Here is a 71,259-nt window from a genome sequence, read left to right on the forward strand (position 1 = left end):
TCTCAAAATGTACAACCCTTGCTCTTCTAGCTTCTGTAGTTCACTTCTGGCTAACTGTCCTTGTTAACTGAAGTGTGTCCACTCAGAACATGGGTTTTGTGCTTCAAAGCTCATCCTGAGAAAGGCTCAGGGCTACACTGGGATCCCGAGCACACAGTGTGGTTGCTGGCTGGTTAATAAAAACTTTCTATTGGCTTAAACTTGTGTCTGAGAAGTCTTCTCTGGTGAATACCCCACAACACTACAGGTGTGCCTACAGCACAATCTTATGGAGGCAGTTTCTCAGTTGAGGTTTCCTCCTCTCAGATGACTCTACCTTGTGTCAAGTTGACATAAAAGCTAGCCAAGACAACCACTAAAGTGAAACCTTTATTTTACTGGAACAATCAATGCTGATCAACTGGGAAATAAACTGTGATTACAAGAGACCAGCATCATTGAGTTGAAATCTTCTGGGAAGTATTTCCACAGCACCAGCACATAGAAGCTGTGGTCCAGATGGGGCTAAGGCTGCATCTCAAGCTGGTAGCCAACCTTGGTAATGGGTAAGAGTCTCCAAAGTGTTACTGATTTGGGCAGCATGAGAGCTTCAGAATGAAGGAGTCATAGAGAAGCTGAAGTTTGGTTTCTTGGTCAAGAGGAAAGACCAGAGAGACACAATTAAAACAAAATCAAATTTCAATAGTATGGCCATGAGTAGCAGGGTCAGAGTCCCTTCAGGGAGGTCAGAAGGCGTTGATGAAGATGCAGTCAGTTGCAGTGGGAACTTCAGTACAATGGAGGTTCCAGGAGCATGTGACCACCAAGAAGGACAGCAGCAATTGTGAAGTGGAGCCAACCTGAGCCTATAGAATATTCTGTGTGTGCTACACTGGCAGAGCCTTGGCATTGAGACCATCCAAGCACTTTGAAGCTCAGAAGAACAAGAGTGAATGAATCCCAGATATTGGACACTGAGTTATTTATACTGTTTGGTTTTGCTTGGACTGTGACTATGTTCTGGTTCTTCCCTCTTAAGTAAGAAGTCTACATTATTTTTTATTTTACATGAGCCCACATGAGTTTTACTGACTTTCCCATCCATATCTTTTCCTCAACCCATCAGTTTTAGTTCAGGTCCCACATCTGGTGTCCTGGCCTAGTCTGGCCATGCTCTGCCTGCACTGCAACCCACCTCTACATAATCCCCCAGCACCTACCCTAACAGCCACTGCCCACAAGTCCTTCAACACTGCATCCAACCTCTCCACTCAGCTATATCTCCCTCATCTTTCTCTATAGTCTATTCTGATTAATCTTTCTGGCTCTCTCCACCCATGCATCTTCTCCAACCTGCCATCTCCAACCTGGGTCTCACATCCAATGCCCTGGCCTAGACTGGCCTCCCCTCCCAGTGCTGCAACTGATCTCTAGGCTTCTGCCAGGACCTTTCCTACCTAGCCAACCCTCAAACCACTCCCACAACCAAACTTTTTACCCAGACAGATCTACCCACACTCCAGGCTTAAAACAGGAGGCAGATCCTGTACACCAGCCCAGTTCCCTCTGTCCATCTGATTTTATTCCACCCAAGCCATTCCTAACCCACCTGCACATCCTCTAGTCTTACTAAACCTGCTCTGTCCATATCAGACTTAGAACTAACAAAAGACATCCACCTGGCATGATCTCATCTCAAAATTAACAATATAAAAGATCAAGCCAGTATCTTCTCTTCAAAAATCTACCAGCCCTGTAGAAATATTCACCATGAGAATTACCTAAATGAATTTTAAGTCACAGAATTTAAAGGAATAGTTCATAAACTTCATCAAAGAATTCAAGGAGTTTAAAGAAGACACAAAGAAACCTCTCAATGAAATTAAGGAGAAAGAACTTAAGGAGAATAAACAATTGGGTGATGGCCAAGAAAACACAAAACACAAAGCTGATGGCAATGATGATCCAGGATGTGAGAAAGAATCCAATAAGAAGATTGAAACACTGAGGAGGACTAAAATGAAGAGGGAATCAAAACACCCAATAACTCCAATAGAAAATTCAAAGGAAAGCCTTGTCTTAGTTACTTTTCTATTCTGCAAGAGGTATCACAACAAAGGTAACTTCTAACTACAGTTTCAGAGAGTAATCCATGACCAACATGGCAGGAAGCATGGCAGCAGGCAGGCAGGCATGGCGCTGGAGCTGAAATCTTACATCTGATCCACAAGCTGAGGCAGAGAATGAGAGAGACTGGGCCTGGCTTGGGCTTTTGAAACATCAAAGTCCAACCCCTATGACACACCCTTTCCAATAAGTTTGCACCTTCTAATCCTTCCCTAAACAGTTCTAACAACTAGGGACAAAGCTTTAAATACATGAGCCTGAGAGGGCCACTCATTCAGAACATCACATTCCACTCCCAGATCCCCACAAACTTGTTGCCATATCATAATGCCAAATTCATTAATTCAACTTTGGACTTTGGACATTGAGATTGTGAAAGCTAGCCAGCCTAGATTAATCTACCCAGCAAAACTGTCCACCATAATTAAAGTAGAAAGAAAAACTTTCCACATTATACATAGCCTAAAATATTCTATTCAACTAAATCTAAGAAAAATACAAGAAGCAATATTTTTGGTTGAAGAGAAATGAGCATAGTAGAAATACTGTGGAAAGAAATAAGAATCCATAATTTTTAAAAATACAAAGTACCCCCAGGCATGGTGGTGCATGCCTTTAATCCCAGCACTGGAGAAGCAGAGCCAGGCTGATCTCTATGAGTTGAGGCCAGCCTGGTGGGTTCCAGGACAGTCGTCAGAGCTATGTAGAGACCCTGTTTCAAACTAACAATCCCTACACACAAGTGAAAACACAAATGACCCCAAAGATCAACAACACAATGAGCATAGTTAACATACACATTTTAACAATAAATACTAATGACTTCAATTCTCCAATCAAAAGGCACAGACTGAATAGATCAAGAAACAAAATCCATCTATCTGCTGTCTACAAGAAACACAGTGTAGCTTTAACGATCTTTACTGCCTTAGAGGAAAAAGAATGGATAAAAGTACTCCAGTCAAATGAGACTGAGAAGCAAGCAGGCATCACTACCCTAATATCTGACAAAATAGACCAGACCAAAATTAATTAGAAGGGATAAAAAGAGACACTTTTCTGGGCAGTGGTGGCACATGCCTTTAGTCCCAGCACTTTGGAGGCAGAGGCAGGTGATCTCTATGAGTTTTAGGCCACCCTTGTCTATAGAGCAAGATCCGGGACAACCAGGGCTACACAGAGAAATCCTGTCTCAGAAAACCAGAGAGAAAGATTTCATTTGAATCAAGGGAACAATTAACCAAGAATGTGGGGGTCCCTTCAAATGCCACAGCCAGCAGGGTAACAATCTATTTGAGGCAAGAAGGAAGTAGGTTCAACCCAACTTCATTGGTGTTGCGAACTTCTAGAGCCAGACACCAGGCAGTTTATTTTAAACATTTTTATGTATAATATAATTGCGGAAAAAAGTTTCCTGGTAACAATTATCTCAATCCCATGTACACAATAAAGCTTAAGGTTTAACTACACCAAAATTCTTTGGCAAAGTATATATGACCTCTTCCATTAAAAAAGGGGGGGGGGGTTCTATAGCTTAAGGACCTGGGGTTTGGTGTGGTCTCAGTCACAGTCACAAATAACATAATCATCAGCAGGCTATAAAATACATGTACTAACTCCCCTAAGTATGGGGACTGAGAAACAAAGCTAAAGATAAAGGTCCAGGAAGGAAGAGTCTAGAAAAACATAATAGTCTGGGGGACTTGGGTGTGGCCTGCCCTACAAGTAGCACAGATTACCAGGCTACATGCACTCCCAGGCTTCTGGGTAGAAAACAGATATACATCCCTTTTGTTAAAGAGAAAAACCTGCATGTGTAATGCTCCTGGTTTCTCTAGTGCTTATCTGGGAGCATGAGGTTCTCTACACAAGAAGAACTACTCTCCTAAATACATGTATCAAACCCTGTTGTACCCAATTTCATAAAAGTTGTACTACTGGATTTAAGACACAGATTAGCATCAATCCATTAATAGGTGTTATGATTTATTATGAGGGGGGCCTCCAAGGGGTATCCCACATGTGCAGGGAAACATGCTGGGCAGATGCATGCCATGTGGGCATGGCAGCAGTGGCAGTGACCAGTAATACACACCCAGATGCTGTATCCATGCAGAGAGTTTATTATAATAGAGAGATAAAGAGGCAGAGAGACAGAAAGAGGGAGACAGAGAGAGAAAGAGGGGGGGGAAGGAAGGGATGTGCACTTCGTGGGAGGAAAAGCAAAAGGAGAGAGAAAGGGGCGGGGTTTTTCCTTAAGAAGAGGCTTCTACATCAGGACGCAGGGCGGCCCCAAGGGGTGGGATCAGAATATTAACAGTAGGTGATTTCAATATTCCACTTTTTCCAAGAGACAAGTGATCTGGACAAAAAATAAACAGAGAAACATCACAACTGACATCATACATCAAATGGACTTAACAGATTCACACAGAATAGTCCACTCAAACACCAAAGCATACACATTCAGCTCAGCAGCACATGGAAAATTTCTAATATAGACACTATCCTGGGACATAAAACAAATTTTAGAAGATTGAAATCACTCTTTGTATCCTATCTGACCACAATAGGGTAAAACTTAAAATGGACAGAAAACAAATCTTTAGTAAACACACAAACTCATGGAGATTAAACAACTCATTACTGAATGATGAACAGGGCAAATGAGTGGAGGGTTCTAGCAGGCATGGGCATAGCAAACACAAGCCGGAGCACAGCAAACATGGCACCAACAGGTTTTACCTTTTACCCTTTTCTCCCTTCCTAAACTGTTAGATTACACTCCTAATGCTAGTCACCAAGGTCTATTCCTTTATTTGGCCACTTTCTTATGCCTGACTCATTCCTGAGATTGAACACCAAGATCCAACTGCCAAAACATCAAAGTCCAACCATCAAAATTCATTATTTTGACTTCACTAATTGAAATACCCAAGCAGAACTCACTCATCCCAGCTCATTCTAACACGGACCTCCCTTTTCCCTCTTAACACTTACAAAGATTCTGTCCAGTTCAGATTCAGCCACCCTGTCTCTGCTTTGCTTAATAAAGGATTGCTTTGTGTTTGGTTTGTGCTTGGATACTGGTGTTTGGGTGTGGTCTGTGCCTAAGCCAGGGTCCAGAGGGGAGCATCCTGCAGGATCAGGTCCCTTCAATAAGAAATCAAAAAGAAATTTAAATTTTTTCTGGTACTAAATGAAGATGAAAACACAATACAACAAGACCTCCAGGATAAATTGAAAGCAATGAATGCCAAGAGAAATGTATAGCTCTAAGTGCCTGCTTTAAAAAATCAGAGAGTACAAATAAATGACTTAATGATGCAATGCAAAAATTTGGAAGAACAAAAACAAACCAAATGCAAACCCAGTTGATAGCAAGAAATAAGAAAAATCAGAGCAGAAATCAATGAAAGATTGATTTTATTTTATGTGTGTTTTGCCTCCATATATGTCTGTCTGCCACATGCATGTTTGGTGCCCATGGCAGTCAGAAGAAGGCATCACATCCCCTGGAACAATATAAAGTATCACTGAATCTAAGAGCTGGTTCATTAAGAAGGTAAGTAAGATTGACACTTGGCCCAACTAACCAAAAGAAAAAAAAAAGAGGACCCAAATTAACAGATTTAGAAATCAACAGGGAAATATACACTAAAGAAATTCAGAACATTATAAGGGAATATTTTAAAAACCTGTACTTCATTAAGTTGGAAAAACCTAAAAGAAATGGATGATTTCTAGATTCAGCTAAACCACCAAAACTAAACCAAGAAGTCAACAACCTAAAGAGACCCATAACAAATGAGGTGATTGAAATTGTAACAAAAAGCCAAATGGCTTCACAGGAGAATTCTATCAGTCTTTTAAAGATCTATAGCCAGCCCTTTTAAATTGTAAAAAGAAAGAGACAGAGAGAGAGAGAAGAAAAAAGAGAGAAAAAAGAAAAGAAGAGAAAGAAAGAAAGGAAGAAAGAAAGAAGAAAGAGGGGTTGGGGATTTAGCTCAGTGGTAGAGCGCTTTCCTAGCAAGTGCAAGGCCCTGGGTTCGATCCTCAGCTAGAAAGAAAGAAAAAGAAAAAAAGAAAGAAAGAAAGAAAGAAAGAAAGGAAGGAAGGAAGGAAGGAAGGAAGGAAGGAAGGAAGAAGGGAGGGAGGGAGGGAGGGAAGGAGGGAAGGAAAGAGAAAAAGAAAGAGAGAGATAAAGAAAAAGGAAAGAAAGAAAGAGAAGAAGAGAAAAAGAAGCACTCCACAATTCCTTCTATGAACCTATTATCACTCTAATATCAAAAACAGATAAAGACCACAACAAAAACAGACTCAACAGAACACAGACACACACAAAAATGCTCATTAAAATACTTGCAAATAGAATAAAGGCATACCTTTAAAGGGTCATGCATGGATCTATAGCTGGAGAGATCGCTCAGCAGTTAAGAGCACTTATTGCTCTTGCAGAGGGCCCACGTTCAACTCCCTGCACATGCTGGTTCACAAAAATGTGTAAACTCCAGTTCCAGGGGATGTGACGCCTTCTTCTGACCTCCACGGGCACCAAACATGCATGTGGCGCACAGACATATATGCAGGCAAAACACACATAAAATAAAATGCTAAATCTAATTTTAAAACTTTAAAAAACATTTAAAAAGCGTATTATATCAGAGCAAATTGGCTTTATCCCTGAAATGCAGGGATGGTCCAACACATACAAGTCAATACATGTACCAAACCACATAAATGGACTTAAAGACAAAAGTCACACAATCACCTCAGTAGGTGCAGGAAAAAGCCTTTGACAAAACCCAGCAGTCTTTAGTAGTATCCTTGGTAGCCATTTCTTGCCCTGCATGTCACTTAACATCTTTGTGACTATTAAGTCTGTATGAATGGCGTAGCTTCCACTAAACAAAGGATTAAGATTGTATCTGATGCCTTAGAGATTTTTCTCCTTTTTCTGAAACAGACCTACCTGATGTTTCCACCAATGTGTCTAGGATTGTGCTTGTTGTGGGGTATCCACCAGAGAAGACTGCTTGGTCACAAGTTTAAGCCAATTAAGACAGGGTTTCTCTGTAGCTTTTGGAGCCTGTCCAGGACTAGCTCTGTAGACCAGGCTGGCCTCGAACTCACAGAGATCCACCTGCCTCTGCCTCGCGCGCGAGTGCTAGGATTATAGGCGTGCACCACCACTGCCTGGCTAATTAAAAGCTCAGCATGAGCTTTTAAGCACAAAACATGTTGACATACTTCACTTAACAAGAACAGTTAGCCAGAAGCAGAACTACAGAAGCCAAAAAGCAAGGTTATTACATTTAGAAACTTTCTCATAACTATAGATCTTGATGGAGTAGGCCTTTGTTTTAGCAGGTGGTGCTATCTACATGCTGGGTTTTACAGCCTGAATGATTATTTCCATCATGGCGTCAGTTATATGCTTTATAATTTTCTTTGTTCTGTTACTATAATAATTTTTGTGAAAGAGTAACCACATTTGCATGTGGAATTGGGGGTAACTTCAAATCTGTGTTCCTGGACCACAGTCACTCATATTTGGCTCCAGAATATTCTCAGTCTCTGCCTCATTATGCAGGCTAGCCCTGAACTCGCAGAGATCTGCCTGTCTTTGCCTCTTGAGAGAAGGAGACACAGGCAGAGAGAGACGGGTTTAAGATTTAAGTCAGTCGGGGTGAAGTTACGGAAAACTGTGAGCCGCCATCTGGGTGCTGGGAATCAAACCTGGGTCCTCTACAAGAGAAACACACTGAGCCCCAGCGCCAGTTCTCAGCGCCAAGAATGCCACCTCCGTGCAGCACGACCGAGACCCGAATCTCGCGGGCTCCACTCCAGGACGGAAGGGGAAGTGACGCCACGCACACACCCCCAGCGATGGCTGCGTCCTGTAGTTCGCAGTGCCTTTCCCCACCTCTGGTCCGTCTTTACTCCTAGCGGGGTCGCGGAGGTGGAGGCGACGGCGGCCGGGAAGGGCCAGTTTAGGGCGTGGCTGGGTCCGGGAAGGCCCACAGCCCGGGACGGCGGGTCTCACGTGCACCTCGCCTCCCTCCGCCGCTGGGAACGCTCCCCGGCCTCCCAGGGGCTTGCGGTCGGCTCGGCCCCTCTGCAGACAACTCCCCAGCCGCCTTCCGGATTAGTCAGTCTTCCAGGGGACAGGACGCCGCCGCCGGGCATCGCCCTGCAGCCGCCGCCGCCTCCGCACGACCCAGCGATCGTGGAGCTCGGGTGAGCGCCGCGGGCTGGGGTTTGTGAAGGAAGCTTTCCACGCACAGCGTGGCTTTGTCTTGGCATCGTCTGTTTAATCCCGTCACATGACACTGGACATTGGGGTAGAAAAAGTATTCTTAGGTGTCTAGGAATAAACATTTCTGTTTGGGAGTGAATGTGAATGTTTATTCTTATTTATTTATCATTTATTTTTGGCTGCACGGGAAGTCGCTGTGTGGACCAGGTTGGCCTGGAACTCGTGGAGATCCTTCTGTCTCTGCCTCCGTAGTGCTTGGACTAAAGGCGTGCGCCACCACACCTCCCTGAATGTTTATTTCTTTAATCGTTCCTTACCTTTCCTTTCTTTACTCTCTCATTCTTTGCCTCTCCTCTTGACTTTTACTGCTAGTAAAACTGCTCATTCAGTGAGCTACACACCCCCGCCCTGAATATTTTGTACATAAATGTAGATACTGTGTGATTAAGGCTTTCTGCTGGTGAAAAAATACTCCGCCCTCTTCATTTGAAGTTCCTAGGCCTGTGCATCCTTAGAGAATTTCAAAACAGGAACGCCCCTGGCTCGGAGGTCAGAGAACAATTTGCAGGAGTTGGTTCTTTTTCCACCGTCTGGGTGCTGGGGCTCAAACTTGGGTTGTATGGCTTGGCCTTTACTCACCAATCCACCTCCATGGCCTCTGTTTGTTCTTTGAAATAGGGTCTCACCTAACCTAGGCTGGCCTCGGCCTTGCTATGTAATTGAGGAACTCCTGATCCTCCAGCCTTTACCTCCCAGGTGTAGGGATTTCTAGTGTCTAGCACCATGCCTGTCTCTGTAGTAACTTTTGAAGAGTTTTACATTCTTTTAAAACGTCATACATTTTGCTATTTCTAATTGTAGTCTCATGGGATGTTTAAAAATGCCTGTTTTTTCCTTTTTTTTTTTTTCTATACAGTAGCTCAAAGGATAGGTTTGTAAACTGCAGTAAAAGTTGGTGGTAAGTAGCGTATGCTTCTTGGGCCGCATGGTCAGGAATTACTCGCGTCTGCTTTAGTAACTGTGTGTCTGTAGTCACCCTGTGAAGTTCTGGTCGTCAGCCACAACTGTTTCTCAAAAGCAGAAGAGTTCGTCTTTAAAAGAGGGCGTGGTGCCGGGGGTGTGTGTAGCCCAGTGGTATCGAACATACTTGTCAGACATGAGGCTCGGAGTTTAGCCTCCAGAAGCAGATACACAAAAGGCTCAGGATTGCTTTAAAGTACCAAGAAGACTATGGTGTTGTCTGGCACTTGGACATCTTTGGATCTGCTGAATGATTCAGATCAGGTGCTTGAAAACCTTGCATTATATGCTTTAAAGCTTTATATTTATGGGCTGGAGAGATGACTCAGAGGTTAAGAGCACTGACTGCTCTTCCAGAGGTCCTGAGTTCAATTACCAGCACCACATGGTGGCTCACAGCCATCTGTAATGAGATCTGGCGCCCTCTTTTGGCGGGCCGGGACACATGCAGGCAGAACACTGTAAACATAATACGTAAATCTTTAAAAACATTTAGTATTCTTATATACATGTGTATGGTGGGTGTGGCTGTGCATGAAGAGGCCAAAGGACAACTTTGTGGAGTCCATTCTTTCTTTTCGTGGGTTCTGGAGAGTGAATTCAGGTCTCCAGGCTTCTGTGGCAAGCTCCTTTGCCTACTGAGCCCCCTTCTGCTACAGTTGTCTTAACTTGTTCTGGCCTGCACTTGAAACTGGAGGCCATATAGGTGACTGTAGATGTCTTTAAACACATTCAAACCTTGGAAATGTTGCACTCCAAAGTCAAATATCTGTGAAGTGTTATGTCTCATTTGGGTTGGTATGAGGAGCAAATAACCTAAATGAAATCTTCAAATGAATGTCTTGACTACAGCACTGAACCTTTAGAAAATCTCACCCCTAAATCTTCCACACTTTAAATGCTTTTGGTATACTTCCATATTTGTGTGTGTGTGTGTGTGTGTGTGTGTGGTGTGTGTATGTGTGTGTGGTGTGTGTGGTGTGTGTGTGTGTGTGTGTGTGTGTGTGTGTGTGTGTGTGTGTGGTGTGTATGTGTGTGTGTGTGTGTGTGTGTGTGTGTGTGTGTGGTGTGTGTGTGTGTGTGTGTGGTGTGTATGTGTGTGTGTGGTGTGTGTGTATGTGTGTGTGTGTGGTGTGTGTGTGTGTGTGTGTGTGTGTGTGTGGTGTGTATGTGTGTGTGTGGTGTGTGTGTGTGTGTGTGGTGTGTGTGTGTGTGGTGTGTGTGTGTGTGTGGTGTGTGTGTGTGTGTGGTGTGTGTGTGTGTGTGTGTGTGTGTGGTGTGTATGTGTGTGTGTGTGTGTGTGTGTGGTGTGTATGTGTGTGTGTGTGTGTGGTGTGTATGTGTGTGGTGTGTGTGTACAAAGATGCCACAACAGACATGTGGAGGTTAGAAGACAACTTGCCCCCCCCCCCCTACTATTTTGAATCCTGGAGATTGAACTCAGTCAGCAGGCAAGCAAGCACCTTCACCTGCGGAGCCATCTCACTAGCCCACCTCCCACTCCTGCATGATTGAGGGGGAGGGAGAAGTGGGCAGTACAGTTTCTTGTTTTGTTTTTGAATAAAGTCTCTTTATGTAGCTTAGAGAGTCTTGAATTGACAATCTTCGTGCCTGTTTCCTTAGTGCTGGGATTACAGATGTGTATTACCATGCCTCCCTTTTTTTTGAGACAGGGTCCCACTGTGTATCCTGCCTGGTTTGGAGCTGGATAAGTAGATGATGATTGCCTGGAACTCAGATCTGCCTGCCTCTGCCTCCCCGGTCACATGCCACTATCCCAGCTGTGCATCTCTTACAAAAGTTTTTTAGAACTTTGAAACTTTTAAGTCGTTGGATCCAGTCAACACGATGCCACCATGGTTTACCTGTGGGCTGCTTCATGGTCTGCCAAGTCTTCTGGGGTCTGTCATGGTATAAACTAGGAGAGTACACAGATAAGAGGGATGGTGCTGTAAAGATATGCTATTCATCTCGTCAGGCCAATGCGACCTGCTTTCTGCTCATTACAAACTAGAAAGGGGAAAATAACATTAACCTTGTCAGTATATGCCATATTGACAATCAGCTGAAGATGTATGTGACAGCAGAGGCCAGTAATTGCAGTGACTCTGAAAGTGAGGCAGAGGATCACAAGGCTAGCCTGGGCTACATAATGAACTCTTGTCTCAAAACAAAACAAAACAATTGGTATGACCACTTGCTTGTTTTCATGTAGCTGATGGTTTTACTTCAAGACTCAGGGACCTTTGCACTGGCCAGTGAAACCTTCTGAAGGTTTCGTGCTGTAGGTCAGGTGAAGACAACAATAAGTTGTGTTGCATGGGTTAAGTAGCATGATTGCTAGTTATATCAAGTCTTTCATGCTGGTATTCAATTCTAAACTTCTCCAGGGCACTTTATTGCATCTGGTTTATTGTGAATTAGGGTAGGGACTTCCAAGACTCTCCAATTATTTCTTTTTTCAGTTTCTCTCTTTTATTTTTGAGATTGTAATTACATCATTTCTCCTTCCCTTTTTCTTCCCCCGAACCCTTCCATGTTCTTGTTCTTGCTCTCTTTCATATTTATTGCCTCTTTTCATTAATTCTTGTTACACACATAAGTATCAATGCATGGTGTCTTCAGCAGTAGGGACTTCCTTCAATCTCTGGGGGACAAGCAAGGGCAATCGCAATAGCCTGTATGTTTTAGAAGTCTCTTGGGCCGGGTGGTGGTGGCACACGCCTTTAATCCCAGCACTCGGGAGGCAGAGGCAGGCGGATCTCTGTGAGTTCGAGGCCAGCCTGGGCTACCAAGTGAGTTCCAGGAAAGGCACAAAACTACCCTGTCTCAAAAAACCAAAAAAGAAAAAAAAAAAAAAAGAAGTCTCTTGGACTGCTCAACCAACAACTCAAAAGAGGACTTCTCATGCCTCGTATTGGGTTTTTTGTTAAGTGATCTTAGGTTCTTGAAGGAAACAGGAAACATTGTCAGTTCAGATGAGAAATTTTCATTTTAACTATATACATATATTTATACAGACTTATGTGTATTATATATAGTTTTTTTTTAGTAAATAGTTAATAGTATGACCTTACAACTGTTTCAGACATCCTTACTGTTATTTTACCCTCCTCCCTCCTCCTGTATTTTCTCCCTCCCTCTTCCTAATTAAAGCCCCTCCCCCATTTTTCCGATTTCCCATTTCAGATCAGTCGTACTGTGCTATTCTCCTCTCTGTTCCTACCCCGCTCTCCTGGCTCCAGCAATGGTCCTTTCTACTTCCCTGGTGTCCACAGCTACTCCAGGTTGTATAGTCACTTCTGAAGGTTTGGAGCTAGGAGCCTCAGGTGACAGAGAACACGTGACGCCTGGGTCTTGTGTACCTCACTCATGATCTTTTGTAGTTCTGTCCATTTACCTGCAAAGTTAATGATTTCATTTTTTTCTTCACAGCTGAATAGTATTCCATAAGGTATACGTACCATATTTTCATTATCCATTTGTCAGTTGAAGAACATTTATGTTGTTTCCAGTTTCCAGCTATTGTGAATTGAGCATCAGTGAACGTGGTTGAGCAAGTATTTGTGGAGTAGATGTTGAGTTCTTTGGGCATACGCCAAGAAGTGAATAGCTAGGTCAAACGATAGATTTATTTTTAGCTTTTTGAAAGTTCTCCACACTTGAGCCAGATGGTGGTGCACGCCTTTAATTCCAGCACTTGGGAAGCACAGGCAGGTGGATCTCTGAGTTTGAGGCTGGCTATAGAGCAAATTCTAGGACAGCCAGGGCTACACAGAGAAACTTTATCTCAAAAAACTAGAGAGAGAAAGATGGATGGATGGATGGATGGATGGATGGATGGTTGGTTGGTGGGTTGGTGGTGGGTTGGTGGGTTGGTTGGTGGGTTGGTTGGTGGGTTGGTGGTGGGTTTGTGGGTGGGTGGGTGGGTGGTGGGGTGGTGGGTTGGTGGTGGGTGGGTGGGTTGGTGGTGGGTGGGTTGGTTGGTGGGTGGGTGGTGGGTTGGTGGTGGGTGGGTGGGTTGATTGATTCTCCACACTGATTCCCATAGTGGCTGTACCAGTTTGCAGTCCCCCAACAATGAGGGAAGGTTCCTTTCCCCCACACTCTATTCAGCCGTTGTTGTTGGTTGAGTTTTACCATCAAAGTTGTTTTGATTTGCTTTTCCCCAATTGCTAGGGAGGATCAACATTTTTGAAACTTAGTTTGTTTTTCTTTTGAGAACTTTGTTCAGATCCCAGGGTCATTTGTGGGTTGTTCGTTTGTTTGTTTATCTTGTTTCTTTTCCTTTCCTTTCCTTTTTTTTTAAGCTCTTTATATATTCAGGGTACTAATCCTCTGTCAGACGTACAGTGGGCAAAGATTCTTTCCCATTCAGTGGGCTTCCTCTTTACCCAGTTGTTTGTTTGTTTGTTTTCAAGACAGGGTTTCTTCGTGTAGTTTTGGTGCCTGTCCTAGATCTCGCTCTGTAGACCAGACTGGCCTTGAACTCACAGCGATCCGCCAGGCTCCATTTGATAGTTTCTTTAGCTGCACAGGAGCTTTTTAGTTTTGGCAATTGTTGGACTTAATTCTTAGGCAAATGGAGTCCTTATGCTTATATGATATAGGGTAATATTATGTTTTCTCCTAACAGTTTCACTATTGCAGGTTTCAGGTGTAGGGCTTCGATCCATTTGGAGTTAGGGTTTTTGTTTGTTTGTTTGTTTGTTGTTGGGTTTTGGTTTTTGGGGTTTTTTTTGTTTTGTTTTTTGAGACAGGGTTTCTCTGTGTAGCTTTGCACCTTTCCTGGATCTCGCTCTGTAGACCAGGCTGGCCTTGAACTCACAAAGATCTGCCTGCCTCTGCCTCCCGAGTGCTGAGATTAAAGGAGTGCGCCACCACCGCCCGGCCTGGGGTTAGTTTTTGTGCAAGGTGGTAGATATGGGTCTACTTTTATGCTTCTACATGCAGACATTCAGTTTCCCCAGCACCATTTGTTGAAGATGTTTCTTTTCTCCAGCTTGTTTTTGGTATCATTGTCAAATATTAAATGGCTGAAGTTATGTGTACTCATGTTTGGATCTTTGATTTTGTTCCATTGGTCTGTATGTCTTTTTTTAATATAATTTATTTATTTTTATTTTATGTACATTGGTGTTTTGCCTGCAGGTATGTCTGTATGAGGGCATTGGAGCCCCTGAAACAGGAGTTACAGATGACTGTGAGCTACCATGTAGATGCTGGGAATTGAACCTGGGTCCTTGGGAAGAGCAGCTAGTGCTCTTAACCACTGAGGCATCTCTCCAGCCTCCCTGCATGTCTGTTTTTGTGCCGGTACCATATTGTTTTTATGACTGTTGACTCTGTGTTCTTTTTGTTTAAGATTTTTTGGCTATCCAGGGTCTTTTGTGGTTCCATATAAAGGGGATTCTTCAGTTTTTGAGATGGGATCTTGCTATGTAGCTCCAGTTGGCTTGGAATTTGTAGTAATCCTTCTGCTTCAACCTCCCAAGTGTGTGGATTGTGTGGGCTACCACATCCAGCTCTGTTTGCTTCTGTCATAAAAGCCTCCACTTTATATGCCAGACAGCTCATTGAAGGGATTCTGCCAGCTGCCAAGAATGTCTATATATAGTTACACATATAGAAAGTAGGAAAATAACCACTGGGTTGCCCTGTTCTTCAGCTAGTCAATCTGTGAGGTAAGACGTGTTAAAGGTGAACTGGAGCCTGGCAGTGTAGCTCAGCAGTAGGAACACTGAGTACTATGCCAAACAATAGCAATAACAACAAAAAACACCAGTCAATGGGGACACTGTAAAATTGTAGTTCACCTGGGTATGGCAGTACTTGAGAGGCAAAGGCAGATGGATCTCTGTGAGTTTGAAGCTAGCCTGTTCTACCTCTCAAATTCTAGGTTAGTCTTAAACAACCAACCAACCAACAAACCAAACCTTTAGAAATATTAACTTCAAGCTAGGTATGGTGTTACATATTTGTAATTCTAATACTTGGGAGGTGGAGACAGGAGGATCAGGAGTTAAAAGTCATTCTCAGTCTTATAGCAAGTTCAAGGCCAGCCTGGGCTACATGAGATTTTTGTCTAAAAAAAAATTCTGACTTCATAGACGTGATCAGCAGTAGTTGTGGACGTCACTACTATGTTATATTGTACAGTACAGGTCTCGGCTGTTCTGAGCCTGTCGAGGCAAGAATGACAATCACAGGAGATGAAGGCCAGGTGTGGCTGTACACGCCTTTAATCCCAGTGCTTGGAAAACGGAGGCAGGACTCTAGTTCCAGTCTTAGAAAATAAAACATGATCGGAACTTTCCAACAACTTCCGCATCCAGTCTAAATTTACCACCATGTAACTAACATATTGAAACAGTTACTTACAGAGTCCAGACATGTTTTCCATTATGCCTACTGTGAAGGGTTGGTAAGGTAATTAAGTAGGTTTACATAGGACCAGCAAGATGATTCGTCTGGTAAAGGCATTTGCCCCGTGCCAAATGACCTGGGTTCAGTCCCCCAAATTCATATGGTGGAAGGAGAGAACCAAGTTTTCTCTGACCTTCACATGTGCAAGGTGCGTGCAAGGTGCACTCCTCTATATACAAAATAAAATGTAACTTTAAAAAATAATAACTAGTTTATATATAAATATATGTATATTGCATGTTCACATATTGGTCTTCAGTAAATGATAGTGTTATTAATAATACTCCTATTATAAGGTGTACTGCCAAGCTGGAGACATGGCCCAGCAGTTAAGAGCACTGTCTGCTCTTCCAACAGCCCTGAGTTCAATTCCCAGCAACCACATGGTGGCTCACAACCATCTGTGATGAGATCTGGTGTCCTCTTCTAGCCTGCAGGGATACATGCAGGCAGAACATTGTACACACAATAAAATAATAATAATAATAATAATAATAATAATAATAATAAAATTTAAAAAGGTGCATTGCCTTTTGTAGCTTTTACTTACATCATATGTGGAAAGTGAGCTCGTGTATGATAATGAACTACTGCTTTTTGATGATTGGTAGGAGCAGTCTCCTGATAACCCCGAATAAAGTGTTGAGTTTCACCATCCCTTGAGATCCCTAAGTGAAGTTGCCTTAGCATGGAAAAAAAAGCATATGGGCAATTCCACCTTCAGGATGGCAACTGCTGATATGTTCCATGGCCAGACCTGTTGTTCCTTTTCAGGGAATCTGATTTAAGTCCCCTGAATAATAAAGGTTCCTATGATCCCAGCCTGAACAGTCATACTATCCTGCTTAGTTTACCTTTTAGTAGACTAGTGAATGCTCATGTTAATTTCCTGTCATGTCACTGTGATAAAATTGTGACTGGGGCTGGGACTAGTTGGTAGATCAGTTGCCTAGTATGCCCAAAGACCCTGGTTTCATACAGCACCACATAAACCATGTATGGTAGTGCACACCTGTAATTCCATCACTTGAGAGGTAAGGTAGGATGATTAGGAATTCAGGTTTATCCTTGGCTACGTATCAAGCTTGAGGCCAGCCTAGACTGCATGAGACCTTGTGTCAAAACTAAGAAAAGCTTGACACCAGCATCTTATAAGGAAAAAAAGTTTATTGCTCTGAGCTTCAGAGGTTTAATCTAAGTTCGCTTGGCCCTGTTTCTGAGCCTGTGGTGAGGCAGGACATCATGGTGGGAAAGATACTGTGAAATGGAGCTGCTCACCCCAGCAGCCAAGAAGCAGAAACAGCGAGAGGAAGAACACCGAAAAAATAATTTCTTCAGGAACACATCCTCAGGGACCTACTTCCTCCATCTAGGTCCCACACCCTGATTCTGACACCTATTAATAGCCCATTAAGTTATGTATCCATAGTTAGTCCATCGTTTAATCAACTGGTGATCTCTCATGACCCAGTCACCTGCCAAAGGAGGTGTACACTGCTGTATTACCAAGCTGTCAACTGTAGGTGAAGTTTCTCATTGGGATTGCTGGCTCCCAAATAACCACACAGAGACTTACGAATTATGGAAGCCCAGCCATTAGCGTAGGCGTGTTTTTAACTAGCTCTTATAACCTGAATGAACCCATTTCTCTTCATCTGTGTGCTGCCCCAGGCTCATTTGCCTCATCTCTGTACTTTTTGTGCTGCTTCTTCCACGGCTGGCTGGTGACTCCTGAGGCTCCGCCCTTCCCCAGCATTCTCTCTGCCCTGAAAATCCTGCCTAGCTACTGGATGTCTACCTTTTTATTAAACCAGTCACAAGGAATATTGCACAGTCAACACATGAATTTGTGAGAACATTTCAATACATAAACCATAATAATGGGGATGGACAGTCTGACGCCTTCCTTATATGTGTGTTTTGAAAAGTTCTATATAATCCTCATGAGATATATTACTAGGGGAAAATAAAGTGTCACCTCTCTGACTTGAAGTTGTCTTCCCTATGAAATGAGACATTTTCCCAGTGTGTGGCATGGTCCACCCTCTTGTTTCCTGCTTCTAGGTGACACAGGACTGCTCTAGCATCATGTTTGTGTCTATGGGTGAGTTTTCTCAGGTGTGCAGGATTACATGGATTTCATATTAGGGTTGTGTAATGGTTATTGTTAATTGTCAACAGGTTCTAATATCACCTAGGAGACAGACCCCTGGGCACACCTTTGAGATACTATCTAGATTAAGGATAACCTCTGGGAATGTCTGTGAGGGATAATCTTGATTAGGTTAATTTATGGGGGAAGGACCTATCTTAACTTTGGCAAGGACCCCGGACTGTATAAGATGGAGAGTAAGCTGAGCAGTGCATTCATTGATTTTCCTGCTTTCTGATTGTGGCTGTGATGTGACCACTTGCTTTAAGCTCCTTTACTTTTCCACCATGATGTGATGGGCTGTACCCTGAAACTATGAGCCAGAATAAGCCCCTTCTCCTTAAGTTACTTTGTCAGTATTTTATCACAGCCACAGGAAAGGAGATATGGGAGACAGAATGAGTCAGGGTGTATAAGAATTAAGGCAGCTCTGGGCTCTCATGTCTTTTGTCTTCCAGGAACTCACTGGAGGGACTCAAGACTCCGTTCTTGAAGAAAAGATAAAGGTAGAAAAGATGGTGGCTGATTGTCTGACAAATTGTTACCAGGTATGTAGGAACTGTGTCCCACAAGTGACATGCTTACCCCTACCTTGCAGATACACTTTCTTCAGGGCAGACTTACATCCAGAGCTTCTAAAACAAGTAGAAGCCCCTGAAGAACTGAGTGCCTAGTGGAATTTCTGAGAGAGTGGGGACTCTGATATGGTTGAGGTATTACCTGAAAATCTTCCCAGGATGTCAATAATTACTAATTAATCTTGACATTCATGATGCCAAATGCACATTAATTATGTCCAGTTCAGTTATTCTGACAGATAAGGAAGATCTAATGTCTTTTTTTTTTTTTTTGTAGTATTGATCTATCACATGTAGTGTGCTTAGAAGTATATATATATTTTTTGAGATAAGGATTGAACCCAGGGCCTTGTGCTTGCCAGGCAAACGCTCTACCACTGAGCTAAATCCCCAGCCCTTAGAAGTATATTTTAAGAAATTGAGAAAAGGGCTTCTAGCCTGGTTGTGGCAAGGTCTGTTCACCTGTCAGAGGGTCATTAATAGTAAATGACTGGAGTATATCAACAAGTTAAGTGTAGGTGTGGGCAGGGTTATTGGTGCCACTAAGCCCTGGGGCAGTCAATGGAAGCTCTCACATTTCTGTATAGGTGTTGGGTCTCACTTCTTCAACTGTAGAGAACATGGATGCATATACTATTGTTTACTCAAACTCTGTCTGTGTGTGTGTGTGTGTGTGTGTGTGTGTGTGTGTGTGATTTAGGTCTCAGTAACTTTTGATGATGTGGCTGTGGACTTCACCCAAGAAGAATGGATTTTATTGGATCAAGCTCACAGAGACCTCTACAGAGAAGTGATGCTGGAGAACTTCCAGAACCTGGCCTCAGCAGGTAGGCCTGCCACTGCTCCTTGTGGCTTCTTAGGGAGGAGAGGGCTGGTATATCCTGGGTGTCCTGAGGGATCAGAATGCAAAGGAAAGTAGGAGACACACAGACTGTGTCCTAGTGCGGTAGTCTGTCTGTGGAAGGTAAGGTCCAAGATTCTCAGTGGATGTCTAGAACTAGATGGAACGGAACATTTTTAATTCCTTTTTCCTGATTTCACAGATTAGAGATTTAATTTCTGGAAATAAGATCTCATTGTAGTTAAGGTTGACCTTGAACTTCTGATCTTCCTGCCTCTACTTACCAAGTGCTGGGATTACAGATCTGTACCATAAACATCCGGCCAGAGAGTAGATTTTAGCTTTAGATAGCCGAAACAGTTAGGGGCACTTGTAGGTTCAGTTCCAGGGATTGGCTGCCTCTGGGGCCTCTGGGGCCTCTGGGGCCTCTGGGGCCTCTGGGGCCTCTGGGGCCTCTGGGGCCTCTGGGGCCTCTGGGGCCCTGTGTGCACATAGTACACATGAACATACACAAGGAAAACACTCAGACAAAAAATACAACTCCTGAGCTGGCGGTGGTGGCGCACCCCTTTAACCCCAGCACTCGGGAGGCAGAGGCAGGCGGATCTCTGTGAGTCGAGGCCAGCCTGGGCTACAGAGCGAGTTCTAGGACAGCCAGAGCTGTTATACAGAGAAACCCTGTCTTGAAAAAACAAAAAAAAGGAGAGAGAGAGAGAGAGAGAGAGAGAGAGAGGTGCTAAGAGTAGATAATAGCAACCTCAGCATATAGGATTCCCATCCACACTTTTCAGCTTCTCTTTGGCATATCTGAGTTGCCATCATGAATGACTACTGTCATCGTGAGGCCATTAGTGAAATGAGCGCTCCATGAGCTCCATAAGTGTTGCTATATTGTTTTTTGTTTTGTTTTGAGACAGTCTCATTATTTAGCCATGGCTGAACTGGAACTCATTGTATGCCTTGAAGAATTCACAGAGATCCACCTGCCTCTGCCTCCCAAGTGCAAATGCTGAGATTAAAGGTTTGTGCCACCATGTCTGGCAAGTTTTACTGTATTGCAACAAGCAAGCTACTCAGAAAGGTGCTAAATGCCATGGAGCAGGTAGCAGATAGAATGTGGCTATGATGGGCAAAGGATGATTGCATCCAAGGTAGAACAGAGGAATAGTGAGATTCCATAATGCTACTCAAAATGGTGTGCAATTTTATAGGAATCTTCTCTGGAAATTTATATTGAATATTTCCAGGACAGGTGGGTAGTGTGTAACTAACCACAGACAACAAAACCTTGAATAATTCAGGGCCACTGTGCCTTTTAATTTTCTATGGTGGTTCTCAAAATGCTATACTATGTGAATGGCATCACTACCAATCACCTTGTTAGAAACATAAATTATTGGCTTGACATAGTGGTGCTCTAATCCCAGCACTTGAGAGGCAGAGGCAGATGTGTCTTTGTGAGTTTAAGGCCAGCCTGGTCTACATAATGAGTTCCAGGATAGCTAGAGCTCATAGTGAGACCCTGTCTCAAAACAAATAAATACATTTTTAAAAATCAAACTTATTGAGCTGGGAAGTAGCTAGGTGTTCTATGCAAGTCCCTGTGTATAATCCCCAGCACTGCCCTGCCCCCCCCCCAGAAGTAGAGAAAGAAGAATATAGAAATGTCGTCATTTTCTTCCTCTGACATACTGTCAGAGATTCAGAGTCCATCCTACTTACGTGAGTTTACCCTAGATGCATCTGACGCTGTGCAGCTGTTTGAGAGCAACGTTATCTTTGTTTTACTTTTACGTTCTATTTGACCTGAAGTATTAGGGTTTTCTTAGACTGTATATAGTCATCAATTGGGGTGTCAATTCAGCAGTAATGAGTCATCAGGGCACAGAAGAGGCAATGTTTGCTTGTGTAACCTCTCTGAAATAATTGCCCTGTTTTCATTAGAAGCTTCATGTGCTGGCATGGTGGCACACACCTTCATTTTTTAAATATTTATTTAACTTTATTTTATGTGCATTTGGTGTGAGGGTGTCAGGTGCACTAGAACTGGAGTTACAGACAGTTGTGGGTGCTGGGAATTGAACTCTGGGCCCTCTGGAAGAGCAGCTAGTGCTCTTAACCACCGAGCCATCTCTCCAGCCCAAGGCACACACCTTTAATCGAAGTATTCAGGAGGAAGACAGGCAGTGTTTTGTGAGTTTGAGGCCAACCTGGTCTACATATCGAGTTCTAGGACTACATAGTGATACCCTGTCCTAAAACAAAGCAAAACAGAACAGAACAAAAAACAAGCAGCTCCTGAATTATACTGACTTTTATACTCTTGCATGAACTTCCTCCATGAATGCACTTTGCCTTGTATAAGGATGTGAGGTCATCAAACCCAGTCTGATCTCCTGGTTGGAAGAAGAGGATTTGCACAGAGAAGATCTCCAAGGTGAGAGTTTGTGAAGAAATTGTTTAAAATTAAAGTGAAATCTTTTAAAGATGCATTTGATGGCTTTATGTGTGGGCCATGTACCTGAAAAGGTACGGAATCCTCTGCTTCATAGACTTCATAGGTTTTACTGTAATTTTGCAAAATGACCTATTGTGTTTTATGTTTATGGTCTTACATACTCTTTGCTCAGATCTTTGCTACTTTGCAACCCTAATAGTATAGTTCTTGTTTGCCATGAGTTTTAATTTTCAAAGAGTCAGTTTGAAATAAAACATTTAAAACTCACATCCTTAATGTAGTCATTTTATTGACCTGGTCAAAATGATCACACTTTTCTTTCTTCTTAGCCAGGTTCAGTGGGAACAATCAAAAATCCTATGTGTCTTTTAACTTTGTAACTGACCATTTATTTTTTTTTTCCAATTGTTAATTTTGTTTTTCTGTTTATCTTCAGAATGGGAAATGCCACTTGGCACCAAAGAGTCAACACTGCGTCGGGATTTTCTGAGGGGACAGACTTCCAGTGGAATGCAAACAGTAAGATTGGCCAGAGATCTTTACTTCCCTCTTCATAGGCAAGAGAGAAAACCAAATAGCGTGCACCCGGGAGGGAGCAGCCATGTGTCTTAGAAGTATTTTGAATATAAGGAATTTTGGGGTGTCTCAAACCTATCTTTAAGAGGGCCCTCTGGCCAGGATGGCTCAATGGGTAAAAAAATCTTGATTTCAAGTCTCACAGCTTGAGTTTGATCCACAGGACCCACATGGTAGAAGGAGAGTTTTGACTATCACAGGTTGGCCTCTTACCTCTTGGTGCACACAGCTGTATGCACTCTCACCTCCAAAATAAATAAATGTGCCAGGTGGTGGTGGTGGCAGCAGCGGCGGCGGCGGCGGCGGCGGCGGCGCACGCCTGTAATCCCAGCACTCAGGATCTCTGTGAGTTCGAGGCCAGCCTGGTCTACAGAGCTAGTCCAGGACAGACTCCAAAGCTACAGAGAAACCCTGTCTCAAAAAAACCAAAAAAAAAAAAAAAAAAAAAAAAAAAAAAAAAGAAAAAAAATAAATGTAATTTTATTTGTTTATTTATTTGAGACAGGATCTCACATATCCATGGCTGGCCTGGTATTCACTCTGTAGATGAGGAAGACCTCAAACTCAGTGAGGTCTACATACCTCACCCAATATAACTAAAAAAGAAAGGAAGGAAGGAATTCCACTAGTACATGGCCCCACATTGTAACTAGATACTAGCTTTTAAGGCAGTTTTGTACATATCTTAACAATTATTTTGAGCTTAGCCCAAATGGAAATTACTGTTGCATTTTTCAATTCGAAAGAAAACATGGCAGAAATTCTAAACATGCTATAAAAAAGTTAAACATACTTCATAATTCATTCCTTTATCAACAGGAGAGAACAGTGTTGATGATATTAACCAGATTTCTTATTTACCACACTCAGAAAAGATTGGGAATTTTGTAGAAAATCAACACAAATGATAAATACATAAGAGAAGTAATATCCATCCTATTAAGAGAAATGTCTTAGAGTCTAGGCCAAAACTTGGGGTGATAGAGTCCTTTTAAGTACACATTCCTGCATATATATTACTGATTTATGAGGTTCTTAAAATAATTTCATTAAAATACTGAGGCCAAGCCAGACGTGGTGGTGCACGCCTTTAATCCCAGCACTTGGGAAGCAGAGGCAGGTAGATCTCTGAGTTTGAGGCCAGCCTGGGCTACGTATCAAGTTCCAGGAGAGCCAGAGCTATTTAGGAGACAGGCACCTTCTCAAAAAAAAAAAAAAAAGATGATGAAAAAGGCAAGAGATCAGGTGTGGTGGCACACACCTTTAATTCCAGCACCCAGAAGGCAAAGGCAAGTGGATCTCTATGAGTTTAAAGCCACCCTTCTCTACATATTGGGCTTCAGGGCAGCCATGGCTACATAGTAAGACCCTGTCTCAAAAATAAAACTACGGGGCTGGAGATATGGCTCAGGGGCTGGAGAGATGGCTCAGTGGTTAAGAGCACTGGCTGCTCTTCCAGAGGACACAGGTTTAATTCCCAGAACCCACATGGCAGCTCACAACTATCTGTAACTCCAGTTCCCTGGTATCTGACATTTTCATGCCAATGCACATAAAATAAAGTTTTAAAAAATTATTTAAAAAAATACTAAAATGCTGAGGTATCTTTCCAAATTAAAACTGATGGTTCTAGACTTTAGGATAGGAGTCTTGGATGTAGTCAAAATGGCAAAAATAATCATAATTTTCTGCCCTTACTTAATGGAGTCCTTCAATGGGTCTGAAAATTTTTCTAACCATAAATCATCCCTTTATCAACAGGTCAGAAGCCATAGTGCACAAGAACTCTGTTACTATATACAATGTGGAGAAATCTTCAGTGAGCACTCTTATTTCAAGACACATATGAAAACTCACAGTACTTGCAACACTGAACATTTTACTCACTCAAGTCCTGATGCCTCTGTTCAAGTGCACACCATAAAAACGTATCCATGTAAGATTTGTGGGAGAGCCTTTGGACGTTCTTCAAATCTTAATAGACACTTACGAAGTCACACTGGAGAAAAACCCTATGAATGTAAGGAATGTGGGAAAGCCTTCACTACCTACTCAAGGCTAGTGGAACATTTTAGAACTCATACTGGAGAGAAACCATATAAATGCAAGGACTGTGGGAAAGCCTTTGCTAAGAGGTCAGGCCTTATAACACATATATCAACTCATGCTTCAGAGAAGCCCTTTGCATGTAAAGAGTGTGGGAAAGCCTTTGCTTCATCCCCACGCCTTAGTCAGCATATAAGAATTCACAGTGGAGAGAGACCTTACATATGTAAGGAATGTGGAAGAGCCTTCCTCACTTCCTCATACCTGCGGAACCATATAGGAAGAACTCACAGTGGAGAGAGACCCTATATATGTGGAGAATGTGGAAAAGCCTTCCATTCTTACTCAAATCTACGTAGACACGTGAGAACTCACAGTAGAGAAAGACCCTATATATGCAAGGAATGTGGAAAAGCCTTCCTCAATTCCTCATACCTACATAACCATATAAGAAAAACTCACAGTGGAGAGATGCCTCATATATGTGGTGAATGTGGGAAAGTCTTCCATGCTTCCTCATACCTTCGTAGACACTTAAGAACTCACAGTGGAGAGAGACCATGTATATGTAAGGAATGTGGGAAAGCCTTCCTCAACTCCTCATACTTACGCAAACATCTGACCATTCATACTGGAGACAAACCCTACGAGTGTAAAGACTGTGGGAAAGCCTATCGTATGTACAGTCTGCTTCATGACCATTTAAAAACTCACACAGTAGAAAAGCCATTTGAATGTGACGTGTGTGGGAAATCCTTTCAATATTTTTCCTACCTTACTAAACACATTCGTATTCACACTGGAACAAAACCCTATAAGTGTAAGTACTGTGGGAAAGATTTCACTACTTCCTCAAGCCGAACTGAACATATCCGAACTCACACTGGTGAGAGGCCCTATGAATGTACGGAATGTGAGAAAACCTTCACTTCATCCTCTAACCTCATTCACCATGTAAAAATCCACACTAGAGAGAAACCTTTTGTTGAGAAGGTAGGGAAGCCTACAGCAGACTTTACCTACTAACTGAACACTAGTAACTCAGTGAACACGGTCACTTCAGATAGGAGGAATGCCCCAAATCCTGAATCTCTTGTCTTGATTCCATCATACTGGAACTTAGAATTTTAAGAAACTAATGTGCAACATCCCCCATTTATGACAGTTTATTTTGAAAATATGAAAGAACCCATGAATGTAAGGAAAGAAATACTAAAGCCCACACTATTTCCTAGGAACTTACTAAATATGTGAGACTTCACAATGAAGGGAAATACACTGATGTAAAACATACAGAAGGTTGTAGTTCTGCTAAGTATTTTTAATTCATTTGTTCCAACAGTTGATAAAACTTTGAAGGTAAGGAATGTTAGAAAGTCACATGAACTTAATCCTCAATGTTTAGTCAACATTATAATTCATACCCAAGAGAAATCAACTGTGTGGAAATTTTGTCCATGTGCCCTGAAATGTAGTATTGCTGGCAGCAGTAAGGCCTGTTGGATGATATTGTTTATTTTGAACTTCTGATATCTGTCCTGATATTCCTAGAGTGATACATTTTCTTTCCTGTAAGCACCATTTCATCTTGGTTTACAACTTCTGGGTAGCAAGCTGGTGATATGAGGACTTTTGGAATATAAACATTGTTTTAGTATAGTGTAGATTCTCTAGTTGGCTTATCATACTATTAAACATGCTACCCTATAATAACTTATATCAACTAAGTTTCATAATACAGTTCTCATGGTCTTTAAAATGTCCTTGTTCCTCTTTCACAACTTTTAGGTAAAAGGTTAAATGAATGAATGAATGAATGAATAAATGAATGAATGAATGAATGAATAAATAAATAAATAAATAAATAAATAAATAAATAAATAAATAAATAAGCAAGCAAGCAAGCAGCAAGCAAGCAAGCAAGCAAACTAGCAAGGTCCTTTTTCCAAAACACATTAAGCTGTGAATCCACAAATGGATCAGTCATTGATGAAGCCAGAGCCCTTATGATCCAGATATCTCTTATATCCCACACTGTGAACACTACAGCTCTGGGGACCAAGTCTTCAGTATATGAACTTTTAGAGTACACTTTAGATACAAGTCATAATACAATCCCTCCCAGGTTCTGGTAATTCCTCAAGATTATAAATAGTTCAAACACTTGGAACATATGTTTTATAGTCATTTTAAATTTGTGGTTGTTTTCTATGTGTATATGTGTGCTGGAGTGGGATAAGCATATGTGTCACAATGCACATATGAAGATTAGAGGACAGTTTGCAGGAGTTCAATCCTCTGCCATGTGGATTCCAGGGATAAAACTCAGGTTGTCAGGCATGGCTTGTCAAGCACCTTTTCTCACTGAGCCATCTCACTGGCCCATACTTTTCATATTCATAACAATCGGATGCTGGAGAGATGGCTATGTGGTTAAGAATACTTACTGCTATTACAGAGGACCAGAGTTATTTCTCTGCACTCACATTGAGATGTTCACAACTGCCTGTAACTCAAGCCCCAAGGCACCAGACTCCCTCTTTTGGTCCCATGTGCAAGTGCACATACAGACACATAAATAATAAAATCTTCTTAAAAAGAAAATCAACCAATCCAGAGTCCCAAACCCTATTCTTTCCTGGGAACCCACCAAGCTTGTATGCCCCATGTCCTAAATCAATGTAGATCAAAGCTGAAGAGAAAAAGGCATCATCTGTATTCTTACTCATTAGAATTATTCAAAATTATTGATCTAAAAAAAAGAAAAATTAAAAAAACATTATTGCCCCATGGGTCTGGATGGTATGTCATACTCTGTCCTTTCTCTGTATGATGCATAAGAAACTTCATTTAGTCAGGCACCATTATGACTTCCCATAGATAGTCATAACAACCATCTCTTCATAGTTGGTGTTTTGCGTATTATTTTGGGCAGTGCCTGGGATACAGCTGCCACTCTCGTACATTTCTATTTTGTAGAAGTAGCACTTTCATAGTTTATAGCAGAAGACAACTTGTAGTGGGCAGTTCCTCTACCATATGCATCCCAGGAATCAAACTCAGGTTGTCATGCTTAGTAGCAAGTGTCCTTTCATACTGAGCCATCTTGGAGTCCCCTTTATGCCTTTAATTGATTTTTAAGACTCAGACATCTTAAATTACTTCATAATTGTAGGATTTTGTTTTGTTTTCTATTTGTTTGGTTGGTTTGTTGTTGTTGTTGTTTGTTTTCTTTTTATTGGAAGTCAGTCTACCACTGAGCTATGTCCCTAGCTCCACATTTCCCCACACACCCTTTCCGATAATATGGTCTAGCTGTATATAGTTCAGACTACCCTGGGACTCATGCTCTCCACCTTCAGCCTCTAATGTACAAGGAATAAACCACAACATTTAAAATTTTGAAGATGGGGGGGGTAGAGTTTCCGTCTTATAAGTTTTCATTCATTTTTTCCTACTTTTTAATTGAAAATAAATTTTTTCATACAATATATTCTAATTAAGGTTTCCCTCCCCCAGCTCCTTCCTCCCCACCTCCCCTCCCATTCAGATGGAGGTAGTGGCACATGCCTTTAATCCCATCGTTCAGGATCTCTGTGAGTTTGAGGCCAGCCTGCTCTACATATTGAGTTCTAGGACAGCCATAGCTACATTGAGACCCTGTTTCAAACAAAATAAAAAAAGGCACCTAAAAAGTAACAGTAAAAAAATAGGATGTAATATAATCAAACAAGCCTACAGAAGAAAAAGCTAAAGAAAAAGCACAAGAAACATACATGCAAAGAGAGGCACAGTCACACACATAGAAACCCCATAAAAACACAAAACTGGAAACCAGTATGTATGCGAAGACCTTTAAGGTGGGGCAAAAACAACTCCCCAATAATGCAATTGGGCTTGTTTTGTGTTGGCCATCTACTGCTGGGCATGGAGTCTGACCTTAAGAGTGGTTTCTATGGCCTGTGAGACTCCATTGGAGAAAACTAATTTTCCCTTTGGGAACAGTTAACAATTGGAAACAGCTTCTGTGTTAGGGATGGGGGCTTGTGTCCACTTAACCTCTCAGCACTGGGACAGATGTGATCTGGCTTAGACCTGTGCAGGCCCTGTGCATGCTGCCACAGTCTATGTGAGTTTATATGTGTATCATTCCTTCTGTGTTTAGAAGGCCTTGGTGTTCTTCAATCCCCTGAGAGGAGGAATTTAATGGAGACATCATATTTAGGACTGAGAATTGCAAGATCTCTCCCTCTCTGCACATTGCCCAGTTGTGAGTCTTTCTTTGTTCCCATCTGCTGGCGGAGGAAGCTTCTCTGATGATGGCTGAGCAAGACACTGGTCTTTAAGTATAGACAAATGTTGTTAGATGTTGTTTTATTGCTACATTCCTTTAGCAGAACAGTAGTATTTGCTTTTCACCCAAGTCCATGGCCTGTCTAGTCTCAAGTTCTTGGCCACCTGAGTAGTGTTGGGCATGGGGTCCATCTCATGGAGTAGGCCTTCAATCCATGAGATATTGGTTGGTTACTCCCACAAGCTTGTCCACTATTACACCAGTGTATCTTGCCAAAGGTCACCATTGTAGACTGAAGTGTTTGTAGCTGGGTTGGTGGTTACCTTTTTCCTTTGGTAGGATGGCAGAGTTATCTTCCAGTACCAGGAACACTGGTCAGTAGGAATGAAGCCTCTAAGTAGGTGCCAGTTCAACTTCTCCATATTCAGTGAGTTATGTAGGTATTGCTTTCAGCAATAAGGCCTTACCATCAGTTTCTGGAGAGCAACCAATAGCCTTGGCAATAGCCTGGGTTTGGGGGTTTCCGTGAAGTTCTTGTCTAACAACTTGATTAGATGTAACCCATTCTCAAAACTTGAAGATTCACTTAATGACAAGAGATTTGTACTTGCAGCTTCGTCTCCCCAGTTACTTGGTGATTCCATTCATATATATATATATATATATATATATATATATATATTTTTATATTTTTTTTTTTTTTTTTTTTTTTTTTTTGGTTTTTTGAGACAGGGTTTCTCGTGTAGTTTTGCGCCTTTTCCTGGAACTCACTTGGTAGTCCAAGCTGGCCTCGAACTCACAGAGATCTGCCTGGCTCTGCCTCCCAAGTGCTGGGATTAAAGGCGTGCACCACTACCGCCCAGCTTTTTTTTTTTTTCCTTTTCTTTTTTTTTTTTTTTTTTTTCAGAGCTGAGGACCAAACCCAGGGCCTTGTGCTTGCTAGGCAAGTGCTCTACCACTGAGCTAAATCCCCAACCCTATATATCTTAAGAAGCTTCTACTGTATTAGTTTTCCATATGACCCTTCAAATCAATGTTCGTTTTAGCTGTCTTAGTTAGGGTTTCTATTGCTATGAAGAGACACCATGACCATGGCAACTCTTTTTGGTTTGTTTGTTTGTTTTGTTTTGTTTTGTTTTTCGAGACAGGGTTTCTCTGTGTAGCTTTATGCCTTTCCTGGATCTCGCTCTGTAGTCCAGGCTGGCCTCGACTCACAGAGATCTGCCTGGCTCTGCCTCCCAAGTGCTGGGATTAAAGGTGTGCGCCACCACCGCCCGGCACCATGGCAACTCTTATAAAAGAGTGGCTTACAGTTCCGAGGTTCAGTCCATTATCATGGTTGGACATGCCGACATGCAGGTAGACAGGACATAGTGAGCTGAGAATTCTGTATCTTTGATCCACAGATTTCATTGTTTGTTTTTTGTTGTTTTGGTTTTTAGCAGTTGAGTAATGTTCTATTGTGTAAATGCTCCACGGTCATCTGTTGAGGGACATTTAGATTGTTTCCAGTTTCCGGCAATTATGAATAGGGCAGCAGTGAACATGGATGAGCGGGTAGGTGTGCCCTGTCACAGGATGGAGAGTCCTTTGGGTATGTGCCCAGCAGGGGCACAGCTGGATCTTAAGGTACATCTATTCCCTGCTTCCTGAGGAACTGCTATACTGATTGCCATGTGGCTGTACAAGTTTGCATGTCATGGTATCTTAAGGATTTCTTAATTTTGGCATCCCAGATTTCTCCATTTCTGTGATTTCAGAAGTTTTCTTGATAACTCTAAATGTGTTCTGTTGCAATGCCTTTTATACTTTTTTTGGGGGGGGGGCAGTCTCTTATTTGAGACAGTTCCCTAGGATGGTCTGAAAGTCACTGTGTAGCTCAGGATGACATTGAACTTGTAATCTTCTTGCTTCTTCTTTCATTTTTAATGTTTTGTTTTGGCCAGGCATAGTGGTGCACATCTTTAATTGCCATCCTTGGGAGGCAAAATCAGGTAGATTTCTGTGAGTTCAAGGCTAGCCTAGCCTACACAATGAGTTCCAGGTCAGCCAGAGCTACATAGTGAAACTGCCTGAAAAAAAAAGCAGCGGCTGGAGGGATGGCTCAGTGGTTAAGAGCACTGGCTGCTCTTTCACAGGACCTGGGTTCAATTCCCAGCACCCACATGGCAGCTCATAACTGCGTGTAACTCCCAGATCCAACACCTTCACACAGACATACATTCAAGCAATAAAATAAAAATAATAAATTTTTAATTATGTATAGGTGTGCCATCTGTGTGTGGGTGAGTACAGGTGCCGACAGGCTGCAGGTATCAGATCCCATGGAGCCGGCGTTACTGACAGTTTTGAACCACCCAGTATGGGTGCTGAGAACAGAACTTGGGTCGTTTGCAGGAGTAGTGCCTGCTTTTAACTGGTGGGCCATCTCTCTAGCTCCTGCCTTCTCTTTCTAAATGCTGGGATTTAGTTATAGTTTCAATTTTATATACTTGTCTACTGCTGACAGGATTTATGTCCAATCTTATTCTTCTCCCTGTAGGCATAAAATAATCATAGTACCTCCATTTCAGACAAAGACAGTGGAAGGGGGTGTTTGGGAGTTTTGATTGTTTGTTGTGGTTGTTTTGTTTTTGTTTTTCAAGACAGGGTTTCTCTTTAGCACTGGCTGTCTTGGAACTCGCTCTGTAGACCAGGCTGGCCCAAACTCAGGGATCCGCCTGTTCGGCCTCCCGTGTGCTGGGATTAAAGGAGTGCACCACCATGACCCAGCTGAACGAGGTTGTTTTAATGCCCATTGAGAAAGACATGCCTTCCCCCTGTCTTTACATGTCCCCGACCTTCAGGCAGTTTTGTAGCCAGGAGACACACTGGAACCTTAGAATACAACCCTCCATACACTCTAGCCTCAAGTAGGGGTAGGAATGGCACCGAAGAGGCATTAGCACGCCTGTAATCCCAACACTGGGGAGGCAGAGGCAGGCGGATCTCTGTGAGTTCGAGGCCAGCCTGGTCTACAAAGCGAGTTCTAGGACAGCCTCCAAAGCTACAGAGAAACCCTGTCCTGGAAAAAAAAACAAAACAAAACAAAACAAAAGGTGAGTTTCAGGCGAACAAGATGGCTCAATAGGTGTTTGCTTTAAAGCATGTTGACCAGTGGTCAATCTCAACCCACCTGGTGGAAGAAGAGAACGTCCTCAAGTAGCCCGATGACTTCCACACGTGCTTCCCCACCCTGAAAAAAAAAAAGTAACAAAATGATGGGTTTCATTGGGATATTTTCATGCATGTCCATCATGTGCTTTGCTCATATTTACTCTCATTTCCCTATTTTGTCTTCCCATCTCTCCTGCTACTGGTTCCTTTCTCCTTCCAAAATATTGCTCTAAAAAGGCTTTGAAATTAGAATTCACACCAAAACCACAGCCCACAGAATGTTCATTAAACTTGCATACTACTGGATGGCTTCATGGGTAAAAGATGCTCGGACTGAGTTCAGCTCCTGGAACCCACGTGATTGATGGTAGAAAAGAATTGACATGGCAGCAATGCACCTTCTGCCACCTCCTCCAATAAATGTAATTTTAAAAATGAAGGAAACGTGCATAATAGACCCAATTTTGTGAGTTGCCTGATTAAACAAGTACCTATAGTCCTCATAGGATTTTAACAACCAGAATGAGCTCAGTGTAGTGGTAGGTTCCTGTAATCTCAGCACTCAAGAGGATGAGGCAGGATGGTTACAACTTTCTGGCTAGCCTAGACCATATCATGAGACCCTATCTCAGTGAGGAAAAAGTCTACGAACCTAAAACATGATAAATCCGAAGAAAATTAAACTCAAGTATAATGAAATTGGTGGACCCTGAGATCAGCTTTTTTCCTTGGTATTTTTGTTGTTGTTTTTTAAGGGTCCCATATAGCTCTGGCTATCCTTGACCTCATGTGCCATGGAGGATGAACTTCTGATTCTCCTTTGGCCTCTCCCAGAGTTTCAAGCACAGTAGGCAAGCTATCAACTGGGCTACAGCCCCAACCCCAAGTGTATATGCTTTTATTTATTTGGGGGACTCAGTCTTACTATGTTTGGTAAGCTTCCCTCAAACTCCTGAGCTAAACTAATCTACCTCAGTTTCTTGATTAGGTAGAAGTATGTATGCATGTCGACATTTTAATATCTGAAAAGGGGATCCAGAGCTCTGCATCATGCCATATACCTATAATATTGGTGCTTGGGAAGCTGAGGCAGGACAATCACAAGTTCCAGGTCAGACTGTGCTACATAGTGAGACCTAAAAAACAAGAATTTGGGGATTGGGGTTTTAGCTCAGTGGCAGAGTAGAGTGCTTGCCTAGCAAGCGCAAGGCCCTGGGTTCGGTCCTCAGCTCTGGCAAAACAAAACAAAACAAAAACAAGGATTTGTTGAGACACTGTAAAAACAAACAAACAAGAAGACAGTAGCCAGGTCATTGCCTCACACCTGTAATCCCAGCTCTTGGGATGTAAGAGGGGAAGCAGATGTTCAGGGCCATTTTTGTCTATTTAGAGAGTTCAGTACCAACCTGAGAGACAGGAGACCCTATCTAAAGGGGTGGCTGGGCAGTGGTGGCACACACCTTTAATCCCAGCACTCTGGAGGCAGAGGCAGGTGGATGTTTGTAAGTTCAAGGTCATCCTGGTCTACAAAGCAAGTTCCAGGATAGCTAAGGCTATAGAGAAACCCTGTCTCAAAAGACCTAAAAAAGAAGGAAGGAAGGAAGGAAGGAAGGAAGGAAGGAAGGAAGGAAGGAAGGAAGGGAAAGGAAGAAGGAAGGAAAGAGGTGAAGGGAAAATATAGTAGGCTATCATTCAATATAAAAAGTAGCAATTAAAAGGATGGGGTCCACATCACTTGTGGCCACCTAGGACAAGGATTCTACACCTCCCTCCAGTAAAAACATGTCATGTGTCTGTAGGGACAGGCAGAGCCTTTGTGGCCTGAGTGGGGTTTCTATGTAGATTTAGTCAAGTATGGATGGTGACACACTTAAATAACTACTCCAAATATTTCTGCTGCCCAGAATCCATCAAAGCCAAGCAAGAGAGCCCTGTAGTGAACTCAGCCTCCTCATGCTCTCTCCCTTCTTACATCTATACTGTAACAAGTCAGGCCAAGAAATGTCTTTATATCCCACCTTCTGTAGATGTAACCGTCTTGTTAAATAAGAAACACAGAGCCAATTGCAGAGTTAAAAGCCAAGGGGTCAGAGCAATAGCTGAGAGCTGAAAACCTTACCCTTCACTGTTGCTCTGTCTTTCGTTTCCGCAAGAGAGCTACTTCCTATGTCCTGTCTTTTATATAGACTTTCCATTCTGCCTTCTCATTGGTTGTAAAGCCAGCCACATGACCTCCTCGTCACTGCCTGGGATTAAAGGCGTGCACCACCACCACCACCACCACCACTCAGCTTCTGCTATGGCTTGCTCTGACCCCAAGGCAACTTTATTAATGTACAAATAAAACAACATTTCAGTACAAATAAACTATCACTATAACCTTCTAAACTGAATAGAGTTGATTGTGGCAGAGAACAAACAGCTATGTGAAAATTTTAATTCTACATTTAATTTTGTTGCCATAGAAAACATTGAGAATCCAACTTTGAGAGGTTTGGAGGAAAGACATGGGAAAGGTTTGACAGATGATAAATGCTATCATTGAGTCTGCTGGAGTTTCAGTTACAAAGTGAGAGACTTTGAAAATCAAATGTTTCTTAGGAAAAATACATAATAAAAACTTTCTGACCAAGTGTGGTGTCATACACCTTTACTTCCTGCTCTGGGGACACAGAAGCAGGTGAGTTTGAGGCCAGCCTGGTCTACATAGTTAAGTTACAGCCAGCCAGGTCTGCATAGTGGGACCCTACCCCCAAAACAAAACAAAATTCTATCTTGAAAGTAAGAGACTTCAGAGAACCAAGATGAATTACAAGGCCATAAAACAAACATTAGGAAAAGCTTCCAGGCCAAGTGAGATGGATTGCCACCAGACCTACCTGAGTTTGATATTTGGGACTTGCAGAGTGGAAGGGGCAAACCATGTTCAAAGTTGTCCTCTGCACCATAGCAACACAAAGACATGCACATGCACACAAAACAAGCAAATGAAAAACAAAAAATAGAAAACAGCCATAATTATATGTACAGCAAAAGGGACTTTAAGGAGTTACTATAAAATTTCAATATGTTGTGTCCACGGTGCTAATTTAATGTAGACAGCTTTTGTATAAAGTTTCAAATTGTTTAGCTATCATTGTTGTCTTTGAAAGTGAGTTCCTTTCTTCTGGACGTTCACATTTAACATTTCACTTGACCTTTACACTTTAAAATTTATTTTATGTATATGGGTGTTTTGCTTGCATGTGTATCTTGTTTACCATGTGTATGGCTGGTGCCCATGGAGGCTGGAAGAGGGCATTGGATCCATGTGGATGCTGGGAATCGAACTGGGGAGTGTCCTTTGAAAGAGTAGGCAGTGCTCTTAACCACTGAGCCAGCACTTCAGCCCCTACATTTGACCTTTTGTGTCGCATTTGATATGTATCCAGGGAATGATAGATTGAAATCTATCCTCAAATCTAAATATCATGAATCATAGCTTATAAAGTGGATAGTAGGGCTAGGAGATAGCTCCGTCGATAAAGCACTTCTTCACAAATGTGAGGACCAGGGTTTGAATCCCCAGAACCCAAGTAAGTAAGTGATGAGTGGGTGTGCTGTCCAGGTGTAATTTTAGCACCCAGAAGGCAAGATTCCCAAAGCAATCTGTCTAGTAAGACCAATTGAGAGACCCTGCCTCCATGAATAAGGTGGAGAGTGACTGAAAGAGGCTTTTCTTGCTAACCTCAGGCCTCCACATGCACGTTCAGACACACGTACACCTTACACACTTGCAGACGTGAATGGTAGACACTGCCACCACTTGTTTTCATTCAACAAAAGTCCCAGAGAGTAGAAGCGCATTGACCTCAGCTAACTTCAAAATGCATTTAAATGTTTCCGAATATGTCAAGTAGTTTTGCAATTAAAAAATACGCTCCACTTTGGAGGTAAAATTACACATTTTGAAATTTGAAAGGCAGATATGTAAATAAACCTATTGGGGTTTGGCTGTGTTGAACCCTGTGCGTCAAAGTAGCCTCATTTGGAACACTTTTTGTTAGGAATATTTTCAGATAGAATATAGCCCAGAGTCTAAGAAATGGGCTTCATTCTGCAGTAAATACTTTGGGGTTTAGTTCTGTTGTTTCATTTTGTTCTTTTTTTTTTTTTGAGTCAGGGTCTTACTAGGTAGCTCTGACTGGCCAAGAACTCACAATGTAGACCAGGATGGCCTTGGACTCAAAGAGCTCCTCCGCTTGCCTTTGCCTCCTCAGGGCTGGAATTAGTGTGCACGCCAGACACGACTGCAGTAAATCTTTTAAAACTGCTTTGATACACTCAAAGCTGGGCACACTACACTAGCCTACAGTCCAAGCTGCTGTGGAGGCAGGAATGTTACTTTAGCCCAGTTCAAGACAGCATGGGCAACATGGTAAGATCCCATCTCAAAAAACCAGCCTTCTCTGAAACCTCCTTTTGCATGGGCACACATTGATCCTTAGATATTCTGTTGTCTGATGTGGCTACAGTACCCTTGATAACCAAAGCCATCTTTCTCCAAACACAGGCTGGGCATGGTGGTGCACGCCTTTAATCTCAGCACTTAGTAGGCAGAGGCAAGCAGATCTCTATGAGTTCCAAGACATCCAGGGCTACCATGTCTCTAAAAAGAAAAGGAAGAAGGAAGGAAGGAAGGAAGGAAGGAAGGAAGGAAGGAAGGAAGGAAGAAAGAAAAAGAAATACATACAGGAGGTGTCTGGGGGATCAGCCCCTTAATCCTAGCACTCAGGAAGACAAGAGTTTGAAGCAAATGTAATCTACATAGCAAGACTTGAAGATATAAAAGCTAGAGGTAGTTTGATAGCACAAGTGGTAGAAGGCCTCTAGCATACACAAGGCCTTGGCTTTGGTCTCCAGCATTGCCCAAAACCCTACACAGGAATAAACCCCCGAAGTACCTAGTATGTGAATAAGCACTTCCCTCGACTTCATACTTGACGAGTGAGTACATCTGCTTGGATTGTATGCTGTATTTGTGTTTATGTTCTGATTTCACTGTAACTCCTCATGGAATGGATTTGCATTGAACTAACTAAATAAAAAGATAAATGATGAAAGATAAAAAGAATGCATAACATTTTTCACTGAGAATTATCTGAAATATGCACACACTTTGATTGTTTGTTTGTTTGTTTTCTTGAGATGGGGTCTCACTATATATCCCTGACTGTCCTGGAACTAGCTCTGTAGGCCTCAAACTCAGAGATCTGCCTGCCTCTGCCTCCTGAGTACTCGGCCTAAAGGTGTGCGCCACCACACCCAGCTCCAGCACACACGTTATGACAGAGCCTCAGAGTACATGCAGAGAGACAATGGGAGAATGCTCCCATCCGCACCCATTCAAAGTAAATCTCTTTCATAGTAATAAGAACTTGGGCTGGTGAGGTGGCTCAAGTCAAGATGGACAGAAGTGCTTCCAGAAGAAATCGGATGGAAGGAGAGAAGTGAGTTGTTACGGATCTCCACCATGAACTGTGGCATGCAGGCATGTGTGTGTAAGCATACACACAGGCACATTTACTCTAAACATAGAACAAAGCCTGTAGAAATGTAAAATAATTGAAGATGGAATTAGATTAGAAGTCAAAAACAAAATGAAAATGCAAAATACTTAGAAACTAACTTCAAAATAACTTACAAAGAACTTAAAATAGTGGATCAGAGAGAAGGTGTGAGGAAAATTGGTTGTTTAGTTTTGTTGGTTTTTTTGAGACAAGAGTTTCTCTGTGTAGCCTTCACTATCCTGGAACTACTTTGTAGACCAGGCTGGCCTAAACTCACATAGATCTGCTTGCCTCTGCTTCCCGATGCTGGGATTACAGGCATGCGCCACCACTGCCTGGCTTGAAAAATTGTAAAAATATTTTGAAAATGCAGTACATTACATTGTAGTGGGTACTGCTAAATGAGTGTACATGTAAGCTATCCAATTTTTATATTAGAAAGAAAAGTCATGTGTGAGCCAGCTAGCAAGGCAGATCAGTAGGTAAAGGTGCTTGGCACTGAGCCTGACAACCTGAGTTCCAACCCTGGAACCACATAGTGAAAGGAGAGGACCATCTCCCCAAAGCTGTCTTCTGATCTGTACATAACAACCATGGCTTATATGCATGGGCAAACAGGTACACACACAAATGTAAAGAAAAAGAAGTTACATATGTTCACAGCAAGATCTTGTCTCAAAACAAAACAAAATGTGTTGGAGAGATAGCTCAATGGGTAAAGGTCTTGCCATGCCAGTGTGAAGAACTGAGTTCAGATGCCCAGAACTCATGTAAAGCTTGATGTGGTTGCCTGAATCTATCTATATATATTGCTGTGGGGAGATGAAAGGCGGAGACATGAGACTCTCAGGAAGCTCACAGGCCAGCTAGCCTAGTGTACACAGCTGCAAACATCAAGAGACCCTGTCTCCAACAAAAGGGAAGGTGAAGACTGACACCCAAGGTATTCCACAGACCTACACATACACACACAAACACACAGGGCTTATGTACACACACAAATAATTTTTTAAAGGTCTCAAGTTGATAATCTAACTTCCCAAAGCTAGCAACTAGAGAAATTAAACCCAAAGTCCATAGAACAACAAAGGCAACTCATCACAGTACACAATAAATGTCACTATAGAACCTGGAGGAACGGAAATGAGCAGGTTGTGCACCAAAATGTCTGCTGCTTTTAGGTTTTGTTTCTTAGTTTTGTTGTTCATTTTCTTTTTTATTTTGTTTTTTGAGACAGGGTTTCTCTGTGTAGCCCTGGCTGTCCTAAAACTTTCTTTGTAGCCCGGGCTGGCCTCGAACTCACAGAGATCCGCGTGTCTCTGCCTCCTGAGTGCTGGGATTAAAGGCGTGTGCCACCATGTCCAGCCATGTTTTAGTTTTTATTACATGTTTATTTTGTGAGTGTGCGCATGTGCCATGGCCAGCCTTGTCTATAACGCCAGTGCCAGGCCAGCCTTGTCTATAACGCCAGTGCCAGGCCAGCCCCATATCACACAGTGAGACATGGCTCAAAGAAACAAAACCAACCAATGAAAAAACAGTTGAACTGGGTGGTAGTGGTTCAAGGCCAGCCTGGTCTACAGAGCTAGTTCCAGGACAGCCAAGGCTACATAAACCTTGTCTTAACCAACCAAACAAAAAACAGTTGAATACTAACAAAAGCATATACTTCTGGATGTATAAACACATTATCATGATATTTTTGGCTTTTAAAATATTTTGCAATACATACTATTTATATTTTCATACAACTACATAATGTACATTGAATATATTACACTCCATAATTCTTTTTTTGTTTTGTTTTGTTTTTTTCGAGACAGGGTTTCTCTGTGTATTTTTGCACCTTTCCTGGAACTCACAGAGATCCGCCTGCCTCTGCCTCCCGAGTGCTGGGATTAAAGGCGTGGCCATCACCGCCCGGCTCACTCCATAATTCCTTACCTTCCTTCCCCGCTCATATTAGTCCCCTTTGTTTCCCTAGACAGTTCTACTTCTACTCCGTGTCATCTATTCATACGTAATTTTATGTGTCTATAACATAGGAACAATACATTAGAAAAAACATTTGTCATTCTGAGACTGGCGTGTGCAGCGGCGTGTGTGGGGCGTGTGCAGACCCGCGCGTGGCGCCGGCAAGGACCCTGAAAATAAACAGCCGCTGCTTTGCGAGTCGCTTTCCTGGGCCTGGGTCCGAGTCTTCACCGCTGTGGGAAGCTCAGACGCTGAAGCTCTAACTGCAGCTATGAGCAGCAACGATGCTTCAAGTGTGGACGATCTGGCCACTGGGCCAGGGAATGCCCTACTGGTGGAGGGCGGGGTCGTGGAAGGAGAAGCCGAGGCAGAGGTGGGTTTACCTCCGATAGAGGGTTCCAGTTTGTTTCCTCGTCTCTTCCTGGTATCTGTTACGGCTGCGGTGAGTCTGGTCATCTTGCCAAGGATTGTGACCTTCAGGAGGATGTTGAAGCCTGCTATAACTGCGGTAGAGGTGGCCACATTGCCAAGGACTGCAAGGAGCCCACGAGAGAGCGAGAGCCATGGTGCGACAGCTGTGGCGAGCCTGGCCATCTGGCTCGTGACTGTAACCACGCGGATGAGCAGAAGTGCTATTCTTGTGGTGAATCTGGACATATTCAAAAAGACTGCACCAAGGTGAAGTGCTATAGGTGTGGTGAAACTGGTCATGTAGCCATCAATTGCAGCAAGACAAGTGAAGTCAACTGTTACCGCTGTGGCGAGTCAGGGCATCTTGCACGGGAATGCACAATTGAGGCTACAGCCTAATTATTTTCCTTTGACGCCCCTCCTTTTTCTGATTGGTGGTTGTATTATTTTCTCTGAATCCTCTTCACTGGCCAAAGGAACAGATAGAGGCTGTTCCCAGGCCAGTGAGCTTCACTTGCAGTGTAAAAGGAGGAAAGGGGTGGAAAAACCGAATTTCTGCATTTAACTACAAAAAAAGAAAAAGTTTGTGTTTAGTTTGGTAGAGGTGTTATGTATAATGCTTTGTTAAAGAACCCCCTTTCCGTGCCACTGGTGAATAGGGATTAATGAATGGGAAGAGTTCAGTCAGACCAATAAGCCCCTTTGGGTTTGAGTGTGTTCCCATGTAGGAGGTAAAACCAATTCTGGAAGCGTCTGGGCTTCCATAAATAACATTAATTTTTAGCATAATGACGGCCTTGGATTGTCTGACCTCAGTAGCTATTAAATAACATCAAGTAACATCTGTATCAGGCCCTCGAAGAGCATACAGTTGAGTAAACTGAGAAGACAAATGTGTTGCTGTCTATGCCAGAGAAATCGGGATAAAAGCCTAACACAGGAGCAGCTTCATCCCAGACAGATGGTGATGGCAAAGGTGTAGAACACATTTTTCAGAGACTAAATCTAAAACCCAGAGTAAACATCGCTTAGAGTTGAATTGCAGAGAAATGCATTTTCACAGAAATCAAGATGTTATTTTTGTATACTATATCACTTAGAAAACTGTGTTTCATTTGCTGTGATCAGTTTTTAAAAGTCAGGTGGAAAAAGCAACTGAAGTCCTAGAAAATAGAAAATGTAATTTTAAACTCTTCCAATAAAGCTGGAGGAAGGGGAGTTTGACTAAAGTTCCTTTTTGTTTGTTTTGAATTTTCATCAATGTCTATAGAACAAAATGCGATATTAAAGGGGAATGCAGAGGAAAAAAAAAAAAGACTACCTCTGGTTGCAACCATTTTTCTATAAATGATATAACTGTCTTTAACACAAATGTATTATATGTATTTTGGTGCATGCATGTGTGTTCGAGTATGCATATGTGTGCCACAGTATGTTGTTCAATTAGAACCTCCGGCTTACCCTTGCATGATCCAGAAAGCCCCATTACCCTCTCTCTCTCTCCCTCCCTCTCTCTCTCCAAAACCTGCCCTCTCAGAGAATCTCCAAAAAAGAAAAGGCACCGAAAAGCCCAGTTCCACCTTCTTGGTGGCTGCAGCAGCCCCTCCCCTGAAGTTTTCAGCAGCCCAAATCCCCGCCTAAAGTGTTCAGCTTTTGACCATACTTGGGCACAAACCCAGCTTGTGAAGGACATGTCATCACCCCTCACCTACCACTTATATGAGCTCCCTGCTTTAGTTCGGGCATGTAGCTTCTTAGGCCTCCATCTCTGGGACTGGAGAACCCACTCGGGTGTTTCTTTGCTCAAATAAACCTGTTGTTATACTTTTTCAATTTGGCTTGATCTGGCTTACTGTGTAGACAGAGAAACCTATTATCGGGACAGAAAACGTATTACGTGTCTGTTGAAGTCACAGGACAACTTACAGAAGTTACTCTGTCTTTCCACTATGTGAACTTCACATATCAAACTCAGGTTGTTAGGATTGGCAGCAAGTGCCTTTACCCCTTGGGCCACCTCCTGGTTGCTCTTCTCTGTTGCTGATAAAGATCTCATTGTGGAACTGGAGAGCCAGCTCAGAGCTTAATTGCCACCAAACCTGATAACCTGAGTTTGATACCTGGAACCTACATGTATGTGTACATCAGTGGCACATAATCATTTCCCAACAAAATAAATACATGTACAAAAAAAGACTGTATTTGGTACATACAGCATACTTTGTCCATCCCTGTTGTAGGACGCCTAGATTGGTTCTGTAATACATCTATTATGAATGGTGCTGCAAAAAAACACTGATGTACAAGTATCATGAGGAATTGTTTTTACTTAGTAATTTTTTAAAGATTTATCTATATATTTTATATATATAATGTATGTCTGCAGGCCAGAAGAGGGCACCAGATCTCATTACAGATGGCTATGAGCCACCATGTGGTTGCTGGGAATTGAACTCAGGACCTCTGGAAGAGCAGTCAGTGCTCTTAACCTCTGAGCCATCTCTCCAGCCCCTTAATTAGTAATTTTTTATGTGTATGTGTGTGTACCACATGCATGCCTGGAGCCTACAGAAGTCAAAAATGAGTATTGGATCCCCTGCTACTGGAGTTAGAGTTGTAACCACTATGTGGGTGCTGGGAATGCAACATAGGTCCTCTGTGTGAGTAGCCAGTGCTCTTAACTGCTGAGCCATGAGAATTCATAATGTGTTAGTAAATCAGTGTTCAAGAACAATTTTATAAAGCTGGAGAGACGGCTTAGCAGTTAAGAGCATTTTGATGGTTTTGCAGAGGATTAGAGTTTGGTTCCCAGTATCCACACTGTGGCTTAATCATCTGTAACTCCAGTTCCAGGGAATCCTGTGCCCTCCTCTGGCCTCTCTGGACACAAGACATGTATCGAGAGCATATAGGTAAAACTGTAGGTAAAATTCCAAAAAATTATACAAAGGTTAACTTCTAAGAACCTTAACACATGTGAATAAGAAACTTTGTAATCTTTAATTAGTAAATGAAGAATGTCAGATGCCAGAGCCATTTTACAAGCTACATGAGGCTCTGAATCATTTGGTAAGAGCTTAAAAATAAAAACAATGATATTTGAAAACAAAATATCTAAAGGGCCAGTGAGATGGCTCAGTGAGCCAAGACTCAGTGACAACCTCAGTTGGATTCCTAAAGCCCATGTGTTGAAATGGGAGTGCAGATTCTCACAGGCTGCCTTCTGACCTCTATAGATGTGCCCCTTTTTTTGAGACAGGATCTCACTGTGTAGCCCTACCTGGCCTTGAATTCAGAGACCCATCTGCCTCTGCCTATCAGGTACTAGCAGGAAAGGCCTGTGCCACCACATCCAGTCAAGTGTAAACATTTTTTTTGTTTGTTTGTTTGTTTTTCGAGACAGGGTTTCTCTGTAGCTTTGGAGCCTCTGTCCTGGACTAGTTCTGTAGACCAGGCTGGCCTCGAACTCACAGAGGTCCACCTGCCTCTGCCTGGCTCAAAATTATATCATTGTTCAGTAACAGAGTGTTTGTGTAGGATGTACAAAGTTCATGTCTTTGAACCTCCAAAATTGTACAATTCTATTAATTAGCCAAGCACCTGAGGCCAGGCCTGTAATCAGGAAGATCTGGAATTTAAGGCCAGCCTGGGCTATATTGTGAGAGCCTGTCTCATACCCCCAAAACAAAAGTATACAATAAAGTAATAAAATTATATGTAGCTGAAAATATAAAAAGCTGGGGACATAGCTCCGTGGTGCAGCACTTGCCCATCTACCACACACACACACAAAGGAAAATGCAAAGAAATCCAAACTATAGTTTATTAGGGTATCCAAATAAAAGAAAATTACAATGCACATGTGAGACTGGGTGTATGGAAGAAACGGATCATCTCATTAACTGGCAGATTTTTCAACAGAACTGTGACTTAGGGATTTGGACAGTCTTGTATTATAGTTGTTAAACTGCATGTAGTTGCAGGCACTTTTACAATACCAACACTTGCAAGGTGGAGGCACTAGTACCAGACGTTCAAGGTCATCCTCAGCTACACAGCAAGTTCGAGGACAGCCTGTGTAGCTCAGCATGGCACCCCCCACGCCCACTCCACTCTGGTCCTGCCACATTCATCCCTGAGCTCGGTTCCCTGTGAATCCCTGCTCACTCCGTGAGGCCGCCTTCAAGCTTCCCTTCCTTAGCTGAGACTATCTTCCCCTACACTGCCGAGATTTAACTACAAACCCTCGGTCTTACAGGGGAGCGCCCCTGAAACCGGAAGTCTAGAACTCCGCTACCCCCGGCTGGAAGCAAAACGGGAAGTAGCGTCACGGTGGCTTTTCTTTTTTCTTCTGTCAATCTCTGTGAGCGACTCGGAGTCTTTATGGTTCCGGACTGTGAGGTCGGCACGGGTTATATGGAATTTCGCTTGACAGCGACGTCCCGAGGTGGACTAGATTGTGGGAGAACGAAGCTCTCTGCGGGAACCTGCGCGCCGTGCGCGGTCGGGGAGCGTCGTAAAACTGCCGTAACGCCGTGTCTGCTGTACGACAGCTATTGTTTCGCCCACTTCCCAGCCTGCAAACCTTCGTAATTTTCTTTCTTCTTTTTTAAATCACAAGGAAAAGATATTTTCGCTGTTGGATACACGTTAAAGGGAGTCCCCGAGGGTCCTCCCGCCTCATGGACCTGGCAACTGCCCTATGCACGGGTGAGCGCTGGGAGAGATTAGGCTCAGGAGTGGGGATGTGGCTGTCTCTGCTGAGCCCTGGATTCCACCCCAAGCGTGTGGAATCTATAGATGTATATTGCATTACAGTTTTATTTATATTGATCGTATGTACATATATGTACGTAAGTGGTTCAAGAGACCTTTCTGTTCTTAAGCAAATGGACGTTTTTGTTAAATTTTTATTACATTTCAATTGAACCCAATACATGCACAGTACTAAGACATATAGGCAATAAGTAATGAGGGGCCTGGAGAGATGGCTATTGTGTAAGAGAACTTTCTGCTCTTACAAAGGGCAGTTCCCAGCACCGGCAGGAAGGCTCACACTGTCCTAAATCTCTCCTCGGGATCGGACGCCCTCTTCTGGCTCCTGCAAGTACCTGCATACATGTGGTTCACACACATGCACAAATACATTTTTAAAAATTAATGAATTTTTAAAAATAATGAAACACTATTTTTTTTACTAAATTTTAAGAATCACATCTACATTTCACACATGAATACTAATTTCTTCAGTACTTCAAGTCTCAATGGTTTATATATATTTTTTTGTTTTTTGCTATTGTTGTTTTTTGTTTGTTTGGTTTGTTTTTTTCGAGACAGGGTTTCTCTGTAGCTTTGGAGCCTGTCCTGGACTAGCCCTGTAGCCCAGGCTGGCCTCGAACTCACAGAGATCAACCTGCCTCTGCCTCCCAAGTGTTGGGATTACAGGCGTGCACCACCACTGCCCGGCTTTGTGTGTGTGTGTGTGTGTGTGTGTGTGTGTGTGTGTGTGTGTGTTTCCAGACAGGGTTTCTCTGTGTAGCTTTGGCTGTCCTGGAACTCGCTCTGTAGACCAGGCTGGCCTCGAACCTGGATTCTACCTGTCTTTGCCTCTCAAGTGCTGGGATTAAAGACGTGTGCCACCATCACCCAGCTATCCTATTTTCATTTTTTATTGTGTGTGTGTGTGTATGTGTGTGTGTGTGTGTGTGTGTACATGTGTGTGTATGTGTGTGTGTATGTGTGTGTGTATGTGTGTGTGTGTATGTGTGTGTGTATGTGTGTGTGTGTATGTGTGTGTATGTGTGTGTGTGTATGTGTGTGTGTGTGTGTGTGTGTGTGTGTGTGTGTGTGTGTGCAGATGTCAAGACATGTGTGGAGGTCAGAGGACAACTTGCAGAAGTTGATTCTCTCCTACCATGTAGATCTGGTGTATCAAATTCAGCTCATCAGGCTTGGCTTTACCAGCTCAGCTGAGGTATCTTATTGGTATTATTTAGTGTTTGTTTTGTTTTTATTCTTTTGGATTTTTTAGTCTTTTTGAGACAGGGTCTCACTATGTAGCCTTGGCTAGCCTGGAACTTGCTATGTGGATGAAGCTGGCTCGAACTCACAGAGATCTGCCTGCCTCTGCTTCCCGAGTGCTGGGATTAAAGGCGTGCACCACCACACATGGCCCTATTTATTCTTTTACAATTTCATACACAGTAGACATCTACAGATTGACCTTTTTCTTTTTAGGGTGCTGAGTATTAATTGAACCTGGGGTCTTGAACATGACAAACAAGCGTTCTACCACTGAGCTATATCACCAATGCTTTATTTCTTAGTTTTGAGACAGGATTCCATTAAGTTGCCCTGCACTTGAACCTGCTCTACAGCCAAGGTAGTCTGTGATTCTTCTGTAGCTGGGACTACAGGCTTATACTCTTAGGCCCATCTTATTTTATTATTACTTTTATTTTTATTTATTTTAGATTATTTTATTTTTTATTTATGTGTGTATAAGTACGTGTGTGTGTGTGTGTGTGTGTGTGTGTGTGTGTGTGTGTGTGTATGCATGCATGCAGGCACCCATGAAGACTAGAAGAGGCTTCAAATATCATGGAGCTGGAATCACAGACATTGTCAGCTGCCTAGTGTAGGTTCTGGGAACTGAACACATCTTGCTCTGGGAGAGTAGCAAGCACTCTTAACCCCTGACATCTCTCGCCCTCTCTTTACTTATGTGTATGCTTGTGTATGGGTGTGTGGCAGTGCATGCGTGTGCATATGCATGCAGAGGCCAGAAGACAACCTCAGGTGTAGTTCCTTAGGTGCTGCCCATCTCTATTTGGAGATAGGGTTTCTCACTGGCCTGTAATTCACCATATAGGTTAGGGTGACTATCCAAAGAGCCCCAGGGGATCTGCCTGTCTCCACCTCCCCAGTACCAGTATTATAATCATGTACTGCCACCACACCCAATTTCCTTTTTTAAAAAAAGATTAATTTTTTTATTTTTATTCATATGTATATGTGTATGCATGTGTGTAGATATGTGCATGTGAGTGTAGGTGCCTATGGGAGCCAGAGGTGTCTAGTCCCCTGAAGCTGGAGTTATAGGTGGTTGTGAGCCACCCAGTGTGGGTGCTAGGGACTAGACTCAGGTCTTCCCCTAGAGCAGTATGCACTAGTAACCTCAGCCATGTCACCAGTTCCATGCCCAGCTCTTCGTACCTGGGTCTGAAGATTGAACTTTGGTACTCCCTTTTAAGGCAGGGACTTTGCCAACTGGAGGTACAGGGCAAACTCTCCAGCCTCTTTAAAAAATAAGAAAGAAGAAGGAAAAAGAAGAGAAGAAGAGGCAGAGGAAGAGAAAGAAGCTGCCACCGTCACAATAGCTAGTATTCCTGGGCCACAGACTCAAGTTCAGGATCAACTTGAGTAACTTTGTGATACTCTGTCTTAAAGTAAAAGAATTGGAGATGGAGCTGAGTGATAAGAGTACTTGGCCTGTCATGTGTGATAGCCTTGGTTCTGTCACCACCACCACCATTACTGATGGTATTTAATACTACTACTACTACCACTACTACTACTACTACAATAATAATAATAATAATAGCAATGGAATGCATTAGTAGCTGGGCTTGGTGGCTCACATTTTTTGTTTGTTTTGAGACAAGTTTTCTCTGTGTTACAGCCCTGGCTGTCCTGGAACTCGCTTTGAAGACCAGGCTGGCCTCAAATTCACAGAAATCCACCTGCCTCTGCCTCCCACATACCGGGATTAAAAGCATGTACCACCATGCCCAGCTAGTGGCTCACATTTGTAATCCTAGCACTTGGGAGGTTGAGGCAGGAGGAGTTTGGGGCCGGCCTAAGCTACAGTGTGAGGTGTTGTCTCGAAACAAAACAAAAAGACTGATAGCTAATAATGAAACTCCAAAGAGATTCAGCTGCCAGGTCTTTAAGCGAGGATGAGGAGAGACTATTCAGGAACAGGAAACTTGGTGAACAAAACTCAAGAGTAATTGAGAGGCAGGTGTGTTCCTTTCCCAGAGGAAGAACGTCACACAGAAGAGAGGATGGTGGTAACTGGGTTAGGAGGGTGGGCTAGGACCAGCGGAATGGCATAGTTGAGAGCAGGGTTGAAGGGAGGCCAGGCAGCAAAGCACTCGCCATGCAAATGTAAGGGCACGATTTAGTCTCTAGCACCCACACCAGAAGAGCCTGGTATGGTGACTGCATTTGAACCCACGACCAGGGAGGCAGAGACAGGTGGATCCCTGGCCTACTTGGCAAATTCCATGCCATTGAGAGACCTTGTCTGATTAAACAAGGTGAATAGCTCCTGAGGAACAACACCTTAGATTGTTCTCTGGCCTCCTCAAGCATTTGAGCATGCAGGCCTACACACACACACACACACACACACACACCTGGGGGTGCTAGGTATAGATGAAGGTATGGAGTTAGGGCAAAAGCTCATAATAATTAAGCTTTAAAATATGATTATAGTTACCTAGGCTCAGGTCATTGGTCCAGAAAAGAAAAATGAAATCATTTTGAGCATCTTGAAGCTCAGATACAGGAAACTCAGCCTCTTCTTGATCTGTTGATTGTTGCTGAAGGCGAGCTTCTCAGTAATTGCGAGGATGATCAGGCATAGTGAAAAACAACAGAACCTACAACCTGGTGGAAGGAGAGCATAGATTCCCCCAAGTTATCTTTTTCATGTGTGTATTATAACATTTCTACACTTATACAATAAGTAAATATAAAAATATTTTTTCTTTTTCAAATTATTTTTAGATCTATTTATTTTACTGTATGTGTGTGAATGTTTTGCTTACATGTATGTTTGTATCATGTGCATCCTGGAACTGGAGTTATGGATGGTTTTGAACCACCACATGGGTGCTGGGAATTGAACCTGGGTCCTCGGCAAGAACAAGTGTTCTTAACCAATGAGCCATCTCTCCAGCCCTAAAACTATTTTTAAAAATTAATGTATGTATCTAATTTTTCTCAAGTATCTAGATCCTGTGTATTTGACACTGAGATTGATGAACTGAAGAATGTGGACAAGATCGATGGGAATTTTCGGGTTCTTACACCGTCTCTTTCTTCCAGGTAGTCTTCTTTCTGTTTACCCAGTCTGCCTTGAGGATAAGGAAAAGGTAGAGAATGGTGGCCCACTGAGAGGTTTTTATCAGGTATGCAGAAACTGTCACAAAATGCCAAGTGTGCCTGCACCAGGTAGAAATGTTTCCATCTAGGGAGATGTGACACTGTACCTTCACAGAGCCAAGAATCAAGATGGAAACCCCACTCTTGATTCCCCAGGGGGTAGCACCACACTTACTGGTGTAATGTCATCTGAAATTCCATCAGGAGCTTAGTAACTAATGATTAATGTTGACACCCATGTGACACAGGTACGTTGGTTATTTTGCCAAGTATTCTAACAGAGTTCTAAGGAGGAAGAGCATACTTTGTTGAGGGGGTGCGTGTAGCTCAGTTGGTACAACACTTGCTTACAGCTGCCTCTAACTCCAGCTCCAGGGGCTCCAGTGTGCTCTTCAGCCTCCACGGACACCTGCACACACACACACACACACACACACACACACACACACACACACACACAAATAAAAGTAAAATTAAGAGAAAAGAAATTGAAAATCATCCCCTTAGGTAGAGAGGAGGATCAGGAATTCCAGTTCATCTTCAGCTACCCAACAAGTTAGGAAACACTGGAGCTGGTGAGACAGCTCAGCAAGTGAAGACATTTGCTGCCTAGCCTGAAGACTTAAGTTCCCGTGAACTCACATGATAGGAACAAAGTAAAGTCTGCAAATTGTCCTCTGACCTCCATTTGTGTGCTGTGGTGGGTGGGCCCTGCCCCCCTCAGTGAAATAAGTTCTTTTTTGTTTGTTTTAAATTATGTGTGTATTTACCTGTATGTATATCTGTATACCATGTGCATGCCTGGTACCTACAGAGGTCAGAGGAGGGCATCAGAACCTCTGGAACTGATGGAGTTACAGATAGCTGGGAGACATATATGGATGCTGGGATGAGAACAGAATCCAGATTTTCTGCAAGAACAAGTGCTCTTAACCACTGAGCCATCTCCAGCCCTAAGAAACAAGGCCTCCCCCCCCCCCCCCCAATCTCTCGGGTTTGTTTTTTGTTGTTGTTTTTGGTTTTTTAGTTTTTTTCAAGACAGGGTTTCTCTGTGTAATTTTGGTGCCTGTCCTGGAGCTCACTCTGTAGACCAGGCTGGCTTCGAACTCACAGAGATCTGCCTGTTGAAACAAGTTCTCTTTTTTAAAAATTCCTGAAACTAGAGAGATGACTCAGTGGGTAAAGCTCTTGCTATGCAAGTGTGAGGACCAGAGTTCAAATCCCTAGAACCCATGTAAATACCAGATGAGTGTGGTAGTAATTTGTAATTTCAGTCCCCTGGAGGCAAAGCCAGGATCTCTTAAGTGAGCCTGCTAGTTAGACTAGCTGAATAAATGAACATTGGTTTCAGGTAAAGACCCTGCCTCAATGTTACTTTGACAGCCATTGAGGAAGATACCCAGGATTGACTTTTGGCCTCTAATACACATGTACCCATACGGTACGTTTGAATACATATACACACATGGATACATATTACAAAAAAAGTATAAGTTTTTTCTTTTTCTTTTTAACCCCCCTGTGCTTGGAATTGAACCTAGGGCCTTAAATATGCTAGATAAGCACTCTACCATTAATTTGTATCTCCCAACCCAAGACTGTGCATTGAACCCTGTTTACCTAGTGTATGTGGTATGTAAGGATAAATTTTAGGGGATAGATAGAACTGTTTGTTTAGTTGTGAGGAGGGTCACTAAAGTCATATATCCATAGGAAATGGACTGTGACTGTGACCAGGGAGGTCTCATAGACCACCAGTCCCTGAAGCAGACAGTGGAAGTTCTCAGACAAGTTGGGTCTCATGTCTGCATCTATAATGAATGTTGGTGACATGTTACTCAGACTGGCATGTATATGATTTAGGACTCAGTGACCTTTGATGATGTGGCTGTGGACTTCACTCAAGAGGAGTGGGTTATAATGGATCAAACTCAGAGACCTCTACAGAGAGGTGATGCTGGAGAACTACCAGAACTTGTCCTCAGCAGGTAAGATGTCATTGCCCACCCTGGCCTCTTAGGGAGAATAATGTTCTGGGCATACTGAGGGATCAACAGCCTTGATCTGAATATACTAAGAAATAAAGACACACACAGGGGTGGTGTTTTGCGATACAGGGTTTCTCTCTGTGTAGCCCTGGCTGTCCTGAAACTCTCTTGTAGACCAGGCTGGCCTCAAACTCAGAGATTAAAGGCATGTGCCACCACTGCCTGGCTCAATTTTAATCATGATTTGTTTTGTTTTGTTTTGTTTTAGATTTTTTTCATTTAATTTTATGTGTATGAGTGTTTTCCTGTATATATGTATGTATGCATGTATGTATGTTCAGAATTCACAGGAGGGTAGTGTATTCCCTTAAACTGGAGCTACAAATGGTGTGAGCCATTTCTGGGTTCAGTGCTGGGAATCAGGTCCTCTGGAGGAGCAGCCAGTGCTGTTAACTGCTGATCCAGCTCTCCAGCCTCTCAACAGTGTTTTGAGTTGCAACAGTAAAACTAGTATAAATTTCTTTTTTCGTCTCAATTTCACAGATTGAAGATTCTTCCTGATAGCTAAGTATAGGGGCTGGGGATGTGGCTCAGCTGCAAGAATGTCTGTCTGGCATGCACGAAGCCCTGGGTTTAACCCCTTACCACAAAAAACTAGATATGGTAACACATCTGTAATCCCATTACTCAGAGGGTGAAGGCAGGAAGCTCAGCTACATAGCCAGGCTGAGTTACCTGAATTCATTTTTGGGGGGTTTTGTTGTTGTTGTTTGATTTTTCAAGACAGGGTTTCTCTGTGTAACCGCTCTGGCTGTCATGGAACTCTCTTTGTAGACTTGAACTTCCAGAGATCTCTGCCTGTTTCTGCCTCCCAGGTGCTGAGATTAAAGGTGTACACCACCGCCACCGCCACCTGGTTGCTATATGAATTTTTATATTTCACCCCCCCCCAAAAAAAAAACTCAAGCAAAAGTCAGGTCTGGTGGGATCCTTCTGTAACCTCAGCACTTGAGAGGTTGAAGCAGGAGTATCACCTAGAGTTTGAGGCCCATCTAGGCTACATGGGTCCAAGGCCAGTGTGGACTCTAACAAAACCCTATCTCAAAATAAATAATTAAATAGAAATCAAAGAGGGGAAAACAAACATCTTTTTTAAGATTTGTTTTTATTTTTATGTAAAATATATCACATGCATTGCCCAAAGAGGTCAGAGGAGAGCACTGGATCCTCTGGAGCAGCAGTGAGCTGCCTCAAGAACAGCAAGTGCTCCTAAGTGCTAAGCCTTCTCTCCAGCACCCCACCCCATCCCTGTTTTTCCTTTAGGAGTCCTGGCTGGCCTAGAACTTGCTATATAAACCAAGCTAGCCTCAAACTCTCAGAGATAGCCTGCCTCCCTCCCAAGTGCTAGGAGTAAAGGTGTGTACTATCACACCTGGTTCAAGAATCATTCTTCCTGTAGATATTAAGACACTAGTTAGCCAGGCAGTGGTGGCAACCACCTTTAATCCCAGCATTTGGGAGGCAGAGGCAGGTGGATCTCTGTGAGTTCGAGGCCAGCCTGGTCTACAGAGTGAGTTCCAGAATAGCCAGGACTGTTACACAAAGAAACCCTGTCTCGAAAATTAAAAAAAAAAAAAAAAAAAAAGACATTATTTCAGCATAAGTTCTTTTTTCTTTATTAAGTTAAGAGCTTTTTGTTTTATTTCCTTTCCTTTCGTAAGAATAGGGTCTACCTCCTTATTCATGCTGGCCTCAAACTTTGTAAGTAAACCAAACTGGCCTTGAACTCACTCACTGTCTTTCTGCATCCTTCCAAATACTGTAATTAAGGTGTGTGTGCAGTACCTTGTTGATTATTTTTTCTACTCTTTTGTTCTTTGGTCTGTTGGGGACCCACCACCCAGCTCCCAAATAAATCACACATGGAGGCTTATTCTTTCTTCTAAAGGCCCGGCCTTAGCTTGACATGTTGCTATCCAGCTTTTCCTAACTTAAATTATCCCTGTCTACCTTTTATCTCTGGATTTTACCTTTCCCGTACTTCTGTATATCTTACTTAGTGGCTGGCTCCTGGCATCCTCCTCTCCTTGTTCTCTTGCTTTCTTCTTTTCCCCCAGATTTCTCCTCCTATTTATTCTGTCTGCCTGCCAGCCCCACCTATTCTTTCTCCTGCCTCGATATTGGTCATTCAGCTCTTTATTAGACCATCAGGTCTTTTAAACAGGCACAGTCACACAGCTTCACGGAGTTAAACAGATGCACCATAAAGGAATACAACATATCTTTGCATCATTAAACAAATGTTCCACATTACAAACAAATGTAACACATCTTAAATTAATATTCTACAATACCTGTCTTGAAAACTTCTAACTTTTTTATTTAAATGGAGCACTTTCTGTCTTCTCTTTGCCGTAACCAGATTGCAGCATCACTATTGCACTGTTTCGGGGCAGTTATTAAGTAGAAAGTATTGCTGATGAGTGAAGGTCCACACAGTGTGGATCTGATGGGTAAAGGGGTGACTTCACCCCAGGTTGGGTAGAGTAGGAAGCTGTGAGCTTTCTTCAGCTACTTATAGAATTGTCCAGTTGAAAACTTAGAAATTATTTCTGGAATTTTCTGTATAATATTTTTTGTTTCCAGTTGATGGTGAATTACTTAACCTATAGAAACTAATATTGGGGGTAAGAGGCAACTTCCATAATGTGTGTGTGCATTTATATACATGTGTACAGTGTGTGTGAATGCAGGCATGTGTGCACAGGGCATGTGTAGAGGGAGCTGAGAGGGCAAACTCTGGTGTCGGTCCTCCCCTTTCATCTCAGATGGGTTCTTTGTTGTACTTCTGCTCATACACCAGGCTAGCTGGCCTGTGGGCTTCTCCTATTCTGCCTCCTGTCTCTTCATGAGAACTAGGGTTATAGACTCTGTGTTCCCATATCTGGCTTCTACGTGGGGTCTGGGGATTTGAACTCAGGTCTCATGCTTGTGTAGCAGAGCTTTGTCCATCCAGCTTTCTCCCCGTCCCCTATAAGATATTTTCTTACTTTTTAGAATTATATCTGTGCATGGTGTGTGTGAGAGAGAGCTTGGACACACATGTGCCGTGGTGATTGTAGGGTCAAAAGAAACTGTCAAGAGTCCATTCTCTTCTGCAGCTGTGAATTCCAGAGACTGAACTCAAGTCACCAGGCGTACACAGCAGATGTTTTACCCACTAAGTCACCTCACCAGTCTCCCTCTAAGTTTAGTATAATATCAAGTTGTCAAAATGTGGTCCAGTCTCACTGCCATCACCCTGTTAGGAATGTAAAGGAAACCTGAGCATATTCTTGTCACCTATTTTTTGTTGTAGAGGGGTATTTGTTTTTACAGATCTGGGGAGTACACCTAGGCCTTGAACATGCTAGGCAAGTGCTTTACCCCTGCACTGCACCCCTAACTCCTAGCGTCTAAGCTTTACTATTTTTTTTTTTAAACAGAGGACCTTACTATGTAGCTCTGGCTGTCCTGAAACTATGTAGCCCAGGCTGGCCTCAAACTTAGATCCACTTGCCTCTGCCTCCCCAGTGCTGGGATTAAAGGCTTGTGCCACCACACCCAGCTCCTAGCATCTAAATTTTAACAAGCTACTGTGATAAATCTGATATACTATAATCTGTGAGATACTGGGGTAACTTTTTCCCTAGAAGAAAAAATATTTTTGTTTCCCTCTGTTTTCTGTTTGGCTGAGTGTTAGTATCTTGTTAATAGAGCTTTAAGTTGAGTTTTAATTCAGAAAAAGGTGGTCTACATGCTTGTCCTTTTGAAACATTTTCCATACAGTCTTTAGAAATATAGCTCTTCAGGGCTGGGAACAGTGGCCCACATCTGTACTCCTAGCTTTTGGGAAGCTCACACAGGAGGGCTGGTTGGCCAGCGCTACATAATGTGAGATTCTACCTCACACAAGAAAAAGCAGAAGCTAGAGTAATGACTCGGTGCTTAAGAACACTGGCTGTTCTCACAACTGTCTGTAGCCCCAGTTTCAGGGGGTCCAGTGCCCTTTTCTGGCCTCCAAGGACACTGCACACATCTGGTAAACAGAGTATGCAAGCAAAACACCATATGCATAAAATAATAAAATAAACAGTAATATATAATACAGTACAATAAAACATAATACATTATTATTGTTGTTGTTGTTGTTGGCTGGAGAGCTGGCTTAGAGGTTAAGAGCACTTGTTACTTTTGCAGAGGACCTGGGTTCAATTCCCAGCACCCACATGGTGGTTCACAACCATCTATAACTCCATTTCAGGAGCATCCTGTGCCCTCTTCTGAACTCCTCTGACCCCAAGTACACACATGGTACACACACATACATACATACATACATACATACATACATACATACATACAGGCAAAACACATAAAATAAAATGAATAAATCTAATAAAGAAATTAGAAAGAAGGAAAAAATGTGTGTGTGTGGCGGGGAGTGGGTGATGCCTCACCTGAAAAAGTGCTTCACAGGGAAGCATGAGTGTCTGAGTTCAGATCCTCAGTACCATTTAAAAAGTCAAGTGTAATGGCTATGCCTGTAGTTCCTACAGTGGGGAGGGGGGAATTGGAGGGTCCCTGGGGGCCTCCTCAGACAGTCTAGCTGAATTAGTGAGCTCCAGGTCCAGTGTGAGTGTGTTTCAAAAAATTATGTAGCCAGGAAGGTGTAGTGAGTCATGCCTTTAGTCCCAGCATTGGGAAGCAGAGGCAGGATCTCTGTGAATCTGAGGCCAGCCTCATCTACATAGTAAGACCCTGTCTCAAATTTAAAAACAAAAACAAAGAACTGGATATGGTGGCATGCACTTGTAATCTCAGTCCTTGGGTAGAGGAGGGTCTGGAGGGTTCACTGGTTAGCCAGCCTAGTCTTAATCAGTGAACCCCAAGTCCTAGTGAGAGACCTCATCTTAGAAAACAAGCTACAGGGTTAGGGAGATGGCTCAAGGATAAAGTGCTTGGCTGTACCAGCATGAGGACCATAGTCTGCACTCAAAACCCATGTGGAAGTAGGCAGGCACAGTGGCTGCCTGTGGTCCCCAGCCTCAGAAGAGAGACAGGAGGTCCTCTAGAAAGTTGGCAAGTGGCACTGGCTGGAGCTAGTGGGTGCAGTACAAGCCCCTGCCTCATACACACATATGTGTACACATGTGCACTCAGACCTACACATACACATACAAAGGGAGAGAGGGTCCTACAGTTACTGTTTCTTTTTTTTTCTGTCAAGTATGAACCACATCCAAGAATACTTTTTTCCCCTGTGTGTGGGATGTGAGGTCATCAAACCCAGTCTGATCTCCTGGTGGGAGGAGGAAGATTTACAGGCAGTACAAAGAGATGGTTTCCAGGGTGAGTATTCGTGGAGAAACAATTGTGATCAGGAAGTTCCTTAAGTTTGGAAATAGGATGAAGTTTTTGTCTGTTTGTTTTCTTCCCTTTGATTCAAGGTCTTACTGTGTAGCTCAGGCTGGCCCCTCCAATATTTCCATCTTTACCTCCTGGGTTCTGGGGTTGTTGGTGTGCACTGCCACACACAGCCATATTGAACCCAACCCCCCAGTATTAGGGATTAAACCTTGAACTTGCTTAGGCAAACACTCTTACAACTGAGCTGTATCTCCAGTCTTACGATGTAAGTTTTTCAAAGGTACAGTTGATCTCAGAAGCTGTCAGCCCTCTATCTCAGAAGCAATTCTGGATTCCTTACACTTTGCTCCGACTTTTTCCGCGATCCCACAGAAATGCCTGTTGTGTTTCTCTTTTATAATTTCGTCCTGTGCCATGCTGAGATCTTCCCTCGTCATTATCCCTGATAATATTCTTTTCACCATCAGTTTTCATTTTTACAAAGCAGTTTGTAGCCGGGCGGTGGTAACACACACCTCTAATCCCAGCACTCAGACGGCAGAGGCAGGTGAGTATCTTGGGTTTGAGGCCAGCCTGGTCTACAAAGCAAGTTCCAGGACAGCCAGGTCTAACAGAGAGACCCCTGGGGGAAAAAAAAGAAGAAAATTGTAATAAAACGTCTAAAACTATGACTCACATTTTTACCCTTTCCAAGTTTTAATCCATTAAAATTATCAAAACTTAGTTTCTTTATTTTTGTATTTTATTTATTTATTTTGGTGGGACCTCACACTGCAGCCATGGCTGGCCTTAAACTCAGGGTCATTCTGCCTCAACCTCCTGACACTGCTCGCCACGCTGGGCAACATTTGTCACTTTCTACTCCTGCAACATACCTCTCCTCTTGATCTTGTTTTGTTTTTATGTCTTTTATTAGAATGGGAAATGCAAGACACTTTGAGAGAACAAACTTTCAATGTGGTGCAAATGGTAAGATTAATCAAGGATGTAGATTAGTTCCTGTACTCTGAAAAGACTAGAAATTCCACTGTGGAAAGTAATGTCACCCACTCAGGACGGTGTGGGTAGGGGAGCAGCATTTTAAACCAGAAACACTCAATATAACAGTGTCAACCCCATCACGAAACCAAATCCTGCAAGTTCCCACACGTGTACATCCTGCATGTGTGACTAGACATTGAATTATTTTAACTTTTTATTGATTCTTTGTGGATTTCACATCATGTATTCCAATTCATCTTCCCATGTCTTCATATCCACCCTTTGCCCATGCAACCTTCCCCTCAAAATAAAATAAAATTTATTTTTATTTATTTATTTATTTTGTTTGTTTGTTTGTTTGTTTTGGGTTTTTTTGAGACAGGGTTTCCCTGTGTATCTTTGCGCCTTTCCTGGAACTCACTTGGTAGCCCAGGCTGGTCTCGAACTCAGAGATCCGCCTGCCTCTGCCTCCTGAGTGCTGGGATTAAAGGCATGCGCTACCAATGCCCGGCTTAAAATAAAATTTAAAAGAAAAAAATCTCATTGTGGAAGCTGTAGTATGGCTCAGTGAGTCACATAGTACACCCTTTGGTCCACACATCTTTCCTTGCAGGTGTTTATTGCAATGAGTCTGGCTCAAGGCCTCTGGCTTCTGCTGCACTATAGATACTTGTGTATAAACATAGTCCCTCACTGGGACTACTTTGAGATATTCTGTTGCTGCCCTGTGTCATGGAGATCTTGCAGGACTGCCCCCTTCACATGCTCCAGCAGTTCACATTCACACTCATAGCCCTGGTTCTGGGCCTGGGTGGTTCTGGACTAGGTTGGTCAGCCTGCCATCTCTCCCTCATCCTCACCACCAGGGCTAGCTCACCCAATGCAGCAGGCAGCAAGGGGCGGGGCCAGTTCTCCTACTCTCAGGCCCTTGGGGGCCTGCTCACCTGCACCTCCACCACCAGGCTCAGCTCTGCTGGTTTGCCCAGGTGAAGTTCAGGGCCCACTCTCCTGAGTGTTTGCAACTGTTGGGGGCCAGGGCCAGCCTTCCCACCTGCCACAGGTGGCAAGGGAAGGTGAGGGCATCTTTCCCTCATCCGGGCACCATATGGCAGACAAGGAGGGGCAGGGGCAGGGGCAGCTCTCCCATTCTCACACCCTCAGGGCTGGCTCACCCGTGCCCCTCAGGGTGCACAACAGGGTCAGCTCTACTATGTTGCCCATGAATTTTTAAAGCAGTTTATTTATCTGTGTTTTATTTGTGTGTGTGTGTGTGTGTGTGTGTGTGTGTACTCATGTGCACACTGGCATACATGTACCAGGGAAAGTTTATGTCATGGCCCTCTTGTGGAAGTCAGAGGAGAGCTTTCAGGAGTTGGTTCTCTCCTTCAGCCATGCTGAGACAGCATCCCTTGTGTCTACTACTCCATAAGTTTCTGACCAGTTCTCCTTCCATGTCAAAGCAGGAGTGCTGGAATTACAGATGCATGCTACTGTATCTAGTTCTGGGGCATCCGTTGTCCATGGTCAGCCTTGCATGGCAAGCACTTTACTTGCTGAGCCATCTTCCTGGCCTTTAAAACAATTTTATAACATGCTTAACATTTTTTAAAACATTTAAGCTGATTCTAGCACTATTGTTCCTCCAGGTTGATTAGAAATCACATAACAACATTACGAATGCCATGAAAATGGTAAAAATCATAATCATCCTCTAAGTAATACATTAAAAAAAAAAAGATAGGGTCTCATGTAGGCCCTATCCTCAGAGTTGCTCTTTGCTAAGGATAGCAAGTCCTGATCTGCCTATCTTCATCTCCTGAATGCTGGGTTATAAGTACACCACCATGCATTCTCTAAAATAATGTACTTTAATCATGATTCATTCATATGGAGAAGATGCAACAGTGTTGGTGACCTCTAAAATTAATTTACAGAAATTCCTTATAAGATTATGAAAGAATTAGAATTCATCTGTAGCAAATTAGTGCAAATGAGAAACATTTAAGAGAAATGGCATTCTTTTTTATAAGAGAACTCTCTTTTTGATGGATATTCTGAATTTGGTGAATTTGGGGTATCCCAATCCATGCTTAAAAGTTTGGGCTTCAGAATGTCCACAAATATGCATCCTCAACATATGTAACTCTGCTTTGAGAGTCTTTAAAGAAATTTATGAAGACATGCATGAATCATTTCAAAGTTAGAACAGATTATAGATGATTCTTGCATTAGAATTGAACTTGGAAAAAAAGCAGAAATTGTATACATGCAATAAAAATTTTAATATTCTGTCTTCATAAGGGTTGAAACCCTTAATTTTGAACAACCATTGGTTATATTTATTCTCAACAAGCAGGAAGGCACAGTGCTTGGGAACTCTGTGATTATATGCAACATAAAGATATCTTCAGAGAGCATTCATATTTTAAAAGACATATGAAAACTGAAAATTCAAAGAACACCTGTGACTCTAATCAGTATGGAAAGCACTTTCCCACTCTGCATAAGAAACCATCTACGAGACAGGAACTTTCTGTGTTGAATCAGTATGCAGGAGACTTTAGTCTGACCCCAAATGTTACTCAGTAGAAAACAGGCTTGCAGGACAAAACTGTTGAATGCACTGACTTCCTTAATCAGTTGTATTTTAAGGCACATAATAAGAATCTATAATGGGGAAAAATTCTGTGAATTGACTCAATTTGCAGGAGATTTTACATGTTCCCCAAGTAGAACTCTGCCTATTCAAAAGTATACCATAAGAGCCTATGAGTGTAAGATTTGTGGGAAAGTCTTTGGCTATTCTTCAAATCCTAATAGTCATATGCGAACTCACACTGGGGAAAAACTTTATGAATGTAAAATATGTAAGAAATCATTTACTACTTATTGGTGAAATTATTAAGGCCACTCCACATAGTTAAAAGGGAGGTTTATTTTGTGGGGTAACTTACAAATGAAGGGATAGGTTGCAGGGTCTGGGAAAGGTATGGCACAGTCCGGTGGTGTCTCTGGAGAACTCTGCTCGGTCTACCTCCAGGGTCCAGGGTCCCAGAACCAAGCGAGACCTCTCCTCTCGATCCTGGGTCTTCCGCTTCCTCCTCCGCCCCGCCTTGTGGGCGTGATCATTACCGAAGCCTCAATGGGGATTGGAACTTCCAGGCCAAAGCTGGGATGGCTACCCACTATAGCTACTTCTTCAAGTCTAACTGAACATTTCAGAATTCATACTGGAGAGAAACCTTTTAAGTGTAAAGAATGTGGAAAAGCTTTTACTAAGCACTCAGGACTTTCTACACATGTACAACACATGCTGGACAGAAGCCCTATCTATGTAAGTTATGTGGGAGATCTTGCACTCTTTCTTCAAACTTGACTGAACATTTAAGAATCTATACTGGAGAGGAACCTTATCAGTGTAAGGAATGTGGGAAAGCCTTCCAGACTTCCTCCTACCCACAAAACATGTAAGAACTCACAGTGCAGAGAAACCTCATAAATGTAGGGAATGTGGAAAATCCTACAAAAGATGTTATCTATTGAATGAACACTTAAAAACTCATATGGTGAAGAAACCCTTTGATTGCAAGGTATGTGGAAAGTCTTTTAGAAGTTCTGCATGCCGTAATAAGCACACTGGAATCAAACCTTATAAATGTAAGTATTGTGTGAAAGACTTCACTGTTTCTTCAAGTCTAACTGAACATATAAGAACACACACTGGAGAGAGGCCCTATGAAGGTAAAGAATGTGGAAAAGCCTTCACTACATCCTCATGTTTGATTGTCCATAAGAGGACTCACACTGGAGAGAAACCCTATGAATGTAAGAAATGTGGAAAAGCATACAAAAGGTGTTACCTGCTGACTGAACATGTAAAAACTCACACTGGGGAAAAGTCCTTTGAATGTTAAGTATGTGGAAAACTCTTTGGAAATTCCTCTTGCCTTAATAAGCACATTTGAATTCACACTGGGATAAAACCCTTTAAATGTAAGGACTGTAGAAAAGATTTCACTGTTCCTTCTAGCCTAGCTGAACATGTAAGGACTCACCAGGTAAGAAGCCCTACAAATGTAAGGAATGTGGGAAAGCCTTCACAACATCCTCAAACCTCTACCACTATGCACGAATCCATGATCGAGAGGTTTCCTCTAAGTATCAAGAATGTGGAAAAAACTACAATAAGTTTTATCCACTAACTGAACATTTAATAAATAAGTCTGAACAGAAACCCTTTGAATGGGAAAAATGTCAAAAGTCCTTCAAGATTTCTCCACGTCTTAATCATCATAATGGAATTTACAATGGTGAGAAGCCTTATTAATATAAGAAGTGTGTGTTAGCCTTCAAACCAGCTTACTCGAAAAACATGAAAGCTCTCTTGTTCTCAAGATGCACATGAATTTAAGAAACGTGAGAGCCATTGGAATGTTAACAAAGTGCACTAATATGTGAGCTCACCCTGAAGCCATATAATGTCACAGCTATGAAAGCCCTACTTCCTAGGGACTTGTTAAATACATAAGATTTTGCCATGGAGAAACTGTTGTACGTAATGTGGAAAGTCATCCTGCTAAGTTCTTTACATCCACTTACGATCTCACAGTGGAGGTAACGAAGGTAAGGAAGTTGCAGCCAATGTTTTCTACATTTTGTCCTTCAGCCTTTAATAAACATGGCAGTTTATAACCAAGAGAAAATGAGTGAAGAGTATATGAGAATTATGGCCACATCTTGAAATATATGCTGACAGAGATAGGACCTTCAGATTTTTGTTGCTGTTTGAAGCAGCCCAAGTTGGACTCAAACTCTTGTGTATCAGAGGATGGCCTTGAACTCCTCTTAATCCTCCTAGATCCACCTCCTGAGTGTTATGATTACAAGCATGTACCACAGCACCCATTTTTTATTCAGTGCTGGCCAATGAAACTAGAGCTTTGGGCGTGCTAGGCAAGCACTTTACCAGCTACATCCTCAGCCCCTTTGAGCAGTTTTTCTATCTATTTTGAACACTTGTGATTCTGCCCTTATTTTCCCTGAAGTGCTGTCTATTTTTTTTTACGTAGCAACACCATTCCCATTACATCACTGTGCTTTCCAGATTGCTCCACACAAAAAGTGAACTTCCAGAATATTAACTAATAAATCTGTTGTCTGGAGATTGAACTAGGACTTCATATATACTAAACATGTCTTCTACCCTGGAGTTGTGCCCACACCTGAGAGAGAGAGAGAGAGAGAGAGAGAGAGAGAGAGAGAGAGAGAGAGAAAATTTCTCTGTCCCACCAGCTAGCTCCCAAATAACCACACAGACTTATTATTTATTATGAAAGCTTGGCTGATAGCTTAGGCTTGTTTCTAATTAGCTCTTATAACTTAAATTAACTCATTTCAGTTAATTTACATGCTGCCATGTGGTTCATGGCTTGTTACCTCATCTCCTACATGTCATGCTTCCTCTGAATCTCCTTGAAACTCAGCCCTTTTTCCTAGCATCCTCTGTGCCCTGAAAATCCTGCCTAGCTATTGGCCATTCAGCTTTTTATTAAACCAATCCAAGTGACACATTGTGATGACAGTCTCACCATATTGCCCTGGCTGGCCTAAAACTCCCTATGTAGACAATACTGGCCTCCAACTCATACAGATCTGCTTGCCTTTGCCTCCTGAGTGCTGGTATTAAAGATACGTACCACCATGTCCAGCTATGCCCAGTTCTTCATGTTGTTCTTTTGGAGGGCTAGGGACATAGCTCAGCAGTAGAATGCGTACCTGGCATGCGTGAGGCCCTAGGTTTGACCAGCAGCACACACACACAAAGCTATGCTTTCACAGCTATTTTTGTAGATGAAAAGTGAGAGTACAAACAGAGGTGAGTTGAAGAAAAGAAGAGTGACTGGCCATGGGAACCATTCACAGTCACAGAGAACTCTTACACTGAGAATGGGAATATTCCTGTAACACCATGCAGGTAGGTACAGTGAGAACCCTGAATTTTGTTTTTCTCTTTACATCTATTCTCCAGACTGGCAACAACTGCATTGCTGAGTCAGTCAAAAATGAGACTGACAAGAAGCCTCCTTTGGGATCTGTCCTTCTCTGTACTATACAATGTGGAAACAGAAACTCTTTTGGAATTTAATCACAATGAACATGGCTGACATCATGTTCTGCTGTGTTGCAAATTATCTCTCGCAATTCCTGGATGTGGCCCATAAAATTATTTTTGCTGCTACTTCACAACTAATTTTGCTGCTGTTATGAATTGTAATGTAAATATCTGATATGTGGGTAACTGATAATAACCCCCGTGAAAAGGTCATTTGACTCCCAAAGGGATAATAATCCACAGGTTGAGAACCACTGCTTTAGGGCATCTCTTGGTGTTATCATGTCCTGTGATTTAAGTCAGTGGGAAACTGCAATAGTCTTCCAGGCAGGGTGACAAAGTGCACAGACCTGTCAGGAGTGAAGGTGTGGGTCACTCCTCCAGGAAAAGAGCCAAGGCCTGCTGAGGTGCTTGCTGAGACTGGAGGAAATCCAGAATGGGTAGCAGAGGAAGGTAGTTATAAATACCAGCTAAGACCACATGACCAGTTGCAGAAAGGAGAATTGTAATTGACATGAGTGTTTCTGTTGTATTTTCTTAAGAATGCATTTGTACAGATATTTGTGTTTTCTTTCCTTTCTTTTTATCATGTGATGTAACGTCAATAAAGAGAATATCAATGGTTACCATATTTGAGATAATAAAGGAATGTCTCTCAAGGGACTTTGCCACCTGTTCTAGTGCCTTTTCCATCCCTTTATTCCTAGAGCCATAGATCCTGTCTATGGGAGACACCATATCATAAATTGGTCATCTAATTGGTGTTGTAATTATGTCATCACCACCCAGTTTTGGAATAACCTTTTGAAGACACTTGTGGGGAAAAAAACCTAAAGAAAAGTTTAGAGCCAGGTGTGATGACGCACACCTTTAATTCCCAGCACTCGGGAGGCAGGGGTAGGCTGATCTCTGTGAGTTCGAGGTCAGCCTGGTCTACAGAGTGAGTTCCAGGACAACCGGGGCTGTTACACAGAGAACCCGTCTTGAAATACCAAAGGGTGAAAAGGGCTATTTCTATGAGGCCAGCTTCTCCAGGATGGTGGGGAACATGGGAAGACCACTGGTTTCCATTATGGTGGGCCCACTGTCTCACTTCTCTGGCTGAAAAGTGAGTTCCTTGCTCAGAAGGAATGCTGTGTGGCATACCATGACAGTATTCTGTGAATATGGCATTCTGTAAGTCCACAGATGGTGGTTTTGGTAGAAGTGTTACATGCAGGAAAGGCAAATCCATAACCAGAGTAACTGTCTACTCCAGTAAGGACAAAGTGTTGTCCTTTCCATGGAGGAAGTGGTCCAGTGTAGTCAACCTGCTACCAGGTTGCTGTTTGGTCACCCTGGGGAATGGTGCTATATCTGGGGCTCAGTGCTGGTCTCTGCTATTGGCAGATGTGGCATTCAGCAGCAGCTGTAGCCAGGTCAGCCTTGGTGAGTGAAGTCCATGTTATTGAGTCTATGCATATCCCCCATCTCTGCCACCATGGCCACTTTGTTCATGGGTCCATTGGTCAGTGACAGGAATGGCTGGGGACAGAGGCTGACTGTCCACAGAATGGGTCATCTTATCTACTTGATTACTGAACTCCTCCTCTGCTGAAGTCACCTTTTGATTAGCATTTAAATGGGACACAAGTATCTTCACGTCCTTCAACCATTTGGAGAGATCTATTCACATACTTCTTCCCCAGATGTCTTTCTCACCAATTTTCCAATCCTGTTTTTCCAAGTCCCTGACCGTCCAGTCAACCCATTGGCAACAGCCCATGATTCAGTGAACATTTGCTCATCTTACCATTTCTCCTTCCAAACAAACTGTATGACCATGTGTACTGCCTGAAGTTCTGCCACTGTGAGGATTTCCCTTCACGGTGTCTTTCAGGATTGCCCCAGAAAGGGGTTGAAATGCTGCAGCTATTCACTTCTGGGTGGTGCCTGCATGATGTGCAGAACCACCAGTAAACCAGGCTCTGGGCTTCTCGCCCTCAGTCAACTTCTAAGTATACTTATCCCAATTATTCTTTCTGTGACTGGGGAAATACCACAGGATGAGTTTGGGGACCCACTGGACCTACTGTGAGACTTCAACCAAAACCCCACTCATCATCTGACCTCCATAATTGCTGTGGATATCGCTCTGTGTAAATAAAGTTCTGATTGGCCAGTGGCCAGGCAGGAAGTATAGGCGGGACAAGAGAGAAGAGAATTCTGGGATGTAGAAGGCTGGAGAGAGACACTGCCTACTGCTGCCATAAAAAGCAACATGTAAAGACACTGGTAAGCCACAAGCCATGTGGCAAAGTATAGACTAACAGAAATGGGTTAATTTAAGATAGAAAAGGTAGATAACAAACAGCCTGCCACGGCCACACAGTTTGTAAGCAATATAAGTTTTTGTGTGCTTTCTTGGTTGGGTCTGAGCCACTGTGGGGCTGGCGGGTAAGAGAGATTTGTCCTGACTGGGTCAGGCAGGAAAACTCTAACTACAAATGGCGCCCAACATGGGGCAAGAGTTTCCACCTAAAACCTGAGAAAAAAGATTCTAAGACAGAGCTAAAAACAGCTTCCTACTTGTCTCTCTCAAGTTAGCAGCAGCCTGCCGGTTTGAGCTACTATGGCGGGTTCCTGGCGTGTGTGCGTCTGACCTGCAATGTGGCGGGAATGAGGAATCTATAAGCGACACTTTACTCTGCTGCGTGGTAGATTTAGCCTTTGCTAGTTTAAAAAAAAAAAAAGAAAAGATTTCTGGGCTATGTGCTGCTTTAATAGAACTGCTTCTGATAGTTGATGGTACACATGGCTCCAGACCCAGAGCTGGCGGTAAACTGTACCACCGCCATGTTGGGAAGCTGAGGTGGGCGGAGCCAGCAGCCACAGTGGCGTTTCAGTCTTACAAAGATGGATATTACACAGAGAATCTGGTTTGTCTTGTCTTTGGGACTTTTAACTGCAGAAAAAGATTTGATCGTAAAAGCTGTTGAGTTAAATAAATATGTAAATTTTAAAGGTAACTTGACTTCAAAATTTGGATATAAGGATATGTTGCTTTGGAAAAGAGTCTCTGCTTTTGTTTCCACAGAAAGCCAGAGGCTGTGGATTTGTTCCAGATTAAGATACATCAGGTTTGATCAGCCAAGACCACCTGAAAGGTCTCCGATGACACACACCATGGCCCAGATGATCCAACATCCAGAATGGTTTCAAAGCAACTGGCTCAGAGGTTCACCCTCACAGACTACTCCATAATCCTAAAATTTTCTTTGTGTCCCCATAAGATACAGCGCCCCCCTCCAACAAAAAGTAGTAAAAAAAATTACGCCCACATTCCCAAAATTATCAAGCTGGCTTTGGAGATGGAATTGGCTCACTCCTTCTCTAAACCCAGACATATTGCTAAAAAAAAAGGTTAAGAGATTCTTGTGTCCCAAATCAAAAGAGCCCTCTGGTGTGGGGCAGAGAAAAACTAATATTTTTATTTAAATTGGGTTGATTATAAATGTGATCTCTTTCTAAAGAAGAAAAGGGGATAGGATATAGATATAATAGGATAAAAGGGTAGATTAAGGAACTTACTTTTAAAGAACAACAACTTGTTTAAAATGTCTTACATTGGTATAGATTTTAGTCTATTGATACAAACTTAAAGTTAATTTTGTTATACTGTGTGCATATTTCTACTCGTGTTTAAGGTATTATGTTTGTATAGCTCATTTAAAATTATAATTAATAATTAAAAATAGATTAATAATTAATCATCTGTGATAATCATACTCGTAGCCATGTTAGTTAAGTCTTCTAGGTATACACAGAGATATTTCAGATAAATAGATAATCTTCAAATACTTCAAAGACCTTCAGAATATGGCATTTAAAATATTTTTAAAATATAGACTTTCTGGACAGTGAGACTGTCTGCTCCTGGCAACACCAATTTACTTCAGAGAGGAGGATGGGCATTGAAGACACTTCATATCTTATCTTCACCTTGGCAAAAATAGCCATTTGGGCAAGAAACAGTTCTTACCTGGACTGCTTGATCAACTGGACATGCAGGACCCATAGAAAGGTGACCACTGAACTTTGCTTGACAAAATGGTCCTTCAGGTTCCTTCTTTGCAGAGGAAACTGCCAGACATTCTACAGGACACTGAGAGAAGTGACCGAGAGACTAGCCCTGTGGGCTGAAGACAAATGCCCCAACATTACAAAGGAACATTAGGTGACTGTTCAGGCTGCCAGCTGTCTCTGTCTACCCTGCAAAACTCCCGAAAGTTGCTTGCATCCTTCTCCCAGTTCTCAGGTAATATTAAATCCTTCTGAGGTATTTGATGTGGTTGAAGACTAGATAGTTATAATTTCCTCAGTTATGATAAAAGATAAGTTAGATATAAAACCTTAGACTCACAAATATAAGATAGATAGGATATCTTCTTTAATATTATAACTGTAATTCTTGCTTGATAATTGTTTGTTATATGTAATTGTACTATGTAAAAGTTAAAACCTTCCTTTAAAAAAAAGAAAAGGGGAAGTGCTGTGGATATCGCTCTGTGTAAATAAAGTTCTGATTGGCCAGTGGCCAGGCAGGAAGTATAGGCGGGACAAGAGAGAAGAGAATTCTGGGATGTAGAAGGCTGGAGAGAGACACTGCCTACTGCTGCCATAAAAAGCAACATGTAAAGACACTGGTAAGCCACAAGCCATGTGGCAAAGTATAGACTAACAGAAATGGGTTAATTTAAGATAGAAAAGGTAGATAACAAACAGCCTGCCACGGCCACACAGTTTGTAAGCAATATAAGTTCTTGTGTGCTTTCTTGGTTGGGTCTGAGCCGCTGTGGGGCTGGCGGGTAAGAGAGATTTGTCCTGACTGGGCCAGGCAGGAAAACTCTAACTACACATAATCCCCTACTTTAACTGGAAGGCCACAATGTTTCTTAGGGTCTCCTGGAATCACCATTAATTCAGAACCTTTAATCCAACAGACCCTGGCAAAACTGATTGTCTCCTTTCCCCTCGTGTACCCCACTTCCCCTTTACCTTTGTAAAAGGCCATTGGTCTCTCTAGGGAAGGGCTGGAGAAAGGCTAACAGTAAAACTTTTATGTGTTTTATCAAGGTCCTTCCTCAGGGGCACCTGGCCATCCTTTCATTCAAGGAGTTCTGCATTGGGATAATCTTGAAAATTATTATGGTCCAGCCTTAATAATCTTCTCCCAGGGCCCAGAAGAGAAGCTATGAAGGCACGAATTATTGTCAGGAAAAGAATCTTAAGTACACTGACCTCTTTTGCCCATCGACTTTATTCCTCTGGGGTAAAATTCTATCTAGACAGCAGCTTCAGTTCTGTTCTCATGCCTAGCTCCTTTCTTGCCTGACTTCTCTCTATATTTATCTACTGTCCCCTCTAAGTTCTATCTTAGTTCTGCCCCATCTAGGTTCTCGTCCATCTAGTTCCTTCCCTTCTCAGCTCCTCTCCCATCTCCTTCTTTCTCATCTTGTTCTTCCCCATCTGGCTCTTCCTCATCTCTCATCTCGTTCCTCTAGTACTCTCTTCTAGCCCTTCAGTCTAGTTCTTCCCCATCTCAGTTCATTCCTCTCTAGTTCTTACCCATCTAGTTCTTCCATTCTCTTTTCTCAGTCTAGTTCTTCCATTTCTTTTCTCTTCTCCGTCTCATCCTCTCAAGTCTCTGAGGTTTACATATATATATATATATATATATATATATATATATATATATATATATATATATATTCATGTAATAGCAGTGCTCTGGTCACCAGGCTTGAATTCCCTCAGGGTCAAAAGGAGGGGCAATAAGGTCCACACAAAAGAGCAGTAATTGCCAGCCGTCATCTGCAACCCAAAAGGGAAGTGACTAATGGGGAATAGAATCAACTAAGGGCTAAATTCGGTTAATATCTGAGCAAGGCAGATTTTATGTGTTCAACTCTATTCTTAGAAGTGGCTAAAGTGTTAGGAGTCTATCAATGAGTGAAAATAAAACTGCCTTATTTTTCTTTGGCCCCTTATCTGTCCAAGCTATCTTGGCTACTGCTTTCCAGCAGGGCTGGGGAGTGTACTGGGTGGCTGGGCAGCCTGAGTCAGTTTGATGTACCACCTATAAGTAGAAACTCTTTAGTTCTGAGTTAATAGTTAAAGGTAGATCTAAAACTAGAGATAAGACTTTGGAGAGGAAGAAAGTTAAGCTTAATTAGCACATCCACCAGGCCTTCTCAAACATAGTCTGGATGCTTAAGTCTGTTCTTAGAGAGTGCAAAGGTGTCTCTGATAAGATGCTTTTGTCCCTCTGGGAATGGTCCTGGCCGGATGCTGCTAATGATGATAATTACAGAAAGGCCTGAAACTAGGGATCCTGGCTGTGTTACTGCTCAGAAGGTTATCTAAATATTCCTTAGTAGAGGGGAAATGGTGCCCAATGAATGATGGAAAAGTTATAATAGCGCACGAGAATTCATACTAGGAAATGGCTAATAATCAAAAGCCAATCTCACCAAGACACCTTGAGCCTCAGCTTGACCTCTGGAAGACCCTTGGCCTTCTGGGTATTAGCTTGTCATAATCAGCTAAAATCCTACTTCATATGTTTTTGCAGCTTGCAGCAGGATAATCTTTTTGTACACTAAATGAAGATGTCTCTGTTTTACCTCACCTGCCTAAGGCACCTTCTGATTGGTTTAATAAAGAGCTGAACAGCCAATAGCTAGGCAGGAGAGGATAGATGGGACTTCTGGGTGAGACAGGAACTCTGAAAAAGAATCTAAGGCAGGAGATTTGCCAGCCAGACATGAGGAAGTTGGACATACGGTACCAAGGAGAGGTAACAAGCCACATGGTAGAATATAGATTAATATAAATGGATTAATTTAAGTTGTAAGAGCTAGTTGGTAACAAGCCTAAGCTAAGGCCAAATTTTCATAATGAATATAATGTTTCCATGACAATATTCTGGAGTTGGTGGTCCAAAAGAAAGTTCAACTATAGCTCTGGGTCTGCAAACTAGGTCAAGTTGGGAAACTGATTCACGGGCCAAGATTCCCTTTTGCCACCATTCAATGTAGCTTTCTTTCATTTGTTTGAGAATTTTTCTGCTTGTACAGATCAAACAAAAATTCAGTAGGCTTCTTATCTATTTCATGCCTGGAAACACCATGATTAATTAGCCAGTACCAAATGTCCGGACAAGTCATGCCACCATAAAATTCTCTTTACTGTGCATTATGGGTTAGGCCATTATAGACATTGCTCTGTCTATGCCGATCATTATGTTAACGACAATCACCTTACCTTTGGGATTCAATGCTGCCACCTGGCCCCTGCTAACTTAGTGCCTAATTAAACCCACTGCATTGATTTCATCCAACTGGGCAGCAGCAGCGGCTCCAACCCTCAGGTCTGGCACAAGGAGGATGACGATGACAAAGCTCTTCAAACATGCTGGTGCCTCTCACCATTTCACGTGCGATAGGATTAGTGACGGCGCGTCTTCTGGGCCTTCCCGATGTGGAGGGCTGGGTTTACACAGTGTGCCCACTTTAGCATTGCAAGTGCCCTGAGCCTGAACTTCATCAACACCAAGCCAAGGGATATCAGGATCTCCAACTCCTTTCGGTAGACCAGCCTTTGACAAATGCTTCAGCCAACCAGTCAAACAGACTTTTGACACTTTTGTAAACTGTGAGTGAGCTTCTATATTAAACCTAGAATCTAGGTGGGTGGCGGCGGCATGTGCCT

General features: G+C 42.6%; 3 protein-coding genes and 1 long non-coding RNA gene across 7 annotated transcripts; 3 read left to right on the forward strand and 1 right to left on the reverse strand.

Moving 5' to 3' along the window:
* Positions 1–4,256: 4,256 nt before the first annotated feature.
* LOC118586801 lies at positions 4,257–6,644 on the reverse strand. Its single transcript, XR_004945408.1, has 3 exons — positions 6,492–6,644; positions 5,107–5,259; positions 4,257–4,468 (listed from the first exon to the last, which is right to left on the reverse strand). It is a non-coding gene; the product is annotated as an uncharacterized LOC118586801 (long non-coding RNA).
* Positions 6,645–7,993: 1,349 nt separating this feature from the next.
* LOC118586797 (zinc finger protein 778-like) lies at positions 7,994–39,766 on the forward strand. Of its 2 annotated transcripts, none has more exons than XM_036192091.1 (6): positions 7,994–8,346; positions 18,422–18,511; positions 19,242–19,368; positions 21,748–21,819; positions 22,277–22,359; positions 39,507–39,766. In XM_036192091.1, exons 2-6 carry the CDS (start codon positions 18,479–18,481, stop codon positions 39,696–39,698), a joined length of 507 nt encoding a protein of 168 aa, XP_036047984.1. In that variant the 5' UTR covers positions 7,994–8,346; positions 18,422–18,478; the 3' UTR covers positions 39,699–39,766. The 2 variants fall into 2 exon arrangements, with proteins under 2 accessions (XP_036047984.1, XP_036047983.1); XM_036192090.1 differs by lacking the exon at positions 39,507–39,766 and adding an exon at positions 24,178–26,301.
* Positions 39,700–41,534, forward strand: LOC118586955 (cellular nucleic acid-binding protein-like; the record flags this gene model as incomplete). Its single annotated transcript, XM_036192423.1, has 1 exon — positions 39,700–41,534. A coding segment is annotated over one exon (546 nt), but the record flags the coding sequence as incomplete, so codon positions are not given.
* Positions 41,535–44,059: 2,525 nt separating this feature from the next.
* LOC118586799 (zinc finger protein 426-like) lies at positions 44,060–60,466 on the forward strand. Of its 3 annotated transcripts, none has more exons than XR_004945407.1 (4): positions 44,060–44,556; positions 48,861–48,960; positions 50,881–51,005; positions 60,436–60,466. XR_004945407.1 is itself a non-coding variant. In XM_036192097.1 (4 exons), the coding sequence occupies exons 1-4, from the start codon at positions 44,529–44,531 to the stop codon at positions 56,438–56,440; spliced, it is 402 nt and encodes a 133-aa protein (XP_036047990.1). In that variant the 5' UTR covers positions 44,060–44,528; the 3' UTR covers positions 56,441–56,923. The 3 variants fall into 3 exon arrangements, 2 of the variants coding, with proteins under 2 accessions (XP_036047990.1, XP_036047991.1); XM_036192097.1 differs by lacking the exons at positions 48,861–48,960; positions 60,436–60,466 and adding exons at positions 48,961–49,043; positions 56,275–56,923; XM_036192098.1 differs by lacking the exons at positions 48,861–48,960; positions 60,436–60,466 and adding exons at positions 48,965–49,043; positions 56,275–56,923.
* Positions 60,467–71,259: the final 10,793 nt, after the last annotated feature.

This window comes from Onychomys torridus, chromosome 7 (assembly GCF_903995425.1).
Source record: "Onychomys torridus chromosome 7, mOncTor1.1, whole genome shotgun sequence".
Taxonomy (NCBI): Eukaryota; Metazoa; Chordata; class Mammalia; order Rodentia; family Cricetidae; genus Onychomys; species Onychomys torridus.

Coding starts and splice junctions, on each gene's coding strand:
- LOC118586797 (XM_036192090.1), top strand. CDS start 18,479: ATGGTGGCTGATTGTCTGACAAATTGTTACCAG. Junction 19,369..21,747: donor CCAGAACCTGGCCTCAGCAG/GTAGGCCTGCCA, acceptor GCCTTGTATAAG/GATGTGAGGTCATCAAACCC. Junction 22,360..24,177: donor CTTCCAGTGGAATGCAAACA/GTAAGATTGGCC, acceptor CTTTATCAACAG/GTCAGAAGCCATAGTGCACA.
- LOC118586799 (XM_036192097.1), top strand. CDS start 44,529: ATGGACCTGGCAACTGCCCTATGCACGG. Junction 44,557..48,960: donor GGCAACTGCCCTATGCACGG/GTGAGCGCTGGG, acceptor TCTTTCTTCCAG/GTAGTCTTCTTTCTGTTTAC. Junction 51,006..56,274: donor CCAGAACTTGTCCTCAGCAG/GTAAGATGTCAT, acceptor TTTTCTGTCAAG/TATGAACCACATCCAAGAAT.